The sequence below is a fragment of the Trachurus japonicus genome, chromosome 12, assembly GCF_045865225.1.
Source record: "Trachurus japonicus isolate A0001 chromosome 12, Traja_1.0".
Lineage (NCBI taxonomy): Eukaryota > Metazoa > Chordata > Actinopteri > Carangiformes > Carangidae > Trachurus > Trachurus japonicus.
In genome coordinates this window covers 14,050,832-14,118,560 of record NC_140918.1, presented here as the reverse complement: position 1 = coordinate 14,118,560, position 67,729 = coordinate 14,050,832, and the positions used below count along the sequence as shown (strand labels likewise).

The 67,729-nt window shown below is 40.0% G+C and overlaps 1 protein-coding gene across 8 annotated transcripts; it reads left to right on the top strand.

The window, feature by feature from the left end:
• Nucleotides 1-30,102: 30,102 nt before the first annotated feature.
• On the top strand, nt 30,103-63,436 carry znf618 (zinc finger protein 618). 8 transcript variants are annotated; one of them, XM_085793315.1, is made up of 16 exons: nt 30,141-30,315; nt 30,440-30,518; nt 39,712-40,051; nt 41,710-41,787; nt 42,103-42,147; nt 48,079-48,168; nt 49,331-49,411; nt 49,899-49,988; nt 50,390-50,479; nt 50,769-50,858; nt 52,212-52,289; nt 53,876-53,920; nt 54,601-54,678; nt 55,640-55,798; nt 56,381-57,480; nt 57,776-63,436. In XM_085793315.1, exons 3-16 carry the CDS (start codon nt 39,739-39,741, stop codon nt 58,322-58,324), a joined length of 2,886 nt encoding a protein of 961 aa, XP_085649441.1. In that variant the 5' UTR covers nt 30,141-30,315; nt 30,440-30,518; nt 39,712-39,738; the 3' UTR covers nt 58,325-63,436. The 8 variants fall into 8 exon arrangements, with proteins under 8 accessions (XP_085649447.1, XP_085649440.1, XP_085649444.1 ...); XM_085793314.1 differs by having other exon boundaries at nt 30,115-30,518; XM_085793316.1 differs by having other exon boundaries at nt 30,122-30,518; nt 39,712-39,997.
• Nucleotides 63,437-67,729: the final 4,293 nt, after the last annotated feature.

Genomic DNA, 67,729 nt, shown 5'->3' with positions numbered 1-67,729 from the left:
GGCGTCATCACAGCAATGATGATCCGTGACTGTGAAGAGATGACGCTCACACATCAGTTCATGTGACCGTGAACTTGTTTGGAGCCGACTGTCGCCTTCTTCGCATATCTCTGAGCGCTGAAGCACAGAAAACAACAAATGTGTAATTTTCTCCTCGGTTAGCCGATTTCATGTGTTAGTTAAAATAGAAACAAGATCCTCAGCGATGTCAGCACCTCATCACCTGAGTCAGCCAGTTGTTTTTTTTCTTTTTCTTCTCTCTCTCTCTTTTTTTTTTTTTTTTTTTTTTTTTACATTTAAACCATTTGAACACATGCTTTTGATAATATCAGAAAACCCTACTGGCAATGCGGGATTATAAATTATTTCCCAAATGTGTCGTGGAGAGTAAAATAAAGGTCGAGGCTTGTGCCAGAAAACAGATGATGGCTTGTGTGGTGGAGCTGATGTGGCTCTGGCGTCTCGCTGCTCCAAATCTGTAATCACAGGATATGGAAACTAGATTTTATGCATGGACGCCTGGAGTGGCTGTCAGAATGAAAACACTCCATCTATCTCTCTTTCCACTGTGGTGCCAAACGGCTAAACCGGGAAGACGAGGCACGTGACAGATATGTTTGTTTGGGTGATGTTCATCATCCAGCTGTGATGTGAAGAAACATCAGTGGCCTCTGATCCTGTTCTCTTCCTCTTTCTACTTTGACCCAGCTTTGTTTACCACTGTGAACCACAGCCCGTGCGGGGACACTTCTTAACCTTGCCAGATAAGGTCAAACTACTCATCTCTCCTCTGCTGCCATGCGCCTCTGGATTATCTTAAGGCCTTGGCATTGGGACATACACAGAGGCTGAACCAGGGGAAGCTCGAATCCGAAGGATTTGAGTAGATCTGGACAGAGGCTGTAAGACAGGGAATTACCGGAGGTGGTTTTCAGTAATTTTTCAACTCTCGGAGTAGATTTGGCTGCTGAATTTAATTTATGGTCAAGTGGGAGAGGGAAGTGTTGAGATGGAAACTGGAATTCGGAATCTGTCTGTGTTAATTGTGGCCTATAAAAGTCTATAAATAAAATAGTTACCTTTATATGGAGGTCAGTGTGAATTCAGGAGGAAGTCATTTGAACTGACATTGGTTTATTATTGACTAAGCATGCTTACCATAAACATGCACACAGTTTTCCTGCTTGATGGTGGGTTACATATATACGTATATCAGTGCCATTGTTAATGTTAGTAACACATGTGCTGATATTACATTTAATGTTACTGTCATTGTGCAGAAGTTAGTGTCTAACCAGGAGGGCATATAGATATATACATGTAGTATAAGATGTACAGTGACAGACAATGGAGAGTTATAAACATTATTATTATTACATTTATTATTACAATTATACGGATCAATGTTAATATTTTAAATTTATTCACTGAGAACTTGATAGAATTAGCGACTAGAGAGTAATGATGTGAGGTTATATACAGCATATGTGCATTTGGTTATTTATGCAGAAAATGAACAACATCATGTGTAGTAGATGCTGTGTGTTATTGCTGTGATAAGTCAAAGCAAGCTGTGAAACAACACTGATATACTGTCAGCTCATATTTCCTATTAACACATCCAGACACATGGCAACATTAGGATTCGTGTGAAGCTATGCTCACAACTACCTGATGCACGCAAAATTGAATTCTCAGTCTTCTTTTATCTCTGTTTTTGGTCTGCACCGATACTGAGAAATAAAATATGTCTCTTTAGCTGCTAAATGCTCCACTCTGTTGGAGATAGGCCATGTAGGGTAATGGGGCTGTTTCTCTGACAACAGCTGCAGGCTGCTGTGAACAAAACAGATAACAGTGGTGCGACTGAGCAGAGACAGTGATGCTGCTAAAAAACGAAAACAATGAGTCAGAAAGACACAGAAACACAGAAGGAAATTTCTTAGTAGAGTGATAATAATTCAATGAAGGCATATAGTAATTTAATCTCAAGCAGCTCCAATCCCTCTTCTGTATCATCAACAGCACAGGTAACACTGAACAGCCATGTGTTCGCCTCCGTTCACTTTTCCTCCACCAGTTTCCGTCCATTAGAAGAAGCTTTTTGATCAGTTAGTGCTTTGATCAGAGCCATTACATCAAAAAATCATCTTAAAAGGGAAAATAAAAGGAAAAACACGCTCAAGTCCATTATGAGCAGGACTCGATGTGCTATTTTTACAGTGAAAGAAGCAAAGCCATCTCATTGCCTCTCCATGTTGCAACTGAGAGGAAGAATTCGACCCTACAAACTGTAATTTCCATAATTTTCAGTATATTACTAAAACACAAAATTGCATTTAAAAGAGGTATTCTTAAGGCGTGGTTGCATCTAAAATCCCTCCATGCTCTAAAAAGTGCAATTTCAGCTATTTCTGTCTTTGCAATTCATTATTCAGAGGCAGCGGCAGGAGATGGAAGGCATTAGTGCTTCAGAAATCAATGTGGCCACAACCACAAAAACACACAAACATCAACAAAACTGCATTTCCTGAGGCGTACACACACACACACAGACACACATGCTGACAACAGTCCGTGTACAAACATAGCTTACATGGAATAATCAATACAAGGTTTACACATGGATTAGCTGTACTGAGCTGCATCTGCAGGTGTTTGCCACAGCTGAATGATTTATCCATTTTCCGTTTCTCTGTCACAGTCATTTGGTTATGCAACAATTTAACACTCACCAGACCGTCTTTCAGCTTTCCTTGCTTTCCGTTTCTCGACTCGCCGTTTTGTCTGTCCTTTTGTCTGCTGTAAGTAGGCCTACATGATGTGCAGCACTGTGTGAGAAGAAAACACGTGTTTGTGTGGGTCAGTTTGCAACCAGAAAAAACATCTTTGAATTGTAATTTTGCATAATGCGGTTCATTTCATATTTTAGAAAATGCATAGTTGTATTCACCGTGGCTTAGAAAACAGGATACAGCAAAAACAGCATCAAGTGGAAAACAACGAATTGGTTGAGTGGCAAAGTGTGTTTGCAATCACATGTTCTGCAAAAATCTGAGCTGTACCCAAGAAGTAGTTTTGTTCCAGCTTGCAAACAAAAAAAAAGATTTCAAAAATAGCACCATCTTTGAAATTCATGCGGAGAAGAAAACAAAATAATTATTACTTCTGCATGCAGTAAATTGGGATACAAACAACTATTACATAAGATGCATCTGAGGTACAATTTGCAAAGATCGCATCCACTTATACAAAAACCCTCCCTTGCTGAGAGAGAAATATTTGGGCAGCAAACACCAGGCTGAAAACTGCTTGTAGAAAGTTTATCTTCCATCACTAAGAATGTGGTGACTGATGGAATTGGATCAGCTGAAGGGGTTTTCAGCGGTTTCCATCTTGGCGGTGAGTCATACATCTGCAAACTAGATCTCCCCGAGGATTAATGTATCAGCCAAGCCTGCGCAAGTGAATGCAAAAGGCAGAAAAGAGAGAGCAGCAGCTCAAGTGTACACTGAGTATTTATATGGCAATGTGATTAAAATAAGTATTATTAAAAATATGATAGATGTGGTTGCCAATTTGGGTTTTCACAATGATAATGCCAATATTTGAAACTGATATACTTGAAATATTTTAACCATATACAGTATACTGTGTATTGTGAACTCTTCCTTTAGCTTTGTTTTTGTCCTCTACCGACATCACAGGGGAACTGTTGTTCACAAGCTAGTTGTTATGTCTGTCTGTCTGCTGTTTGATGCTGAGCAGAGACAGTATAGGCTACAGTTTGCTGGATCAAAACCAAAGCTGAGAGTGATCTAAAACAGTGTTGTCGAATGCAAAACCAAAACAATGAGCTGAAAGAGTCAAAAATGATGTTCATGACCATGTTAAACAACCTTGGGCCCAGAAGTGTATGAAATATTTATGCGGATGCAGGCGCTGCATTTAAAACCAATGGCATTAATGGATTAAACACACATAGATTATTACAAACCAAATATAAAATAGATACAAAAGAAAATCTGTTAAAAGTTACGACTTGGGGTGGGATGGGGACAGGATTAGGCAAGGCACGTGGATGTATGAGGACAGGGAGCTTGAATAATGTAACCACTCTGACTAGTAAACATTTTTCTCTACCAGTATTTTCTACTCCCACCACATTTAAACATGCATTTGGGTGTTTGTTAAGTTCAGTCATGCTTAAAAAAAGTTTTTGAGTGCTCTTCCTCCATAATTTAGGGCATTGAAGAATCATTCCTCGAAGGAAGACCATTTTTGGCGTATGTGGGCATGACACAAGAAAATGGAAAAAACATACAGTGGGAGCCTGACCACAGCTGAGAGATACATCATGTCTTTTCAGTGTTGAAAGTAGGCGCTAAAACAATCTCACAGCAGCAATCCTTAAAATACTTCATCACTGTTTGGGGTTTTTTTTATGGTTGATGTCTTAAGTATTTCCACCAGACACCTACATGTCTGCAGTCTGGCAGACAAAGGGTGGTGACACCCAGTGGGAGCATTTATGGATCTGTTGAGGCAGGTTAGTTGTCTGACATATGAATGACTTGCTTCCTCTTCCTCTTTGTCTAATCACTCAGGGTGATGGGTAGGAGTTTTGGCTGAGGAGTGGCGCCGATCAGAGACTGACACGTCAACAGCTGTTCACGACTGGCTTTAGGCCACATCCTGTGATTGCAGACTGTTAATCCGTTAACGGTGCCTTTATTAGCTGCCAGATAAAAATGGATTGTACGCTTGATGTAAAAATAAAGCAGAGAAGGAGGGGCTGGGGGTAAAAAAGAGGAAGAGTGGCAGAAACCGTAAAGCAGAACAACAGAACCCAAGGTCGAGATGGAGCAGGTCAAAAAAGGGGACAGTGCAAATGACTGTGTCGTCAAACCTCATTTCTGTGGCTGAATTTGTCATCACGTGCGTTGACCTCTTGGCATGTGTTACAAGAGCTTTGATTTTGTCATGATACTGTATTCTTCCAAAACTTCACAACACAATGAGAGTTAATGTAATGAAAGGGAACAAACATTATTACCACATAACCACCAATGAGAGTCACTCTGATGGTAAAGTGTTACGTTGCGGCAACACAGTCCACCAATAATGAACAACACTAGATCGGCAGTGGGTAGAGCAGGTGCCCCAGAGGCTATGATCTTCACTGCAGCAGCCCCAGTTCGATTCCACCAGTGGCTCTTTGCTGTAGCTATGTCATTCCCCCTCTCTCTGTCTCCCCATTTTCTGTCCCTCTACTGTCCTGTCCTTTATAGGCCTGAAATGCCCCCAAAAAACCAAGCCTGTTTTCTAGGCCTTTTCTCGAAATTGCATATCCATAATAAAATTAGTATATCGCTGCAACCACAAGGTCTATTTGAATAGCCTACTTTTGGTGTCATAGTAAAGGGGGGAAAATGAGAAATTGCTGAGATGTGTAAATTTCATTATATGTGTTACTAGTGAAGAGTAAATGAAGATGGCACACAGAAAAAAATTAATAAAATTAATATCTGCCCCAATCATATTTTAGATGAGTGTCCTTCAGAATGATGCTGCTAAAGCTCAAAACCTCTATAAAATCATTGTACAATGTATGAACATTATCTCTGCAGTGGTTGATTCTGATAAAGTGAAGCAGTACAAAATTACTGATTACAGATTTACTACAAAATATTCAGGCGAGCTTTCCAAAATGTCAATTTTTGGCACAGCTTGGAACCACCTGCCACTATAAACCATTGTTTAATCTTTATTTTTTACACAATTTGCATACCGGTAAACTAACTGAAAAAGAATCAACCGGTAGGGGAGACCGGCGGGGACAGTAGCAACAGGGGATGGTTGCAACATGTCATTTTTCTCCAATCAGGAACAAGCTAGAGTGAAGATACTCACACTGCACATGCTTAGTTGGATTCCCCCCCTTGCAGAGAAAAATCAGTTGAATTCAAGAGATGCTCCAGGATTTATTGCAAAAAAAAACTGTTTTTGAGGTATGAAAGTATTTTTTTCTTGAGCTTTGTTTTTGTTAAAACTGTTGTCACTCTTTTTGTGATTCTGCTCAAACTTATATGGTTTAAAGGAGTGATATGTTAACTTTAAGATGATATGATTAGCATGTATCAAGAGCACTTTGTTTAGCTAGCACATGGGGTTTCATCATGGCTGACCGGATGAATCGTTGCAACTGTCCCCGTGCAATATATGAATATAAAAACAGACCACAAAACAGTATTTTGACTTTTTTTTTTTTTTTTTACTGTTGTATTGCTAATATTAAAATGATGAGAGAATAAATGACAATGGCAATATAAAAGTTATTCCCTCACAAATTGTTCCATTCATCCTATGTCACTTAAAGTCTTTTTTTTTCAATTTGAATATTTGACATCTGCACATAAAATAAGGCCTCCTAATCTAGACAAATCTATACTGTAATTGCCATCTGATCAAAGCTGATGAATAAATAACACTATAGAACTTACATTTTTGATAATAATATTGTAATAATAAATACATTGTATTTGTAACATGTTGCAACTCTCCCCGGGCCGGGGTCAGTTGCAACATCTGACTCCTTACACTCAAATGCAAATTGTGAAGAATGTGGATTCTGTAATCATCTTTTAATTGTGTTGGCTATTAAAGCAGAAGTGAGTGATCCGGTCGTTTTCGCTAATGCTGCAGGCAGGCTTTTGAAATCATAAATTACAGCTTCAAGTCACAACTTACGACTTTGTAGCGTTTCAGGCAACCCACTCGTGTTTTTCCGACCTGTTTTACCGGTGAAAGTCACTATAACGGCCACTCGTAACTTCCGACCCGTGAAATCGTACCAGTACGTCTTTTTGTACAGTCTATGTACCAGATTGAACTGGTACGACTTCACAGGTTGGAAAAACACGAGTTTCCTTGAACGCACCATAACAGTCCTCGTCCCTACGTCCCTTGGCTGCACACACAGCCCTGCATGCCGTTCTCTCTCCTCATTGGATAAAAACTGTAGGATACGATAAATGTTTTCTCTTCGGCTCAGAGCAGAGCAGAGTGACTGACAGACCCGTGTTTCAGACCAAACACTCTATGTAAGTGATTGCTGTCGGAAGATATAACTATTTAAGACTAATATTAACACAAATATATCACTTACTTCTGCTTTAACAGACAAATGTAAGTTTATTGTATAAAAATTTGGTTTGTCTGATCCAAACCGTCTCTGAGTAAGAGAGCCAAATGCAAAAAGTGTTGCAACTGTCCCTGGTCTCCCCTACTAACAACTTTCTAGGCCCTCTGTGTCCCTCTGTTGCAGTTGGTTGATTTGAGTGATTGACAGCTCATTCGAACCGTTAGAGCCAATAGAATGAGGCTATACCCACGTTGATGTGATTGGCAGTACTGGCAGCCAATCAGAATCAGCCAAATCCTGAAATGTGTGACGTGCAGGCTGTTGTATGCGGCGCTAACAAAGGTTCCGCCGCTCCTAAAGCCCGTCCGGACCGATTTAGATGTAACACCGGTCAAAGTTCAAACTGGAGATGTTGTGGATTTACCAAAGCCAGTCTACGACTGGATTTACCCATAAAACAAACTTTTCACGGCAAAACAGCAAAGGTAAGAGTAAATTTACAACCATGTTTTGGCCAAGCAGTGTCTGTGTTTGCTACTTTGCTCGACTTTGTTCGTTTTCTTTGGCTTCTCTCTCTGCCGTAGCCGCGGGTGCTAGGTATCGTTCCAATCGGCTCTTATGAGCCGTAGCCATAGACTGTAAAAAGAATGGACGTAGCGTCCGTGACGTCACCCATTGGTTTTGGGGAGTCGTTTTTGTGACTCAAATATGGCGGCCTGAACAGCGCCATGTTGGATTGGCCGGCCGAGAACCCGCCCACTGGCCTCGAAGCAGCTGTCCACGGAGCTGCTCGGACCTGTCACTCAACGTTTCCGCGCCCTGATTGGCCAGAATTTTAACCTAATAACAGTAAAACTATAGAGTTAAAAAAAAATTCACCCCCCTCAGAGTGTGTGCGGGGGTAGAAACTATCGATTGAGACGAAAAAACGTTCTGACACCAGGCTTTTAACATGTTTACTGAGGATGTAAAGTCGGCGATTTTAACATGGAGGTCTATGGGGAATGCTCCCTTCTGACACCAGCCCCCAGAGGAATCCGAGGGGATTGCAGTTTTTTGAACGCGGAAGTGAGCTTCACTTCTCAGACCGACAACTGCCCCCTTGGCCGTAGCTGATGTGTTTTGCATAGGAGACAGAAATGTGGCGACTGGGTCCACACAGAGGTGCTTCATGAAGTTTGATGTTTAGTTGTTTATTTGACTAGTGTTTGGGCTGTGTTTGGGTCATATAAACATGTTTTTTACAAGTTGTAGACCAGCTTCTGCTGTTTAATTTGATGTAAACTTTCATAATTAGTGCTGTAGAGCAGCGGTACTCAATAGGCGGCCCGCGGGCCGCATCCGGCCCGCCGAACCTTCCAATCAGGCCCGCGACTGAGTTCTACTAGTTTACATATTACTGTATACTGTATTTTCGGGCTCCGTGCGCCTGTAAGTCAATGCGCTGGAACATAGAAACACGTGCGGAGCGTTTGTGTGTGCCTGTGAGGCGCTGCACTGGGATACAGAAACGCTGACGAACCCAAATCACCATGCGCGAGTGTTTGGGGAGCGGGCTGGACTGCAGGGTTTTCCCTGCCTGTCTGCAGAGACCGTGGGTGATTTTCACCGCCGTCTTGGTTCAACTGTGTGTGCATCATGCATGGGGGGCCGTTCAGATGAAGCGTCTTTTGCGCGCGCTCAAACCCATTCAATGTAGCCGCGAGTCATGCACGCTCACAACTCAAAAGCCGTAGCCGCGCGCATTTGATGAGACGCAATTGTTTTTCCGTGCACGTCAGCGGTGCACAGCTGCACGACCTGCTTCTCCCCCGCTGTTGTGTCCCGGTCCCATCGGCCTGTGTCACCTATGTTTTCCACTGAGCTCTGCCTCGTTTGAAAGGTGAAGGAAGCCCATGTGTGGAAAGACGTCGCCTCTGAGATGTAGAATGTGTATTATAGAAGAGAAACACATTTCAGGACCAATGACTTGTATCCTCAGAACAGAGTCAGACGTCCTGTGATGGTCAGCCTCCTTTCATATTTAAGCTGAAAATCACAGGGCATGTCTGAGGATACAAGTCAGCAGTGTAAAACTCCAGCATGATATGTAAATGATGATATGACAATGTCAAGATTTTTCATTTTATATCATACAAAACACCATGAAGTGTATAAATAAAAATTATGTGCTTACAAGTAAAATAAAAAATATTTAAATTATTAGACGAAAAAGGTGAATTTAATTTCAATCTAGGCCTATTTGAATGTGCGGCCCCCAAGGTGTCTGTTAAGAAAAATTCTGGCCCTTCGAAAAATGTATTTGAGTACCCCTGCTGTAGAGGCTCTGTGGTTGTAGTGTATGTCTGCCAGGGGTATAGCAGGTAAAACAAACAAAAAACAAACAAGAAAAACAAAAAACCGCTTGGTCGCCTGGATCTGTAACACACTGTAAAACATGAACAAATATGTGAATTTAAAAACTGATATCTTGTAATTCTAAAAGACTATCACAATGGAGCATTTGGTTGGCTGTGCAGTATGATAACAAGCTGAGTCAAATGAGTAGGCTACTTTCTGCTTTAAGTCATCTGATCATATCAAGCCTCAGCGTCTTTGGTGCTGTTTCACCCTACACTGTGGGAGGTGAAGCTGTTGTTGACCCATGACTTTTTTTTATCGTCACCTGATGGAAAATGCAGCACTTTGGATATGAGTTATGAGCACACAGAGATCAGACTGTTTATCAATGTCCAGCTGAGCGACGGGTTTGTCCCGGCCCTGCAGTTCCTTGTTACAATGATTTGGATGAATGAAGATGTCAGAACCAAACTAAGAAGTAAGTTCACTATCAGCCTTAGAAACAGAAGTGTAGAAAAGATGAAGCCAGTTTCTTGTGCACATGTGATGCTGCAGCACTCTTCTCCAGCTTGGACACACTTTTACAACACTAATCTGGAAAAAACCTGCCAATCCACTATTTTGTATCCTTGGTATTTTTCTGAGAGAAGTTTTTTTTATTCTTTTTTCCCACATCTTGGTTCCAGGAGAGCAAACGTGTTTCACTGTGTTCAAGCTGACAGTGAATAACAAAATCATGCGCTGTGAAGCCTGCCAGCCATCTGTGGCCAGTTGGTAGTCATTATCACACATATGGGAGGAATGTCTAATCTATTTTATAGTAATCCTGGAATTTATTCACAACGAAAGTCAGAAATTCCAGCTGATTACGGCGTAGTGCTCCTCAGATTTGTTTATTTTTCTCCTTCCTTGTGTATCTTTTGTTGATTAATGTTCCTGCAGGCTGAAATCTACAGTCACTGCATTACATCACCAAGAGCAAACATATGTGGGACGGGTGAGATGATTTAGGAAAATACAGTGATGCAGGATGCAGTTTTGGTCTCCAGCTTTGAGGTGGTTCTTGTCTTTAAAAGCATCTCTTCCTTGTTAAGAAAAAGGCCTTAAAAATGTTTATTTGGTCGGTAGTTGGACAATGGCACAATGAATCTACAATCGTAGCCACAAAAATCTCGTAAAAAAAAACTGTGGTGATGACAAATGAGCTTTTTCCACTGTGCGACTGCTTTTACTTCCTTTGGATCTATTCCTGTCTCAGACGGTTTGTCCCACATACTTAAGTGGTGGTTTGAAAAATTGCAGGTACACAAGGATTCGCAGCAGCCCCAGGCCTCCTACAGCTTCTTCTTTCAGCCTCTTCACAACAACAGCGCCAGCATTTATTTTGTTCTTTTGCTATTTGACAAAAGCATCCTCACAAAATGAGGAAAAATATTAACATTGATTTGCATTAATGACATATTGGTTCGTATGCTAAATGATACATAATTTGCTTCCAAAGTCTGTGTCAACATTAACATGTTTTACATAGGTTAAAGGTCTGTGACCCCGTGAATGAGACTTTATTTCAGCTGAGCTCTCTTGTAGCTGCACAGTGAAGCTTTTTTGCGAATGACACAGTACTTGCTTGTTTGCTGAAATGCCTCCTCATGAACCTGTGTGTAGCCTGTACAAACACATGCTTCCGTGGCTCCTTCAATTCATAAAGAGGCTGGGATTTCAGAACATTTTCATGGTTTTCAGCGATAACAATGTTTGTTATCTTGTTTGTTTACGTCATATACCTATTAATATGTGTGCATGTGAGCTCACGAGGCCATTTGTGACATAATTATCTTGTTGTTTTTCTGTGTTTTAAAGCAGTTGTATTTCAGCTGATACACTGAGCGCAAGCTACGTAAATGGCAGTTCCACAAAAGCAGCTCTGTAACACACACCCTCTCCCTTTCTCGCTCATTTAAAATGTCAAGGAAAGACGGATTCAGTTAATCATTCTGAACCCAACAGGAACACATGTCCTCCCCTCGCCCACAGATGTGTTACCTAATACCACAACGGGTAATATCGGCGTGTACTGCCAAGTTTTGGCTGTAGGACCTAGATTTACCAACTCTGGACAGAAAGTACAGAAATAAACACAGTGGTTCCTCTCTGCTGAGCTGAGGTGATAAAAGAAGAAGTGCTAAAGAAGTATCAATGACACAGATGAGATGAAATTAATCATTTTTTCCTTTGACTCGAGGCCAGTGAATGACCAATCCTGTTAATGAATCACTTCTTACTATTTTGCAGATATTAGCCTAACAGCAGTGAAGTGAGTATTTTTGATACAGTGTCTATCGGTGTAGTGCAGTCACATTGATCATTATCCGTGCAATCTATTTCAAAGGTTCACTTGTGAATATGAGTAAATAAATAGCACATAATTTCATTGGTACTGTATATTGGATTTCACATCATGGAACTGTGACATAACCCATTCACAAGAAAAGCTTTATTATGAGATGTTATGACTGCAGTATATGAGTATAGGCCTGTTTTTGGTACCTTGTACTTCTTTTTCAGCTGCAGGTATTACCCCCTCCATGCAGTGATGTTGCTATGACAATGACACATGACGCTATTATGATGTCATTTTAAGTGCACACACACGAACCATGTGGGATATTAAAAGGATACCTCGGTATCCATCAGACCAGAAATTGTTTTTCGGGCAATTTTGCCTTTATTTGGATGTTACAGTGAGGGGTGGGGGGTGTGTGGTGGGGGAGGGGGAGGGGCATGCAGGGTTAGGAGTTGTGGGTTGAACTTGAACCCATGGTTGCTGAGGTTAGGCCTATAGGTCCATGTGGTACCAGGTGAGCCACCAAGACACTCAGTAGTTAGTAGTCTGTTTTTTAGTATTGTATCATGTAGTTCACACAGAATCTCAGTAGAGGTGTCGTGACACCATCAAAAGTACCAGATAGTAGCCTAACTACAACTTTTGCCCAGTGGAAAACTAAAAAAGGCACTTGACATTCTCCAGAGATGAGATGTCACAGCTTATTTTGGCCGTAATATGAGATGTTTTAAGCTTTTATGAGAAAATCTTTTCTTCAGTGTAGTGACTCTTTGTTGGTGTCTTGTGTTTCAGTTTCAGCCCACATAGCTAATCCCTGCATGAACCCAGCCTTAGTGTAGTGGCGTCAGCACCACATTAATAGCACTGGAGCGGCCAAATGATGCGTAATAAATGCTGCTAACCTGCTCATGCTTCTCATTTCTCTGCTCGGTGACACATTATCAAAGACACATCGCACAGATGTGAATATGCAGTCGCACAAGCTTTGTTTCACTTGAGGGGAAATCGAATAAACTCACTGACGCTCCTGAGAGGCTGAGCTACAATATAAGCCCCTCTTTAAAAAGTGTTGATCTCCAGAGGTGGTGTCATGTTTCAGGGCGTCTAATTATAGGAAGGAAGGAGTCCTGTTTTGAATTTAATTTCCTCCATCCATCGTCGTAGCGAAGCAGTGATCGATAAAATTGTGTCAGTGCAGTGAGGTGCTGCACATGCACACGCCAGTAAACAGATGTTTCCATGGAATAACAAAACAAAGGGAGCAATTACACTTAGTATTTTTTCCATAGTGATATTAGCGATAATGGTGGATAATTGTGCATTATTTTCGCCTTTAATTTCCACTTCACTTCACTCATGCACTCACTTTTCCCTGGTCGGTGACTCATTCCTGCCATTCCTTTGGCTCCTTTTCCATTAGTCTCTTAGCAACCAGGGTTTGATCCCTCAGGATGTAGTCAGGAAACTCCTCATCTCCCCTTTTCTGATGTAAAATTAGAAAACAGGAACCAAGGACTGGCAACATAATCCCTAATTCTACTCCCTGCAGGCCTTGATGTAACTTCTGAGATCATCTGAGAAACAGTCACTGTGATCATCAAATAAGAGAAGAAACATTGCGACATTGTCTTTGTACCTTCAGTCAAGATTAGATTAGAAGTATCTTCATGGTAAAATCAGCCACATGAAATGATGTGAATGTATATCAGAGCCTATTTCAATTTTGATTAGTATTGATTAGGAGAGTTTTTTGGGAACATTTGTGAAATATAGGCCTAGTATCTTGAAGAAACAAAGAATCTAAAACCATATCAAAACCATTTTGGAAAATGATATTTAATATGCTTTCTATTTTCAAATGCACAAATAAAGCCTTTATAGTTCAACATTTTGGCAAATTGGCCTATTGCCATAATCCCTATAGTCATAGCAGTAGGTTTGTTACCTTTAATTGTCGGTGCAAGCTATTTTTAGAATGGCGGAGCAGAGCCGCGAGCTGCTCAGAGCTACGCTACGGAGGCTCATTCTCGGTTTCCGTCATTAAACTCATCAAATACACAATCCAACAACTCCAAACACTCTCGTGGACAAGTTGTGACCTGCACATTCACCACGCTATCAGATAATAATGGAACGCTACGAGACAGAGTTGTTTTTGAGGCAAATACAGAGACTGCTTGCCAAAAAACTGCCCCCGACGGAAACATGCATCAGCGGTTTTGCATGAATTTACCTCTAAAACAACTCGTAACATTCCGTTATTAGGCTACCTCATAGCGTGGTGAATGTGCAGGTCACAACTTGTCCACAAGAGCATTTTGGAGTTGTTGGATTGTGTATTTGATGAGTTTGATGAGGGAAAAAAAATCCCATGAGCCTCTGTAGTTTAGCTCTGAGCAGCTCACGGCTCTGCTCCGCCATTCTAAAAATAGCTTGCACGGACAATTAAAGGTAACAAACCTACTCCTAAAACTATAGGGATTATGGCAATGGGCCAATTTGCCAAAATGTTGAACTATCCTTTTAAAGGGCCTTGAGACCAGCTAAAGAATAGAATTATTTTAATTCTAGTTTCATTTACATGATCTGTTACTCTGAATGCATCTGGCTTTTCAGTCAAAGCTTTTAGATATCTTTCCTTCCCCTCCAAATGCCCGGAGCCTGCAACAATATTGGAACTGGCAATTCTGTCTCTCCCCCTCAGGATGGGAGGAATGATAAAGCACATTTTTATGAACTGTCTGAGACTAAAAATAACTAATGAAATTATAGTGGCGAGATACTACCGGGAAGGCCATCTCACCCTTTACTCTTACGCACAAGACTAAAATGTCTTGGTTGCCTTTTAATATCAAAACATCCCATAGTTATTCTGGAAATATTAATCATATTTTTTGTCCTTTTCTATGGTAACTAAGAAAAAAAGAGGGTGAAAAAATCTAAACATATACGCCTTTCATCATCATCTCGACTATAAAAACTCATGAAGCCTACCATTACTCATACATTAAATGTCAAATGTCCTGTAGATGAAAAGCAGTGATGGTAATTATACAAGTAGAGCTGCTCCACAAAAGAACAAAGATATTATTTCATGCAGGTTCAGACTCGCAGTTTTACTTTAAAACCTTCATCAGGAGCACAGAGAAGCTAATAAATACCAGGTGCAAATACTGAGCGACCCGCCAACACAACTGTTACTTATTATTTCCTGGCAGCTCTGCTCTTCTGTGTTTTAAATATTACTGGATCAGTGGATGTTTTTTTCTCTCTCCGGTTGAACTGATGTTATGATAGTGAATGTCTGAGTGTGCCACTTGAGTCAATTCCCACTTGCAAACAGCAGATGAGTAGATGGGTGGTGTGGATGAGTGGATGGGCACAATGTAAACAGACTGTTCAACGAAGCGTTGAATTCAGCTGAAATTAAGATAGATTGATACAGAAATGAATGAATCAACACAGGAAGAGGCGGCAACAAACACACACACACACACACACACACACACATACACATGCTCGCCATGTTTCGATAATTATACAGCACCAAGCACATGATCGTAACTCTGTCAGTTAAGTAGTGACGCATGCTTTACGTCACGCTGTGACTAACAGGTCTGAATAGCAGTTCAAAGAGTATTATCAGAATGAAAGATAAAAATGCCAGTTGGGGGGGGGGGGGGGCGGTAAACTGTTACATCTTACCGCGTGTAGCCCCCTGCTGGAAAACCCACAAGTGAGCGTGACCGTACACCATGGCTACCAGTGTGGTGTAAATGGTCTCAGGAGGAATGAGACATAGAGAAGAAAAAACATACTGTATAGGCTAGGCTTTTGTTTTCTTTCCCCACCTCCAGGCGCAGAGGGTCCTGACGTAAGCAGTAGCAGCTTTCCAGTAAAAAGTGAAAATGTGGTGCTTAGTTGGAGGGCGATGCCATTTCGGTTTCATCTGACTGTCTTGTCACATGAGGTATAGTCCTTCAGGTTTTCCAGGGCCGACGTACGTGGTTAAGATTTCCGGTGGCACACAGTGAAGGTCTGTTACCTTGAAAAAAGGCAGTGAGAGAACTCTGCTCTGACTGTTTGTGAGTCCCAGTTAGATGCTAATCAGCTCTAACCAGTGATCGTTACATATGATGATTTGAACTCGATTGAACTTTTCAGTCACATTTTTGAGTGCTGTCACCTCTGTTCGCAAGATAAAGTCAACTGATGATTCAAACTTTCATGCAGAGCCTGAACATCTGTCCTTCTGCTCTGTCGCATATCTTCTTTTTTTACCCCAACGTACATTCTGTGAAAATTTAAATTATACAATACCACTAAAGCAGCCCATGGCACAGTACAGTACATCATGACATTTCACTATAAAAGTGGTGGGAGGGTTTCTCTGTGGGACGTCAACACTTTAGCTGATGGTAAGGCCACTCTGACAATATCCTGCTGCTCATGATTCACTCTTAAATGACAGAGTAAGGACCACAACCTGACAGTCCAGTTCTCAACACTCAGAGACTTGGCAGCAGCATGTTGTATTTGGTGCTGTCTAAGTTTTAGGGACAGTATAAATGCTTATTTTTATACAATGACATAAAAGTACTTTAACTCCCTGACTTGCGCAGGGAGGAGTTAGAGCATTATAACAAGACGTGCAGAGCAGCATTTAGTTAAATCTAAAAATAACCTTTACTGGGCTCCATTCACTAAAACCCATAACTGGAAGTCTGGTATAAAGCATCTAGGTCACCATGGAGCTCCATGCCCGCTCAAGCCCCATAAATGAGATAGAAGCTGTCGGAAACTCATCCAGATTAGAGCTCACGTTTGGTTTTGCATAATCCTCAACTCTGGCATCCGCAGCAAAGCGTTACGATTAGAGATGATGCACAAATAAAAGTGCACATTCACATGTGTGTGTGCGTTTGTGGGTGTGTACACACAGCTGGATTAGTAGCTAACCAACGTCACAGCAGGGGGGAGTCATCCATTAAGGTTATTTGATGTGTATTTTTAGCTGCGTGCATCAAAACAAAACAAAAGGATGAATGACATCACATTAGTTCTGCAAATCGTGCAGTTTGTCACATGATATGAAAGGGCAAGTTTGTGTGAAGAAAATTGACAGTGTGATGACGCTTAACGTCTCTTTGAGTGTAGATTGCATGCTTAAAACATGATTTATTTTTACATTTTACCATGGTTGAAAGTTATGTATAGTTTTACGTCAAAAATTACATAAAGTTTGAAATGCCTGGACTTCTGCACTTATCCATTATCCTCTCATTTTTCTTCCAGCTTGAGCTAAAAAGGCTTTTAAGGACAGGAAAGAGACAAGTGCATTCACTTCCCATCCCACACTCCCCTAAGACAGTTACCTGTAGGTCAATTATGTAATTTCACAATTGGAGCATGTGCATGAGTGGCTCCACTCTGTGTAAAGACAGAGACAAAAAGACCGACACACTCCCCGAAAAGAAAGGAAGGACAGTGCGGAACAGAAATAAACAAATGACACGAAGACAGAAGTGGATGGATAATTTCCTCCACAAGGTTTCATTTGTGATCACTGTAGTTTTCACGAGGAGTAAATTTAGACGACAGTACCCACACAAACACACGAGAGCTAAACCCTGTTTGCTGTAGTCTGTGATGTAACAGCTCAGATTATCTTATACTGTAAAGAAAAATAATTCCCTTCTGTATCTGCCTGGATCATTTCAGGCTTAGTGTCCTCGGACGTGCTCGGTCAGCTGCTGCTTTGCACTGATCTTGAATGTGGCCCAGGCTTTAAACACCACAGTATGCAGATGAATAAAAGCGTATGTGACGTGTATGTGTGGATCTAATGCAGCCATTCTCTTTGGACATGCATGAAATCTTTACCATAAATGATGGAATAACAGTCAAAGTCGGTTCTTTTATTCTCTGTCCTCACTGTGGGCGCAGGCTATGCAGTGAGCAGCAAACTGCAAGTGATGATCAGGAGTTGTTGGAGCTGCTGTGAAACAGTTTACATTCACCGCACACACCTTAAGCAGCAAACTGCAGGGAAAATGCTCTGCTTTCAGCGGTGGAAATGAAGTTGTCAGCATCGCAAACTCACTGTGAGATGTCACCTTTTCAAAATCAGCAGGAGTGACGGCTGCTGTGAACTCCTCACGGTGCACAGATGAGTACTGATAGACTCATTACCCACGGTCTCAAATCAGTGCACTTAACAAACCTACGTGCATGAATCACCCAATTTGCAATGTTATTAACGGAACATTTGTGAATCAATGCATTCTGTGTAGGTGTGTGTGTGTGTGTACGTGTGCAAATAGGTACCGATGAAAGTAGGGCACCACTGTGAATAACAAGTGCTGCAGTGTTTTGTAACATCCCAGTGTAGACTGCAGAGTCCCATTCGCAATTTCAGTCACTGACTCTTCATTCATAAGAGCGACAGACGGACAGACAGACAGACAGAGGGATGGAGGGGGAGGGAATTGATTTTCAGGGGGAGGTGGGGGGTGCAGAGATAAGATTAAAGTGGAAACTGAAAATAAAGATGTGAGCGACAGTGAAGGGGACAGAGGACGCGGTAAAGGTAATGCTCAAAAAGGAGAGCAGGAGGGAGAGTGTGCTCAAAATAGCGGCAGTTGGGTCAGATGATGAGAGAATCAAAGAAGTCATAAGACAAATTTTTTAAAAAGTGGAATGAAACCGAATGCACGTACGGAAAGAGTCCAGGTTTTTTCTCAGAGCCAGAACTGTAAAATGTCCTCCACCTACTTATAAATTAAGATTAATTAATACATTCTTTTCATTTCTCCCTCTGGCTACATTTATCTTTAGTTGCATGTCGTGTTACATTAAGGACAATGGAGACAGAGCCAAGCTGCACAAGAGGATCCTGAGTGGCTGACAAATATGGAAAATGAAAAAGGCTCTTGACAGAGCAGCGGCTTCAAAGAGCCACGGCAGAGCTCTCAGCAGAGCACGGATGGTCACACAAGTACATTCAAGAGACAAACAGATGTACACGGCCTATAACAGGGTTAAATAGCCACAAAGGTGTAGAAATATAGGGGATATTGAAAGACCATCACCTCAGAACTGACTCAGAAAATACACATTTTAGACCTTGAATGCACATGTCTGGAGAAACATACTATATAGAGCCTATGAGCCTATCTATGTACATACAGGTCAAACACTCACCTAGTTTCCAATACCTGAACCTTATGTAACCACTGTTCCTGGGAGACCAAGTTTACATACATTAACCAACTATATCTGACCCCAGTTCATCATCATGTTCATCATGTTGCATGTCTTTTTACAAAAAGAACAGGTTACAGTAATGTTTCCATAGAGGATTATGTCCATATTGTCTCAATATTTGTTTTTCAGTCCGATCACTATTATATGACAGACTACGAGCCAAAGCAAGCTAGCCGCTGTTTCCCCCGGTGGATGTGTATACTTTAACTCACGTCTGCAATATTACTCACATCCAAACTTTTTTTTTTTTTTTGCTTCTATTACAATTCTTCATCCACTTTTTTTTTTTTTTTTTTTCTCCATCTCCTCATATTTCAACTTGTTTGTCATCCAAAGTCAAGGCAGCAGCGCAGCTAGCTTCAGCTTGTGCAGAGGCAGCTTAGTCCTGTTTGGCGCTCTGGCAGTGCTCGGTTAACGTTTGGTTAGGACTGTGATCTTGTTTGAGGGTTTTGGTTGGAGGTTAACGGTTGCCTCCAACACTCTGTTTATTTACTTTTAACCATAAAACCATGATTTTTCTCTGATCTTAACCAAAGTGCTAGGGCTCTGGAGACAGGCCCAGGGGCTGTGGTGTGGCAGTTGTGCGCTTTGTGAGCTCCCAATCCAACTGAACCACTTCCTGGTCACTGCTGCTGTTAACAAATGTAGTACTTGTTTCTTTGTAAGTAAAAAAAAACATTGGCTCTGAACATAATTTAGTTTCTTAGAAAACATATTTACCTCTGCGGTTTAGTAGTTGTCTTAACATAATTTCTAAGAGACAGGTTGTGGTGGAGAGCAAAACAGCACTAGATTGAGGTTGAATGTTGGTTTTCCATTCATCAGGTGGACAGAAATATGGCTCCACATCAATGCAAATATTGCTCTGATTAACATATTAAGGATCATTTCTAACTACATAGGTTTTATTCAATAGCAGTAATTTGGAGGTGGTAATAGTATACAGTACACTGAGCTGCAGCCGTGACACTGGAACTTGTGTTTTGAAAGGTGACAGCAGACAAACACTCAGACATGTTCTTGACTCTGTCACAAAAGAGTTCATGTCTCTAAATGTTGCACCACCGGCAGAATTTAAAGCCCCCAGGGTCCTTCAGATGCCCTGCCTCTATTATAACAGCCTGCTAATGAGGTTCCATTTATAGGCTGCTCATTTATATGATGTCAGTGCTCAGGTCAAGCCAACACACACAGACACACACATACACACATACATCCACATCTAACTTGAAGGGGAGCTCATTCCTAATGGATATTTATGAAAAAAAGACTCTTGCTTTCCTAATTTATTAGTCGAGTGATTCGTGATCGGAGTTCCTCTTGACCCAGATGTATACTGTTACAGTTACATAACTGCATTTTATTTGGTTAGAAACTGAAACTCGAGGCCGTACTTGAAAGTGAGGGCTTCAAGAAACCCCGGACCAACCATGACCAAACAATTACATGGCTGCCACCCTCAGATGTAATTCGATTGGAGCTGGGGGCATCTCGCTCTTTCGATGATAGATGAGGCTGCAAATGCTGATCACCTGATGAGTTTTTCCAGCATCTGCATGAAACGCCTGTCCATGGATGCCCCCCCCCCTCACATCCAAATGGAGCGCATCTTATCGATCCTTATCCTGCATCGCATGGGATTTCCAAGCATTCCAGTTGATCTGTAGATATGGATGTTTCTCCATTGTCTTCAGCCTGGACTAGCTAAATGTTTCAGATGTCTTTGCCACCTTTAACATGCTTACGTTTCTAATATATTCACCTCTCATGTGATATCTTATAAAGAAACTGATTGTAAACCTTTTCAATATAATCCCAATATACAAAGAGGAAGCTTTTTACATTCATTTTCATATACAGTATATTTATATATATATTTCAGTTGCATGTCCTTTGGATGGCTACATAATTGTATGTTTTAGCCAGGTAGATATTGCTAAAGTCCTATTGGAAAATGAACAAGTTCTAAATTAACTGTGCAACTTAATCTTTTGTATGTGTGCCACACTAATGTGTGTCAATATACAACAACAACCAGAGAAGACAAAGGGCATTCATTTGTGTATGGAGTTAGTAGTAATAGTGATCATTGCGTATGTCAGCTGTCACCAAACCGTCTATGTGGCTGGTGGTCAGACAGACTGTCTCTTGTCAACGGTCTCACAACCTCAGCTCTGCGTCAGGTCAAAGGTCATAGTTTGAGACGACGAGCCCACCATATGGTGCCAAACTTCTAAAGTCTTCCAGACGGCCAACACACAATCAGCAACTGTGTTCTCTGTGAAGTTGATGTGAAGCTGATTCAGGCAGGACTCTGACCATTCAATATGTCACATTCGGCCACAACCCTCTCCCATCCCCAAAACAGGATTGTGGCACCAAAGAGGAAGATCTTAACTTCTTTACTGGCTGTACTATATTGTCTTTATGGGAGCTGATTCACAGTATAAGGCGCAAAACAGATTGCAACTTGAATGTGAACATTCAAACAGCGGGGTCATTTATTGTACAGTCGTATTTCTCCTCGACTTGATAAGAAGCCATCTGCACATTTTTATAAAAATATTGTCACCATCTGTAAGTGTATCCCTCTCCCTGCAGATGGAAAACTCTTTTTGTTTTCCTTCATACTTGGGGTGCTTTGTAATCTGTCGCTCTAAGTTGGCGAGCTTCCTGGTTTTGTTCTCAAGCAAGTTATGACAGATGGTGCATTTAGGTCATTGTCGCTGTTTTCAATAAAACTAAACTCAATTTATCCATCAGTGTTCATTCTCAATTTAGCCAGTAATGAAGTCAACAATTTGGAATGGAGAATCAGCGGTGTTACAGCTGTGGGGAGTATCATGTGCTGTTCATCAGGATACGTGATATTTTTAGGATTATAGTTTTATTTTTGGATATCTCATTCTTATCGCAACGTTCGTAGGAACCTTTTCTTGGGGTGCAGTGGTGTTCAACTGTGTCACCTGGGGGGCAAAAAAAATGGGATTTGTTGTCAAGATGAATTAGCTCTGGAGGACGGTCAGATGGCTGTGACACAGGGGGCAAAGGAGAAAGAAACAGATGAAGGATGGAACAGGATGACCTACTATAGTTCATATTTGTAATTTCATAGCTGCTGGAACTATTTTAGTGATAATGGACCATTAGGTGTAGCAAAAGGCATTGCATGGTGGCACTGAAAGTTGATACAAAGCAAACTATAACCAGTAATGGTTTTATAGATGACTGTAAATAATACCATACCAGTGCACAGAACTTCAAAGTGTGCAGACAGAAGGAAAATAGACATGCTTAGTTTAAGCCATCTTCATGGTATTATAGCTCTTGCTGTGATAAAACCATATGATAAGATTGATTGATCTACAGTTTGTCTCCCATTTACAGAAACAGAAGACACGTTTTTAAAAAAATCCCTGAAGATGGGACTTGAAAGAGAAGAAATTGACAGTATGAAATGTAAATGTAAGGCAATTCACAGCAGAAAATCACCAGAGAAAACACACCAAACGAGAGAGCAAATAACCATTTCCAGAAGAAAACCTTTGAAAAATAAGAAATGAATAGTTCAACTCTGTTTTGCTGTAATTGGAGGAGGCATGACTGAGATGAGCTGTTAACCTCTGTTGCACTGCTGTGTCTTTGTTGGAGGTATCAATAGATTCTTTTTTATCGTAAATTGAAAGGTGGGAGTTTGTCTAATAGGAAGTGGTAATATACAAATTAGCCTAAAGCGTAAACAGTGTTTCTTGCTGCTATTTTCTTTAGCCACTTAGCTGTAACATTGGTCTGTCTATTTTGGTCCAGACTGACAAAACCTACTAGATTGATGCCATGAGACATGAATGGAAGACATTCATGGCTTTCAGACACTATATCCTGATGTCTTTGGTGGTTTCCTGACTCTTCATCTAGCACTGTCATGAGATGGACATTTGTGGTTTAGAGGGAAATACCTCGATGTAGCCACTGGGCAGATTATCATATAGCTGCTTCAGACCCTCTCGACTTTCTAACAAGCTTTATCGCTTCAGTTTGAGAGACATCACATGTGACATCATTCTCATGAATCTAAAGCGTGCGTAGCTTTCACTGGCAGGGTAAATACTTAAGCGTTTATAATTGCTAAGCTAATTCAAACATAGTTATTATGAATAAACAAAGCTGTAATTATTTAGTTACTTACTAATTTCACAAACGTCACTGGATGCCTTGTTAAAATGTTCGCTTTGATGACTTCCCCTTTGGGCAGAGCCATGTTCAATGAAAAATTATAAATACATACTCGCATCCTCTTTTATATTTTCAGTTCCTTGATGATGATTTTAGGTTGTGGTCCCGACTGTACAGAGACCAAACATAAAACCACCATCCGAGTACAGAAAGTAGATGACTATAATTAGCTCTGGAAAGGGCACTGCTGTAATCAGACACATTTTGTCATCTTGGGCAGCAGAGGTTTACTGTATAATCACTGTATGTTTTATTCTTAGTTCTTCCTCAACCTTACTTGGCTTGTCCTGCATATGAAAGCATGAGGGTTAGTCAGTTCATACTACCCTGTCATCACTGTAATTACATTACTCACTTCTCTTCTCCTTATCACCTCATCACAATGTAAAGTGCAGAGTTGGCATTGAAGCTATTATGGACTTTTTTTGTGATGTGCTCTTGTCATGGCTTGCAATCAAAACAGTCAGGAGCCTCTGATTACCTGCAGGCTGAGGGTAAAAAGAACCTGACAATTCACCTTAAAATAGCCAAAGTGCCAATCATGCTATGATTGAATCTGTTATTGCTGCAGTGAAACAGGTTAAAAGTTACTATTTTATACATGGAGGCACTATTTGAAGGGTAGTCAAACTACAAGAACAACTACAAGTCGAAACTGGATATAGCATAAGAGGGTAAAGTATGTTAATTTATGTGATATTCATTTCCATATAACCTTGTACCTTATTTCACCTTTTACCTATAATTGTTCCTGTAGAAAGATTTCTTCTCACCAACACATTAAATCAATAATTTGCCGAAATTCTCTAAAGGATACAGTATATCTCTAGAGGTGCAGGGTCATCAAAAACCATCCATTTCAAATTTAAGGCTTTATCAGCAGCCTCCGTACTTCAATATATTTCACATTTTTGCAAGTTTAAAAAAGTACTTTACCAGAGTATTGTACTGTTGTACAGTATTGTACTGCAATGTCCATGTAAAGTAACGACTGGAGCCATACTCTACACTGGAAACGTTTCTTTTCTTTTATTTTCATGACAGCTCAGTGGCCAAATTCCATTTACTAATAGACCAGTGAAATACTAGGCTATCTTCTATTAAGTTGCAAATTAGCTGAAGCTAGACGTCTTGTATGCATCGCATTTTTCATTCTTTGTGGCAGTGTTGTATGTATCGTCCCTGCAAAATAAACATTAAAATAAAATAAATAAATAAATAAATAAGATCCTCTAATAGGATTTAGCTTAACAAGTTTATTTTCCCAAACATCTGCTCTTTTAAGTATGTCATACTGTAGCTCAAGTCTGCCCTTGTTTGTTTTCCAATCGGTCTCTGTAGAAAAAACAAAAATATTCTATTTGTGGCTTGAGGTCAGCATTAGAAATCCCTGATCCTAAATAACACACTGCACCCAGATTTGATTGGCCTTTGTCAAAAACCTACAATTACCAGTGGCAACACAGCAAACAACAGCCAGTAATCCCACCTGCTTTTACTTGTCTGTGGTCACCAACAACCACTGTTTTCTTCAACCAACAATACATATCAGGTGAAGGATAATCTTTAGTTTTGGTAACACTGAGGTACTTGATATTTTAACAGACCACAGACATTGGTCAGGGAGTCTATCACATCACTCTGTATAACTGTTTTGTTTGAACCAACACTGTTGTCATCCAGCACTTTAGCTTAAATGAGGCCATTTACTGTATTTGCACATGGATGTCAACACAGCCTAACAACAACAAGCTTTATGTGTTTTTCATACAGTATTTCAATACAGAAAACAACTTCAAGTTGTCCTTTTAAGTCTTCCTCTGCTTATTAAGTATTGCTATGTTCCATTTTAAGACATTTTGTCACAACAAGAAAAACACCGGTGGAAGTAATAGAAATAAACGACCTCTTAATTTCATTTAGCTGCATCTGTTTCAGGGTCTTGGTGTTGTGTGCACTGGTCAACAGTCATGTTGTCATGGGCTACTGGGACATTTGATTCAAAACGCAATGATCTTTAACGTTATTTGTAACACCTGTGCTTTTCCCGTCTTGACACTGCTGATGATCTGTTGCAGCCAATTATTGACAACGGTTACGACTTTTATTCAATCTATAGGGTTGGTAGCAACTGAATTAATATTAGTCCCTTATATGACTTAGGAATTCAACTTCTCATTTGTACAAGTGTGAAAGACTGAAGAGTGGTTTCTTTCAAAAATGACTGTTTCATGCAGAAATAAAATAAGTGACTGCAAATAGGCCACACGTGTGCATGGCTACAATTGAAATCTAAGTTATCTCTCTCTGTGAAGTGTTGGCGGAACTGCAATGATTCATGATTGTAGGCAGAAGTGAATGTAAGGCACTGTAAATAACTTCAGACACACAATACCTTGTTTTGTGCCAGAATAGCAACAACAACAACTTAATTCTTCAGCTCGCAATATTTCTTTTTCACAGCACAAAAGTACCTTTTCTCTTCGTTGTTGTGCGATTTATGCCTGTTATTTTTGGGTTGATTTTTAGAAGACCTAGTATATCATCGGCTTTGTGAGAACTACTAATTTATGCCGAGCTCTTGAGCATGCAGCAAAGGTCTGGCGGCTCTCGAGCCCAAGTAGGTCACTGAGAAAAAAATAGCATCCTTGTTGTCAGCCTCGCTCACCTGTTGGTTCTCCAGCTAGTTGGAAGAATATTTCTCAAAAAGTAGGCTGAGAGGAGGTCAGGCCAACCTTGAGCTGTGAAAAATTAGAGGAGAGATAGTGTGTTTTATCATATTAAGGACACTCCGGTTGATGCAATAGCTTTCGTGCCAGATTTCTGGAGCTGCCAAATGTCTCAGCAGCAGTGTTAGTCAATGGATCCAATTCGTTTGTAACTGTTTCTCCTGAACAATCCTTCACTCTTGGACTCTTTTCTCAGACGCTCACAAGGCCTCATAATTGAGTGCCTTTGTCGTCATCACTGTGCAATAGGTAGAAAATGTCCTGTAACAACATTGTGTGTTTTAATAACTCACGTCACCAGGAACTCTTGGATACAACTAAAGAGCTATCAAGCTGTCATCACCACTGTCTTAACTCATTTCCCGTCCACAAATGAAGAATCCTGGGAGCAATAATTAATGCTAACTTTAATTCTTGCTCACCGGTCAGCAGCGTTATCAAAAGAGCCTTCCATCATCTCAGGCATAATGAAAATATTCAATGCTTTCTATCCTGGAAACATGTTGGCTATCTATGTCCATGGCTGCTGTGAGGCTCTTTGTACTACATTTTTATTTAGGCTATTTCTTTTTAAATAATTCTTAATGCTACATCTACCTACATCTAGTTTGAAAATCTCCACTAGCTACCAGACTTTGAATATGTTCCTGTTTTATAAAGCCTTTAATGGCCTGGAGCCAGCATCGAAAGATCCATTAGCTGCGATATAATGACACTATTTGCTGTTGTTATCACCATTATTCTGTTTGTGTTTATCGTAACAGCACTACCTAAAAATTGCTGCAGTGCTCTGAGAATGGATGATGAACTTTCCCACATGGAAGAAATGCCTGGGCTCATGGGGGAACTTTCCGTGAATGTGATGCTGGGACCACAGAAGAAACATGGTCTTCCAGAGAAGGCAAAAGAAGCAGCAGACTGTATCTGAAACTGGTGAGATGAGATGGGTCAGACCTTTTGCCAAGCATTAGCAGCAGAGGGAGACAGAGCAAGAAGAGTGCAAGGTAAAAATGTACAGATGCGCTGTACTCACTGGCCACAGGATAGGAGCAATGGAAGTGACTATTCACTGGTGTGCTAGCGCTCTCTACTGGACAGAAAAAATAAATGCAGCACAAGAGAGAAAGAGACTGAGTGTGAACGGGTTCATTACAGGGTTAAAGTCAAGGATAGATCATAAATATTTCACTGTCTGTCATTGATGCACTAAATCACACCAGTACCAGCACTAATTCTTGAATACAGCTGTGGTAGAAATAGCACACAACACAACACTGTGTAAGTGATGAAAATGATATATCCTGATTATAACAGTAAAGTGTTTAATATACTGTATGTAATATGAAACAAATTTGGGTTTTCCCAGTATCTCCTCTGCGTGCATTAGTGAAAGCTGAGTCTTGACTGCAGAGGTTTGAATCCAGCCCTGAAAAAGGAAGAGAAGACAGGAAATTGTGAGGGACTTTTTGATGATCAATGTTTATACCAGATTATATTTGGAGGCAATAATATACATTTTGAGGAGAAAAGGGAAACAACACAGCTTCATTTGATTTTAACGGCAGGAATAAATCATGCTACACTCATGTGGAAAGAAAAAAATAATGGATGCAGTGCCTATAAAAAGGAATCATCCTCTTCATAGACCACCCTGTTGTTTTTCACCAAGAAATCATCAAAGCAGTTAGTGTTTTTCACACAGAAAAACAAAAAGTAGCCCAAAAAAAACAAACAAACTGAACAAATTGATTTTAATATAAATTAGTAAAAAGAAGAATTAGAAATTAAATGATTGCATAGATGTTTGCATTCTTCATGTCAATGCGTAACGGCGATACCTTTTGGCTTTCTGGTTAATCTGAATCACGTCTTCACATCTGAACCAACTTCAGTTTTTCCCTTTGTATTTTGCAAAACTGCAGAAGCTTTGTCTAGTTGCACATGGGATATGAGTCACCCGCCATACGTTTGTGATTGGACGAGGTCTGGTCTCTTCTCCCAAGATGCAGTTCTCTTGCAAACCACAGCAAGTTTTCCTCCAGAATTTCTATGTATTTTTGCTGCAGTCATTTGACCCCCTACCCTCACCAGCCCTCCAGGGCCTACTGCAGAGAAGCATCAGCATGATGCTGCCTCCACCAGGATTCATGGCACGGATGCTGTTTCTGCTGATGTGCAGAGTGTTTACTATAACCCCGCCCCAAAACAAACAAACAAAAGATATTGATATGATTCTTCCACAGGTGTACCTGCTGAAAAACCATGAGCCCAGACATTGTGACTATTTTCAAAGTGACTTTGTCTTTGCCACGTCACTGAATAAGGAAGCGAGTGATGAAGCACACAGACACCTGCAGCCCATTTAGAGTTACCATACAGCATGGTGACCTCTCTTAGAGCCCTTCTCGTAGGGACCTTGTAGGCACCTTTTAAGGAACCATATTTCTTAGCTACGCCATATGATATCACGTTTTTTACTTTCACAAATTAGTTCTCCTTTCTACATTAGCTACCCTTTCCCTTCTGTTTTTTAAGGTTCACTTTTAGTTTTGTTTTTGACTCGATGCTTCATTTTTGCTTGGGGGGAAAAAAGTTAGGCTAAATGAAACAATAATTAAAAAAAACAATCAATAAAATGACTCCTGTTCAAACACATCCTGGGAGAGTCAATACTTAAGGCATTGTAAATAAGTCTTACTGACAGAGTTAATTCTCAGTACAGTAGGTGATGAAATAATACTGAATGAATGAATTTCACATTTGTAGCCTTATTTCTCCTTTTTAATTTTAAAAGTGTCAGTCACTGTGAAGTTTAATTTATTGGACTTTATGTATGTTCTGGTGCATCAACATTCAAAATTACTCATCAGTGAACCAATCACAAGTTGATTAATTAACTAATATAGTCACAGGATAATTTAGTGATTGATTAAATAATGAATTTGGCAATTAATTAATATATTAATTCATGATGTGACTGTCCCACTTGAGAAATAGGTTTTTCACATGTTCTGAATAGGACACTGAACAAAGAGGGCAAAGACAATCACTATACCTCTAACATGCATAGTCCACTGTCTGCTCACAACTGAATAGATGAGAATACAATGGATAATGCCAACAAAAGCACAAAAAAGCCCTATTATTTTCAGTTCTTAGTGCATAACTGCTGGCTAATGCTGTTTCTGCTCATGGAATAATGTTGCTTTATTGCATCAGAGATGTTATAATACATATACAAAATATAACAATAGCCTACAGTACGTTAATAGTCACATTATTCCTGTTATTTCCCCCGCATTTTTATGGGTATTAGTCAAGGTTATTAAAAAATCTTCTATTTTACACCCTATATACTCACATAAATATATTTCAAATCGTTTTTTATTAATAGTTGACAAGCCAAATATGGTTCTCGATGTATCTTCCTTTTTTCTAGAAACAACAATTGAAGTATTTAAAAAGAAAAAAAGATTGTTAATTCTGAGTGGGGTTTTGAAATAAAAATTTGTTGGCCAACCAAAACTTGCCCATGAAGGGTAACAGTATCACAAACTCTGCAGACAACCTGAGTGCGCTGAACATCGGTGGATTTAGTGCATTAACTGACACTCTTTATCTGGAAATAGATTTTAGGAATCGTTTTGATTTCCATGTCATTTCGTACATTGGACTTATAATGCTGAAAATCTTTGAAACGATCCGCTCATGAAGGGTTGGAACTTTCCATTCAGCGAGAAAAAAAAGAAGAAAGAAAGAAAACATCAGTAAAACTTGAACGTTTATCTGATAAGGAGGCTATATGATGTGCAAGGAAAATATTCACGAGAAACAAGGGTTAAACATTGAACTAATCACAAACCACTATCTCAGTCACACTGTTGTCTATTATATCATATTACAGTACAGAGCCGCAGTAAAGTCTGTGTCTCTTATAATCTTCTCAGTTCACATGAGAATTTTTTCCTCTGCGTAATTTCCAGTGGCTTTTTTCCCCGTGAAACCTCATGGTCGTCCACCCTGTTTTTTCTCTCTTCTTCCCAGACTTTTTTCCTTTTTCTTTTCTTTTTTTTCATGTAGGCTAATACACAGGCCGGCGCTGCAATTTCGGAATCTGCCCTTGTATATGGCGGACGAAAATTTCCACAGGAGGAACCGCAACACAAACCCCGTGTGCAAGGCAGAAACGGAGAGCCTGCACGGAGCGAGAAAACCTCGGCAAATCCATGATTTATTACGCCATTACTCTTTTCTAAAATGTAACGCAGCGTGTCTCGGAGGGAGAGAAAAAACAGTCGTGGTAGAATTTTTTTTTAACATTTGGAATTTCTCATAACTAATTCACAATTTTTTTTTTTTTTTTTTTTTTTTTTGAGGAAGCAGTTGTGCAGTCACCTCTGGTCGGGGAGGGAAGATTTCTGGAGCGAGAGCCTGTTTCGCATGAGCTGCATCGTTTTTGGAGGTATGTCAAACCGCTGTGTTTTCTTTTTTCTGATTTTTAGAAATCCTAAATTTGAGAAATTTCACTAGCGGATGTTAAGTTTCTGTTCCCCTCCACGTAATAAATGAGACCTGACAGCCTCTGTACACTATTGCCTGCCACTAAAAACCAGGTGCAGGCTCCGGAGCCATCCGAAATAAAACCTAATCTGTTGATGTTTTTTTTTTTGACTGAATTTTCGTAATGAAGTTTCCATGTGTAACTGCTGACTAGTCGTATGTGTGCACCCAGTTTGTCCAGCTGTCCACCGCCTTAGGTAAGAAACACGGGCTTATATTCCTTATAGTGCATGGGGACCAGGCGATAGTGGCAACATGAAGGACGATGAGGGGAGGAACAATCTGAAACACAAAAACCTCCTGCAGCCATGTTTTGTGAATTTTCCTGCAAATTTGAGCAGAGCTCCGGAGTTGCTGCTCCTGAAAGTCACACAGCACTAACGACACTTTTGGTCGCATTTGACGGCTCGGTAGTCACCGTGGACGGACGACAGAAAACACCAAAGTGTCGTCTAGTAGAAATAACGTTTTGACTTTTATTTTTAGGAACACATAGGGTTTTAAATCTGGGCGTTATTGGCGCCACCTGTAGGCAGTCATTTTGTGAAAATTAAAAAAAAAAAAATTGTAATGAGACTAGTTTTGAGACTTGTTTATTGAATTGGATGCCAGTTTATGTGAATTCAGTCAATTGAGCCATCGTACCCTGCGTTTATACCATGTAGCTAATTGAATAGGAAATGATCTTAGTAAAACTGCATTCAAAGCAATGTGCATGTTATTTCTGTTCCCCTCTCGTTGGCTGTCCCTGTAATGACAGCCTTGAGTTGTTTTTGCAAAAGGTTTAAACACGTTTCATGTAATGTGATAAGAAAATGATGAGACAACTGATAGCCTATCTGTTAAATCTTTCCTGTATCTCTTCAATCTAACTTGGACGTCTCTAACTCTAATTTTACTGTTTTTTCTTTGTGTGTTTTTGTATGAGTGTGTATTTGAGTACTGTGATGTGTACACAGATATAATTTACTGCTTGGTAAACATGGAACAATTTGGACTTTTATTTCCAGAGATTGGAAATGTGTAAGCGGAAAATAACTATCCAAAGTGAACTGAACAGTACTGGTAGAAGAAAGACCAAGTCAGCATAATTTGAGGGCAGGAAAAACAATCACAACCAGTGCCTCTAATGTTTATATTAATCCTGCAGACGCCAAACAGTTTCCCATCTTGCATGGCTTGCTTTTATTTTAATGTAAGGGAAACTGTGGAGGCCATATTTTGCTGTGGGTAATTTTAATGCTGACCTTCAAATCTTTATGAATTCAAAGAGCCGGTGGAAATTGTATGGCTGGTATGCAAAATCTGGGTGTAAATTCTGACCTTTGGTCGGAAAGTCTAATCTAAATGCAGCAGTTTCAGTCAAAGTACAGAACTGGAGAGAGGCAACCAGTGTCATGAGTTTAATAGGGTTGGATCACTCTGCAAGTGATGGGAATGTTTATATGCAGAATACCTGAAGGACCAAGTAATAAGTTATAAAGCTTTCGGGGATAATGCTGCAGTGTTGCAATGAAAAACACCTTAAACCCTGATTTGGTTAATGGGAACTGTATTCGGGGAGTGTTCTCATTTTAAGTAAGGTAAGAGGAATGCTGGTCTGTCAGTACATGAACAAAAGCTTTGTTTCACTGAGGATATTTGGAGCGAATAGTTTGGATAGAGAGGTGAAACTCGTTCCTCCAGGCTGTGATAAACACAAGATGGTGAGGGATCATATCACAGTCTGAGGGTTACATGGTTGAAACATAGTTGCTGCTCTAATTGTCATCAACTTAGTAGAGAGGCTCTGTTTTCTTCTTAAAAGGTGAGGGCTGTTTAACAAACAGTTTCTGTCTTTGATGTTGTGCCAATTCTTCTTTGTTAATGTGCAATTACAGATTCCTGATTTGTGCTTAGATGTGTCAGTAGAAACATATATGCAGTTTAAACATGGTGAAGATTTTATGTTCTGTTATTTTCTTAATGGCATGTTGAAAATGTCTGAAAATGGCTTCACTTAAATTAGTCTCCAGGGAGAGGCTTTTCAGGGGTTGGGGCTGCTGCATTAAAAAAATTCTGTGCATTCTGCACATATTTTTCCTGCCTCTTCCTTTGTAAAAATGAACCTTATTGGTTTCATGAATAATGCATAAGGACGTTCAATTGCTGCAGCAATGAAAATTAGGCCTGTTTACGTGCAGTGGTTATGTACACAGAAGCTTCTTTTTTTCCTTGACCATTTTCTGAAGGTAGAGCAGAGCCTGAATAGCTTTTCTGAAAATACAAATTTTCAGCAAAGCAAATCTCATTTCTTTGAGTGAAAAGGGGAGGGGTGAAACTCCCGCGGGTTTAATGAATCCATAAATCACAATAGTGCCAGGTTTGCTGCGCCTGCGTCAGTGTGCAGTGTAATTTTGATTTTCATCAAAAATTTAATCTGCCAGCCTACAAGGGTTTAGCAGCAGACCGGATGCCGCCCTGAATTTCTAATTTTAGGGGCCTGATCTTTCAGGATTTATTTTTGTATAATTCGTCTGCTTTTCAATATCTCATGTTATTAAATTTTAATTCGTGGCATTAACATATAGATTGAAAAGGTTTTTATGGCGGTTTTTGAGTGTATGCTGATGGAATTTTACTAGACGACACAGTTTCTTTTTCCAGAGCATCCTGTGTGTGTGTGTGTGTGTGTGTTGGGGTTGGGGGGGGGGGAGTGGGGCGGGAGGGTGGTGGGAGGAATGGGGTTTATCCATTTCTCTGCATTATTGCTTTTTGAAATCATTGGTCATACACCATCTTGGAAGACATTTATTACAGAGGACAGGAAAATGTGCATTTGATTAAAGAAACAGGGAAGAGCAGGCAAAACATTTAGTGTGAAACAGGTTTTTGGTCAACCCTTGCTCCTAGTCACTGACTCTGCTCTGGATAATACAAACATGCAGTGAAAGCAGTGATTGAAGTGACCCCCCCCCCGCCCCTCCCTCTGTCCCCCATTTTAGCTGATTCCTATTTTTAATCCCTCCAGAGTGGAAACATTTTCATGAGCCTTAAACAAATTTGTATTTTATATTTGGAATTCCAGTCTACTTAACATGCAGGGCACAGAGATTTTTTGGCTAAGTAAGATACAATTCAAAGTAAGAAAATCTCTCTAACTTAGAAGTACAAGATTTTTTCCTTTTTGCTTTAACCGAGCACAGTGATTGATTTACTTCATTATTGTTGCAAAGGCGGATACAGTACTGCCCAAATATAGGCCAATTATTTTGAGTACCTCGACTAAGTGCTGAATTCTGAGGAGAGGTACGTCCTAGAGATGTTTTTCTTGTATGCCTAACCTCCTTATTCCGTAACCCTAGATAAATTTAGTACAGTGATATAATATATTGTGGTTACTATGCATACATTGACATTTTAAAACACAGCTGGGTCAAAGCACAAAGAGAAAACTAGTTTAATACATTGACATAAATCACAATGCCACCTACTGCTTACTTTAATGCCTGATACTATCTATAGATCCTTGATATGGAAATAACATTGATGATTTAATTTCACTGTGTTTCCTGGTCTTTTTGTAGTGTTTATCTCCTCTCTTGGCCTTTTTGTTTTAGTTGGTTTAGGTTATGCTTTATTTGTTAGGAACATCAAGCAAATGTGCATCTGGTTTAGATGTTCTTTCTGCCATAGAGCTGTAGGTTACATTGTATCCGAAGCCTTAGACTATGAGAGAACAGAAGGCCAGATGGCTAATTTTGCATTTTGACTTTAATTAGAAGAAAAACAGGCCACAACAGGCATTTCATGTAGTCGGGGTATGCATTCAGAATGTTGCACAGGAAATATTACACCGATGAAAAAGGGTTGATCACGGCCTGCATGTGTCCTTGCCATTATTTCATTTGATTACAGTTGACAAAAGTGGCACGATTTTTGTGTAACGAGACAATGAGATGCACCCCCCCCCAACACACACACACACAGTAGGCATACTCGGATCAATCAGGCGCCCATCAATACCAGCGGATATCCAAACACTCATAAAATAGCCGAATCAAAGAATTGTCACTCAGACATTGATTTCACTGCTCGGTCTCCTTCTCGCAGCTGTCAGAAGCAGCTTATGGTCCTCTCCAGCCCCACACAGGCTGACGACGGCCCTGGTGACCACTGTGGGAGTGCATCCATGTGGGACTCCAGTTCACCAACTGACTCCTGTCAGCTACAAAGCAGGCTGCTAGTACTTATTGAGCTCTGTCGTTCTTTATTAATATGTCATAAACAAATGGTGCTTGATCCTTTTTTCTTTCCCAATGGAAAAGTTCTCATCCTGCATGAAAATGTCCTCTACGGCTCATCTGTCACTGTATTTGAGGTCATCACATTGTGAATACTAATGCAACAGTGTTTTACTGTCGTAGCTTGTTGAGGTGGAGCTATTTATACAATCTAGATATGATTGGAGCATCCAGCAATTTGCATCCTAGAGGTCAGGGCCATGTTAAGGGTCAACAGATAAATGTGGGAGGTCATTAGGTTATTAATGGGGGAGGGAAGAAGAAAAAACAAAGTTTTGTTGTATAAATATGTTTTAGGTTGGTTTCTCTTGTACTATTATTTAATCTTTTCCAGTATAAAACAATAATCTTCTCCCCTTTCGTGGGTCAAACAATTCAAATGAAACCATGTGAGAAGTTAAGTGGGGTTACATCCCATAACTGTGGCTGGGGACCACAGACAGATGCTGTAGAGGCCACTAGTTTAAACCTGACCACAAGTTTTATATCATAAGATTGTGACTCTTAACTGCCAAATAAGTATCATGGAGCAAAAAATATAGTATAATATTTCTTAGTGGAATAAAGACTAAATGGATATACTGATAAGAACAAGCACCTCAAAATTGGCTGAAGTTCTCATAAATCTACTGAATTACTTTCTATCACTAATAATGAGATATAATCAATCATGAGTATGCATGTTTAATGCATTCACTTGAGAAAACAATCTGGTCTTTTTCTGAACTAATAAGATCATACATTTTCTTTAAAAAAATGTATTCTCTGAATCTATGAGATAATATTTCAGAATTTTGAGATAACATTGTTTTATTTGGATTTTTGGTTTGAATAGGGAACTCTTACTTAGGTTTCATATGTTGGAACTTGATGTCAAACATTAATTGATATTGTATCAGCTGATCTAGATGTTGAATGTGTGATTGGTATTGGTGCTAGAAAAAAAAGCCTCCGATATGACCTTTACTGAGCAGCTTCAAAGAACTCTATTGAAATGGTTTCAGTCCCATAGCAACAAGATCAATGCATTCCCTTTAGTGTTAATAATTAACACACAAATGATAAATGCATCAAAGTTGAGTCACTACATTTGGGTTGTTCTCGTTTGTTTTGACTAGAATTTAAGCTGACAGACTGCCTTTACTCTATCATACAGAACTGAACAATGATGACACATTGCTTTTTGTATGTGTGAGGGATTAGACTTGTCACGGTAGAAAATTTTCATGCCAGTGTAAGTTCTGCCAGAACACCGCCAAATACCAGTGGTGTTGACTTTGAAATTTCCTCCCTTAGGCTATGTTTTGAAAAAAAAAGCGCTGAGACATAGAAGCCGGGCTTTTACTGTATTTTTCACGACTCACTGTTAAATTTACACAGAAACGCACATTTTGCACATAATTTTCATGCGTAAGAAGATTGTTAAAACACATCCAGTTATTTCTAAAATGGCATGTTAAAAGGAACTTCCCATGCACTGCCGTTAGGTTTGTCAGTCTAGATAACTATAGATCTAATAAAAATGAAAAATGGCCCTCATTTAAACTTCCTGTAGTGTGTACATTGAGGAAACTTGCTTGCAGAGAGAAGCTGGCTCAAGGCTAAACCCAAACTACTGCTGTCCTGGAGCCATAGTATTTATTTTGGTTAACAAATTCACTACAATAATGTAATTACATCATCTTTTTCTCCACGAGTCAGAAAATGTTCAAATGGAATCCCTTTCATTTGCAGGTGCTATTTATTTTTGCGGATATCACTTTTTGTTTTCACAGGGTGGAATGAGCACTCAATGTTCACAGTGTAGTATTGTGGACTGTATACCACTGGTGATACTGCCCACAGCAACAGGCCTTGTAAGGAACATTTGCTAGAGACGTGTACAAAGACAAACACCAGCAAAGCTTAGATTTTGTTATGGGTTTGCTCTGTAATACAGTGCTTGAATAATGCTTATTAAAACAGAGAGAGGTACGTGTACGATTCAAGCACCAGTTCCCTAGAAACAAAACATTTAGAATCATTTTCTCGCCATGACTCTGTAATGGATCTTAAATATGAAAATGCCCCGAGCGGCAACATTTGAGGTGTCGTTGAGCAGGGCACTTAAAGGGGGCATGCCAACCATTTCATGAATTCACTTGTTCCATATGACTGTTCAGTCCTACAGCTAGAAAATGTCGAGCTGACTGTTTAATTTGTGATGCCACTGAGATGTAAAATTTGGCACTGCTGCGTAGACAATAAATGGGCGACTTAACTTTGCTGATCCCATAGATTTCTTTGTGAATTCTTGCATTTGAAATGAGGTTCAACTTTCCCTTACTGTAGCAATGCACTTTTCTCTCTTAACGTGTCAACTGCATTCATCATAGCACATGTCACGATTTCAGCTTTAGATGAAAATAATCAACGTTCCATGAATACTACCCCTCAGTCTTTTGGTATAGTAGCACATCCATTATAGAGACCCAGAGTGTTTTATATTAAACAAATAAACAAGGCATTATGAATAAATAATAATAGACTATTGCTTGGGATTGATGGAGAAGAGAGCCATTACTGGCTCAGTGCTGTTTGTCTTGATTGAAAGAGAGATTTGAAATATAGACAAATGTAGGAAAAAGTTTTTTTTTTTTTTTTTTTAAATAAAAGTGACTTGCAACATCTATCCTATTACCCTGAATGCAGTATCTCAGCAATGCCTTTAGGGGATTTCATTAGATTTTACACAAATATTCAAATTAACTGATCAGATTTTAGCAGTTAAAGGTCAAAAGCGAAGGTCATATATGTCAGAAACGCCTACGGGGAATTTAATTTAATCTGGCACAAATGTCCGCCCTAACTCCAGGATGTAGTGATTAGAATTTGGTTGTCAAAGGTCAAGGCCACTGTGACCTCATAAAACATATTCATGCATGCCATTATTCAACATCGTAACTCGGTCACAGAAGGAGAGATTGTGACTATATCTGAAACTTGACTGGTTGTTGAAGTCATGCAATGACAAGCCAGTAATTTTATTTGTTTTTTTTTTTAAAACAAACAAGCAAAAAAAAAAGGATTCTGTGTTAAAGTGCCAAGCTTTAATTTGAGAAGGTTAATGCCAATGTAGAAAGAACTGTGTGGGAGATGGAGCCTAATAGTTAAAAGATCTGTATCTTGAAATTGTGATTATAAACCTCTGAGTAAAGCAGAGTGAACCTGACTATTTTCTCTTTTCAACAACAGTGTGCATTTTCTCTAACAGTGTTAAAATGCTCAACAAGCTCTCATACTGTTGATGACCTGTGAGTATTAAGACAGCTAAGTTCGGGACATTGGACAGTGCAGATGAAATGACTCAGTGGTTCACCTCATGGCACTGGTGAAATAAGACTGTGACAAGACCAATGGAAGAGGAAATTGCAGTACACATTAAAAAATGCTTAAAGGGATAGTCCGGGGTTATTTGACATGGGGTAGTGTGAGGTGGTCATGCATAGTCGATGTGTTACCTGCAGTAGATTCAGATCAGTGCGCTGTCACTGAGGAGAGGCAATATGCTACTCTGCACAGAACCAGCAACAAGATGTGTTTTAGACGCATGTAAAAGACGTCCACTGAAACAATCCAATATCCATTTTCAATCAATACGTAATGTAAAATATTTGAGGTGTGTTACCTGAACCCTAAATGTCAGGGTTTGCTATTGTCGTAATCACATCTGCTGGCTTTGGTGATCTCCTGACCTTTCCTCCAGGGTCACCAGCAGGTCAAATTCCACCTTGTCCAACAATTTAGTTAAAAAATGGACCACATATTTATTTACAGTTGCAAATTCTGGATGCAACTATCTTAAAATATAAAAAAACAACATGTTTTCAAGCTTGTTCCAAAAAAAAAGTTGTATGAGGTATTAGGAAATCAACAAAACACACAACTTGCACAACCTTGCACAAGGCTTTTTGAGTGTTGCGAATACTGTATGATTTAGCTGACAGTGTTGTTGTTTTTCTATGTAAACTGAAAGTGTTTTGTCACAACATTATCCACTTCATGGGTCTGTTTGCTGAGGCTTGTTGGTCGTGTGTCATATATCCAAAGAAAGGTGTATTAGGGCTATGAAAAGGCTTGTTGTTGCTGTATTGGTGTGCTATTAATAGGAGACCAATTTTCCCTCTTTCCATAATATCAGTCATCCTGGCATAACTCTGTTTTGCTTGGTTGCATTTTGAGCACATTCTCTTGACAAGGCCTTTTATAGTCTTGTGCTGAAGTGGCAAGTTGTGTAATTTGGATATTTCTGAAATTAGAGCATTTGGGTGCCACAAAGCTGTGGAATTTATGCCATCAAAGGTCACTCAGGAACTGTTAAGCCACTTTCTTCCTCAGAGCTAAAAATTTTTAGTTTGTTTTTTTCTGTCCTCAAAATGACTCTGTTACAGGTGTCGGTGTCCCATGTGATTTTGAGCTCACACGTCTCTGTATCTAGACAAAGAGCGGTGGTTGTCTCAAAATTTGGGTACTTTTTTAGACCTTCTATTGACGGCTGCAGATTATTGCTATTTCTTTTTCAGTTTCCTCTGAGGCACTTGATTCAAATCAAAGCCGACACACAGACACAACGTTTATTTCTCTGATATTGGTTTTGTTTTCAGTGTTTCAAGAGAAAACATTTGTGTTTGACTTGGCAGAGCTGGTACTATGCTTAGACACTGTTCTTTATATTGGACTACAAATCATTCCCTGATCAAGACTTCATTGTGACAGCACCCAAAAGTGAAGTTTTTTTTTTTTGTCTCTCTGTTGTGTCTCCCCCTCACACAGAAGCACAGGCTCAGAGGAGGCGGAGTCATGAGTGCACAAGAGGCACCCAATCCTGTGAAGGAACAGGCGGACAGTGGGAGCACGGCCACAGATGGGCCCTCACCAACCTTAGTCACAGTGACCAAGAATACTAGCCCACCACCTGTCACAGTTAAGAAAGAGCCTGGGACCTCGGAGACGAGCAACGGGAAAGTCGCTGATGCCAACCCTGCTGAGATCTGTGTTGTGATTGGAGGAAACGATGGTGGAACAAGTGGAGGTGGATCCCGTAGAGCTCAGACCGAGGGTATGTTTGCCCTTGGTACTCCTCCTCCAACGAAGAGCACAGACTCATGCATAGGTGTGTGGACATACGTGCATTTGCTGACTGCAGGCAGGCAGACCTGGTCTCCCTTGACCCTGGTCTTGCTTCCTGGCTGTGGAAGCAGACGGCACAGCACTTTTGTTTTAGAACTCTCTTTTCACTCTTATTAGAAACAGTATCCTGATCACTGAATGATCCACAAAGCTCACTTTCTACCCCTAATGAAAACTATTGGCATTATGTTGTGGCTCTTGAAGTTTTTAATTTTTATAAATATAGTTTTTAACTATTGGGGTACAGATGAATTCATGAACACGGGTGCAAGGACAAATAAGGGCTAAATTCTTTCATTACGAACTTGATGTTCGTCATTATTAGTAACATTTTAGCAACCACTCAGGAAATTCCTTAAATAAATTCCTTAAAGTTACCATCCCAGGCGGCTGGACTAGACCGTTGCTAGCAACGCCGCACAGAGCAGAAGAACTATGCAGGACATTTACCTTAGGTTTCATTTTTACTGTCATTAAATGGCTTGGGACTAATTGTGATGTTAGATAAATGACTTGTGGGAGAGTGGAGGCTCTCTGCCTCCCTCCACACCACTGCTGAAAACCAAACCTGCATGATCAGAGCCTCGGACCCAGTGTCACAGCTCTCGTCTCTGTGGCACCGTGAGTCCGCGACACCAACGTAAAATACGGTTGCATGATTTGGCAGTTTGACTGACAGACGGGCCATCCAACCAAAGTTGTCTGAGACTAATTTGCTTGGTGGGCCAAATTTTGGCCCCTGCTCCTTAACACAGATGACCAAATTTTGACATTGATTAAATCACTTAATGTCATCGATTACTGTCTAATACTTACCAGATATACTCTGATTTTTATAATTTTGCCAAAAATGAGCAGCCTGGGATGGTACCTTTAACATCAATGAACTTTGTACATATCCACTTGACTAGTACAAATTGTAGAGTGATATTCAGTTGCCATTATATTAGGCACAATTAGTTAAGTTAATGCAGTTGCAGAATTCAACTGAAATGTCAAATGAAACCTTCCTTTCTAAGCACATTGAGCTACGCAGGTCATATGAATTGAGCTTTACAAATAGATTTGACTTGAAAGTTTGTATCAGAAAGTATTTAATCCATCTTTTCTCAGATTCCCAGGTTGTGCATATGTTTCACAGTTTCAATGGAGCACTTTCTTTAAGCATTTTTTTTACAGCTTACATATTTGAAGTACAATAAACAATGACTTGGAAATAGAAGCTGGCTTCGTGTAGCTGATACTGACCAGTTAAAAGTGCTTGATTATCCCTGATACTGATCTTGGCTCAGGACATTGCCATTAATTGAATTAATTAATCCGATTTGTAGTAATTCTTTCCTTTTTAGGCAACAAAAGCTGAGAAAAGATCTCAGTTGAATCTCAGCTCATTTTGAAGTGAGGAGCTCAAATTCATAAAACATAAACACTGCTGGTAATGTCATGAATAACAGAAGAACGTTAACTGATGGCAGTATTTTAGCTTTACTCAGATGGATACTCAGTAGTTATTATGGGTATTATTACAAGGACAAGAACTAAAAAGAACTAAGATCGACACTTTTCTGACAGTCAAACATGGTGTGTGACGGAAAATACTGCCACTTTGTTTTTATGACACTGTTTTGATTTCTCATGCAGGTTCCTATGTATGTGGGGTATGCGGGAAGAAGTACAAGTATTATAACTGCTTCCAGACACACGTCAGGGCACACAGAGGTAAGACACTATGGTTTTTATATGTGTATGTGGTTTTAATGAAAAGTCAAATAATATCTGACTGCTGGCTCTGTTTTTCCTCTTGACAGTATGCTCCCAAAATTATTCACTTCCTCTACATGACTCATTCATGTCCTGTTTTGGCCAGGAATTGTATTGAATTCATTTATTTATTTATTTGGCCTCTGAATTATTTTAATCTCAGAGACAGCAATTTTAGCAACAACAAGGTGGAAGCTGTGAGCCAAAGGGAGCACGCTGTATAAAGGTTTCTACAAGGCTGACTGTTTCTCCCCCTCTGTTTTTCTATTAAAGAATCAGAGACCCTGGTCGGGGACAGTCTACCCCAGACACCCAACAGTGAGTACACTTTTGCACACTCAAACACTCAAGATTATCGGTGTGCCAGCACAAGCTGTTGATTTAATATTTGGGTGATTTAACAGACATGATATTGTTTTACCAGACGTCATTTAGATTTTGATACAGAAAACATTGGAGCATAATTTAACTGATTTAGCAGACAATATGTACCCTTGCCACACCCCTCACCCTTTCTCTGTCACCTCACTGTAGTCACATTTGACATGGACATGGCTTATGATCTTTGCAATAAACCTTTTCTCAGTGAACATATTCGGGGCAATGACTTGATGCAACCCAATGCCAAGTGGTGTAACTGGTATTTTTTCCCCACATCTGACTATTCAGGAAAATAAATCTCAACTCAAATGTGGATGTAAATGTATTTCACTTTTGCAATGCAACACTATGTTTCTTGACAAATTAGACATAATTTAGTGTAAACCTAAAAATACACCAAAAAATCTATTTCAATTTAATGTTTTCAGAAGGTATAGACACATTTAAATCCACTGTAGGTGGATCAAATATTTAATATTTATCATTCTTTTTGTGGCTACACCATTTGACATTTTCAGGACATTCAGTCTAACTTTTGTTAAAAAAATGGTTCAAATGTAATTTCAAATGACATAAAACCGACATGAATACAAAATGTACATTTAAACAAATCTGATGGACGCTTTTTAAACATTTTTTTAAAAGATAGTTCTGAATTGCTCATCTTGCTGACTCTAATTTGTCACTGACCCATTACATCTGGACTAACATTATTAATATGCAGTGGCTGTTTCAGATTAAAATGGAAGGATTACAGTCTGTCTGGATTTGTAGTAGCACATGCACATGAAAGGACTGTGTTTGCAGCCATGTTTCCAAAAGAAACAGACACAGATTGTGGTGATCTTTGGTGACATGTAAACCCCATGGTTAATTGAAAATACAAAGACAAAATATCAAATGTTAAAACTGAACTGAATCATCAAATCATTTGGTCTTTTTGAATTTGATGGCCAGCAACATATATCCCCCCCAAAAAAGTTGTGACATGATCATGATTTCCACTCTATTGCATCACCTCTTCTTTTAGAAACACTGTCAGCGATTGGGAACTGAGGAGACCAGTCGCTGTAATTTTTCAAGTGGAATGTTTTTTAAGTTTTCTCATATTTTCCAAAAACGAATGAAATTTCTCAGTTTCAGAGTTTTATTTTGTCTTTGTGCTTTTTTTCAATTAAATATAGGGATCAAATGCTTTGCAAAGGATCACTCATTTCTCTTTCTATTAATGTTTTATTTTTGGTTTCCAACTTTTATGGAAACAGTGTTGCATGAGAGGGACAGACTGAATAAAGAGTCCACACTGGTGTAAGCTCTTGTTTGTGTTTGTTTAAGAGATATTATCTCCAGTTCTGAGATGTGAGGCCTCAGACGTGGACTGAGCAGCGTGTGGATTCTGCTTTATTCAGCCTGTTCTGTCAGGTAGCTAACACTAGCTAACAGCTGTCTGCAGACATCAGGCTGATGTCTTGTCAACACAAACAGTGCAGATGAATTACTGAGCAGACTCTGAGTTTCTGTTTTGTCTGTGCGCTGTGATAATTGCAGTTGATATCTGTACTTAGCTGAAGCATCTGCTCCTGACAGACTATGTGTAGTTGTAAGGCCACGTTTATTTATTTTGCAAAATATGCATAATAATGATGCCCTGATAAGTGGCACAGGTTTTTTTATTAACCTTATGCAACAGTTTTTCACATGTTAGATATAAAAAACATAGATGTGTTACATTTTGGTCATTTTGAATTGGACATTTTGCATTTAGTAACTTGTGTGCTTTTTTTTTTTTTTTCGTATATTTTTTGGGGCTTTTTAATGCCTTTAATTGACAGCACAGTCAAGAGAGAGACAGGAAATGGGGAGGCAGAGAGGGGGAATGACATGCAGGAAAGGGTTGCCGCCTGCAGTGAGGACTATACTGTAGCCTCAACGTGAGCTAAATGCCGCCCAGTAACTTGTGTGCTTTTTATCACAGAAACAAATGTGTTGGTGACTCGTGAATTCCCCAAATATATTCTGAGTAGCACTAGAGTCATCACTGGTTATTTATCTGATGTAACTTAATCACCGATAAGTGAAACAAATCAAGTTCAATCAAAATGAATTGACTTTGGACTTCAAAATCAAAGCATGATGCAAGCAGTGCTGCTGTCAAGCCTCACAAAGATATTTTACTGATAAAATCTGTTTAGTTTAAATGATTTCTAGTAAAGATTTAATCTAGATATGTTTTAACATGTGAAAATATGGCTGATAAGGCCTCCAACAACCAAAAACACAAACATTATTTTGTGATTTCAAGATTTTAACTGCTGGATACAAGATTCCTGCTCCCTTAGTGAAAAGTCCATTGTCAGTGTACTGGTGGTTTCTGTTTTCCATTTCAGCCTTGCTTAAATTGCCTGTTGGACCCTGGTTTGCTTCCAGACTAGCTGTGAGCTCACAAAATCCTGCTAATATGTACACATTAAACTGAGACTTGAAGTGATTGCGTAGAACATTTTCCCCTCAGCAGATGAATGTGAAAACAAACGCTGCACATCAGGCATTCTGCACGGTGAAGGTCAAACATCCAACTGCAGCAACAATAAGCAAAACACATTTCTGAGTGGGAGGGGGGCTTAAAACTGAGACAATTTAATCTACGTCCTGCCAGCTAAAACAGTAACACACTGGATCCTTGTTGTCTGACAGCACCAGCTCCTCTAATTCAGCAGAGGCAAACCTGAAACTACCTATAATGATAAATGGCGGTTTGCAGATATGGGGATGTTGCTCCTTCTAATGGCATCACCTATCAGCTGCCAGGGCCTATATTTATCAGCCATCTTTAAATCACTCCCAGGAATCACTGTGAAAGTTTGATTAGGCCTAAAAATACTCTTACCTCAGAGTAGTACTTGAGTTATTTATAAAGCTTCCTACATGCTCTCAGCTATCATTATATGAATGTGAACGTCGCTTAAAGGCAGCAGCAACAACATGGCAGAGAGAAAAGAAAAAACAATCATTTTTATACAGACAGAACAACATTTTTTTAATATTTGATATTTTAACTTTATTGGGAAAACCAATACAATGTAACAAAAATGTCTCTGACAGTGTTAATAGGCAGTCCAGACATGCTGCTTGGCAAAATAAAATAACGATAGATTAAATTCTTAAGTGAATGGAAAATATTTTTAGTTGATGCAGATGTTGATAACACATATTTGGATTTGGACTGTATTTTTAAATTTGCCATGCTGTTATGAGAAAGAAGAAAATAAAAAACATCAATGACCAAAAGAGGTTTAAAGCTCATGTCGAGGGAAGTGCTGTGAAGATATGGCATTATAATAATCTGACTTATTCCCACACATGGTTTGACGGTCGCTATAGCATCTTATTTACGATTGCTACATTTTAAAACCAACTGGAAAAAATGAAGACTCATCAGCTGATAATGAGTCTGGATTTGCTGGTTGGAAAAAAATCCTGCGTTTAAAGAAAGAAGGTATCCAAGAAATTTGGCTTTAGTGTTGTGTAGGAGTGTTTTGAGTTGAAGAGAGTATTTTGGGAGCGTGGCTAGAACGAGCTAAAGTGGGTGGTCAGACCAAAAGCGGCTCTACAATTAAAATAAGATGCGGGGGGGTGGGTGGGCATGTTTGGCTTCAGGTACCGCTGAGACCAGGAAGTCTACTTTGACTAATTATCTGATGCCAAGACGCTCCACAGAGGTTTTCAGTAGAGAGGAAATACAGTAATCTAAGTCAACACTCATGTTCGCTTTAAACTGATGCATCCATAAACCAGGACATATGATGTTACCGTTTCATCGACGTTCTCTGAATGTGTCCTCACCTGTGCTTGGAGGAACAATGTTATGTGAATGTAATTATACTGACAACTGCCAGGGATCCACTAATTTGTGGGAGATAGTTTTAATTGTGCTAATTGGTGGGGAAATTATAGAATATGCCTGCTGTTGAAGCCTTGAGGTGTTATAAACGCAATTACAGTTAGCCTAACCCTACCCTAATAATCACTTTTGTTGCCGTGTGTCCTTGTTGCCAATTAAGCAAAAAAAACAGCATGGACCCGTTTGGTGTGAATTGAAGAAAGTGGCTGTTTTAAATCAGCTGTGTTAGTAGTTGTTTTGTTTTTTTTACCCCCTTTTTAATATATTTATAGGACATTCAACATTCTTATCTCCAATATTTTGACAAAGGTTATTATCTCACTGCTTAAAGTGTGGAGAGACATCCTTTCAGGCTTAAAAATGATCACTCCAGAGTTGAATAGTTCATTTTCTGCAACAGAATTTTTTGCCCAGTATTTAAATACATCTTCGAAATAACTCAGGAACCTGGCCAAGAATGCGGCTGATTGAATTAACAGAGTCCGAATCCGCTGCAGAAACTTTAAAAGCTGTTGCACTGCTGCTAAATGATAAAACATTTGTTTTATGGGTGTGTGTGAGTTGAGGGGCCTTCAGCTTGGGCGACATCAGTCAGCACCGTTATTACGAAGAGAAAACTACCCTCTGTCACTGGGGCTGTAGAGAGGAGGCTAGAAATGGGTTTTGTGTAACAGTTCATCTGTGCGTTTTACTCAACAGATTGCCTTCAGACAGGATTTCACTGTGTTGTGCCAAAAGGTACTTCAGGTGTTCTTAATTGTCAACAGCCACCTGGATGCACAATGCATTCCACTGCAACAAAGTCAGCAAGAGCCGAGCAAGTCATCTACCTCCCTTATGTCCCATCACCAAGCAAGAACTGGCTGTGAAAACCGATGAATGTTTAATCATGTATACAGTAATCAATATTGATGCTCATTGAAATATTTATGTTTGCATGATTTGGGTGATAACAATGTTTCAAGTCACTTAAGATAATCCTGTTTTCTAGTGACCGCTCTGATGAATGACAAAAGGACTGTTTATGTTTCCCCCCCACAGTAGGAAGCCGTCTTTTTAATTCAGGGTCCAAAGAAGTTAAAAAGACAGACCCAGGAATATAAGGTCACTTTCCATGACATTTTCCTGACACTTGAGTCAATTTCTCCAGATAAATATGGATTTTGATGTAAAATATCAGCCATATTTATCAGATAATAATCTGGCTATATGACAGACATATCAGATTGTTTGCCCATGGCAGAGTTACACCTTCTGCCTAGTACTACTCTAGTTTGTTTTGCATTGGCTTTGTCTGTATGCAGATATTACAAAATATAATTGTGATCATTATTACCTTCTTTCACATTACCCCTCTGGGAATTATCTGCCTATTTGTCTTATTCATCCCATCTCATTTAGGCTCTGTCTGCCTTTCCTAATACAATCCTCATATCTTGTGTATTTTAAACTTATTTGTTTGTTCATCATCAAAATGACTGAAATCACAACTCTGCACCCTCTGCCCTATTTACAGTATGTGGCACCATGAAATACTTCTCTTGCAAATTAAGTGTGAAAAGTAATTGGAACACCTTGAAGTACAAGGTGTTCTCCCGCTTCTCTGAACTCATTAGATCACTAAGCGTTGTTGTTATTTGCCTGCACCCATTGTCTTGTCTACCATCTCGCTGTTCAGTGATCAGCAAGGCAAACTTTTGTTTTTAGGTAGCACTCTTTCTGAATTAAGAAGGTTTTTTTCAAGGCTTATGAATTCAATATAAGTTTCTACATGAATGAGACAGCCCATGATATGAACTGGAAAAAGTTGTGAATTCAGATGAGTTGGCATGAAATGACCCCTGTCACTGGCAGTAACATCCTTCGCCTGCCTCCATATGCTTAGTCCTAAATGGTGCCTCTCTCTCTCTCTCTCTCTCTCTCTCTCTCTCTCTCTCTCTCTCTCTCTCTCTCTCTCTCATCTGCAGGTAGCTTCCGTTACTCCTGTGACATCTGTGGCAAGAAGTATAAGTACTACAGCTGCTTCCAGGAGCACCGTGACCTGCATGCAGTCGATGGTAAACAGGAGTTTCTTTTTTTAACACTATTTGCATGACAATTTATTTCTTCTTTGAAACTCCAAGATATGAACTTGGAACATTCATAAGTGAACTTTCCATTTCACTCTGTCCTGTCACTGCAGAACATAGGCTATGAAAGACTGTGTGGAATGGTAAAGAGTAGTTGATCATAGAAACTTTTTTTCTAACTAAAAACTACAAAATACTTCTCAAGCGTTATTCATGGTTGCTAATTGTCTATTACCACTACCGCCAGATGATATATTCGAGTTTGGAGAAAGTAGAATTTTTTTCAACACCCCCAGGGGTTAGAACTTGTGAAAATCACCTGTGTGGTTTTTGGTCATTTTCTCCAAAACCACTGGCCCGATTTCAACCAAACCTTCTGCGTTGGACTCCACTCGGACCCCCCAGATGATATGTTCGAGTTTGGAGAAATTTGAACTTCTAACTGGTGTCGAAGGTTTGATTGAAATCAGGCCAGTGGTTTTGGAGAAAATAGCGAAAGACCCCTCCGGCAAATGCTAAAAATTTCTAAACCCCAGGGGTGTCGAAAATTGGCTTTTGGGCCCAAAATTCAAATTTCTCCAAACTCGAATATATCATCTGGGGGGGCGAATGGAGTCCAACGCAGAAGGTTTGGTTGAAATCGGGCCAGTGATTTTGGAGAAAATGGTGAAAGATTCCACAGGCGATTTTCAAAACGTCTAACCCCCGGGGGTGTCGAAAAATGGCATTTTGGCCCAAAATGTGAGAAGGTATAAATAAATAAATAAATAAATAAATAAATAAAAAACTGAGATTGTTACTCTCCATTGTTGGCAGCAAAGAAACATTAATTGAGATACATGCCTCAGCTACTCAACTTGTGGTGTTTCCTTGAAATGTCTGTTCTGTAAAATATCTTAATTTTTCTTATAAAATAAAAACAAATTAAGGAACATGATATTTCACTTTTTTTATTTACCTTCAATGCACGTTATTTGTTTTTATTTAAATCCACCCAGAAAAGAAAAGGACAAGTACAATGTAGTGATTCATGATGATGCTGGGAACAGTGTCGTTCATTTCAAAAACCTCAGTCCATGGTTAATGATGAGCAGTATTCAGTAGTCAGAGAGAAATGAACTGTCCTTTCTTTCTCCCCCACCTCTCTCAGATCCTTATGAACAGGTAGTGTTACCTGTGGATGGCCTTAAGGAGGAGGAGCCAGTTGAACCCTATCAGAAAATTGGACCAAGTAAGACTGTTGTAATTTTTGTTGTTTTCAAGTTGGTTCCATTTCGTATAAAGAAAATGTCTGCAAAATGGAGATTGAAAACTTGGAGTAAAGACAGATGTAACATAGCAGAGCAAGGTTGAACAAACTGGCCATGAATGCAGCAGAAGAAACAGATCAAATTGGAATCATTTGTCAATGTAATCCATTGTTTCAAAGTTATTTGCTACAGTATCATTTGTTTTATGTTATATTATATTTTGCTGGCTATTGCAAAAACCAAATCAGAAATCTGAGTTAAAACATTTGTTGTAGTTGGCAGTGAACCTCCCATTACAGCTCGATAGCTTGAGTCCACCTGCGTCCAATGCAGCGTATTGGACATCGTTTGTTATGGCAGACCTTAAGTCATGGGGATGATCCATGTTAGAAAAATAACACTAAGCATATGAGCTAACTCCACACTGGAAAGGTTTCAGAACATGAGTCCAAAAGTCCTCCTTCGCAGGGGAAAAAGCACTCGCCCACCTCCGCAGAGACCGTGGGTTCAACCGACGGCAGCGGGTGTCCCTTCAAACACAATTGGCAGTGTTCGCAGGTGGGAAGCCTGCACTTGTCACTGCACTTAATGACTCCTTCTGATTGGGGAGATACTGTGAACCTCCACTATCGCACTCTGCAGGGAGACATCTGAGTTTTTACCTTCTCTATTATTGAGGGATTGCTAAATGTACATTTTAAGATGGGAATTTTCAGTCGAGAAAAGTTGCATTCAGAATCACCAGCTCCTTCCTTTTCCCACTCTGTTAGGACTTCTTGTTTTCTTCTTTTCCCTAGTGACACAAGGCATGATTAACAAAATAATTATGTTCTCTTTTTTTCAATTGAACACAACTAATCCAACAAATTGGATCTTAATTGATATGACACAGGTTCTTTTTACACCAACACAGATTGTGATGAAAGCAAACATCTGTTTGTGTGTTTTCTTGTCTCTAGAAACAGGGAGCTATATTTGTGAGTTCTGTGGGAAACAGTACAAGTACTTCAACCCGTACCAGGAGCATGTAGCTCTTCACACACCGATGGGTGAGTCTGTTGAATTATTGCTTAAAAACTGCGTCATGTAGGATTTGAAGGTTTCTGATCTAGAGGTTTTGAGTTTCTATTCTAGTCATTCCTGGTTGTTGGTAATGTTCTGTGTAAAGCTCTTCTAAATATATGTTATGGATGAAGTGCTCATGTCTTGAATTTAGTTTAAAATCTTAAGTCTTGCATATTTTCAGGAAAAAAAACATCAGTAGTGTCAGATTTGATGTCACTGGTCTAATGTGGATCATAAAACTATAATTAACTCTGAGAATCTCTTTTGATGTAGGCTCCTTTGATATGAAGGCATCACGGCTACAAGAATGTGGTAGTATGGATATGAGTAAATTTGGCCACAGCCAAGTTGCAAAGATAAAAAGTAAGCATCATTTTTTCTTTTACATTTTTCAGTAATTTTACTGATTTAAGTAATGCTAATCATAAATTAACGTGACTTGTTACGGTGATTAATTGAATTTTGGTGTGTCATGCACATTGACATTGTGTATAGCCTTGGAGGAAAACATTTGTGTTTTTAATTTTACCTTTGTCTCAGAGCCAAGGGTGATATTTACAGATTGTATATCATGTTTACCACCGAGAATTTGAATGCTTTGTGTGGGGTGTGGGTGTTGACATGAAATATACTGTAACACTGTGGAAAATAAGTCAAATTGATATTGCAGTTAAAATGATAAAAAAACCCAAAAACAAACGAAACACCCCCCCTACGCCTGAACTGCCTGTTTTTAAATTAGCCATCACCTGCATGACTATGATCTTACCTGCAGTGCAGTCATTTTACCATGATATGAAGGACAAAACCATCACAGTAATGGTGAACAGTGCTGTTCTGACACAACGTAGCACTGTATGGCTAAAGACTGTTTCACTGAGCCAGTGGAAAAAGGAGAAGAGAACCCAAAGTGCTCGTCTGGTGGGTTCTGGGTCACATCGCCCTCACCACTGTATTTGCTTCTGGAAACTATTAGCCTTTAGCGAATGGGATATTTGCACAATTTAAGTGATGATACACAGAGAAAGTTTTTTCTCCAATATGATTGTTATTTTTTAATTTCCTTGAGCACTGAACCACATTAAAATTATGTTGAAAAACATGAACATTTGGTTTAGAAAAAAAAACAAAAGAATTTGTGCAGTCTGTATTACATTTAATTTTAGTCTCTTGAACTCTATCTTCTTTTTTCGTCTCATAGTCAGACAAAAACAAATAAATTACATACTTGACCGTGAGAAAGTGTAATACAATATGTGTTTTACCCTGTTATCTTAACATATCACATACAGTTTGTCAATAATGCAGGCAGTTTTAGATAACTCTGTTCCACTGCTGTCATAAATCATTGATATTTCTCCGAACTGGTTCTGTATTTTGTGGTACATGAGCGCCCCAATCTCTCTGCTAAGAAGCACTCTGCCATAAAGAACTATTTAAAGCACGGCACACACTCACATCTTAGAAGTGGGTCAAAAAGATGGAATGAAGAAGAGGAATTAAACCCGTATTTAAATGTAATATGAACATTTGGATCCTTTGTCAAGGCTGTTAGCGTGATTGATTTGCATGCTAAACTGAAATTAAGTGTAAATTGCATGTCATTGACTTGGCTCCGTCTTAACTGTTGTGGTTAATAGCTTGAATTGAAAATATTATCCACATTTTGTAGCGTGGCCATGTCCCTCATTGTTTCTCCTGTGTTTTTACCAACAGACAGTCCATTCAGGCGGAAACTGGAGAGTGCGATTCAGTCTAGTCTGATTGACACAAACAGCTCACAGAATTCAAGTGGTGAGCACTGAGTCACTTATTTTACATGTATGTATGCATGTCTGCTTCTGCTCAAAGGTGTTATTCCTGCTCAAAGAGTGAGAAATATTTCATATTTATTTCCATATTTACTTCCACATACGTGCTACAGGCATGTGTAAATATAAGTATAGTCAGTGTTTCTGCAGACAGAGGTTCCCAAATGACGTACTGACTGAGGTGGAGTAGAGGATGTGGAGGTTTGTATGACCTACCTGGCATCAAGTCCAGTAGCTCTAGTGTAATTATTCTAATCCAAACTCGGACTGTGATAATGGAGAGTAGATCTTGTTGAATACAATGTTTGATCACCTTTGGCTCCGAGAACAGCTGCCACACCTTGTGACTCTGTAGTTCCAGCTTCTGCAAATATAGTTTCTTTATGAGCCTCCTGTAGTTAACATAAACACAAGTTCTGGTAAATTACGACAGTCCTGGTTGTTTCTGTACTGTTTTTTTTCCTGTGCAATTCTAACTTGATATGGGTTAGGGTTGTGGCTCAGTCAAGAATATTTAATGCAATTGAAAATATTAACAATTTAAGATCTTAATCATTTGAAATCATATTTTCAAGGACTTATAAGTTGAAGCAGTTCAGTTCTTCATTTAAAGGTAGAGTACACAGTGATGGAGAAAGAACAGCAAAACAAATACGCCCCTCCCGCCCGGGTTCCTTCAATAGCGGTCCTGTCGGTCTCTGTCCCTGCCATTTCTCTGTGCCCGTCGTTTGGGGTGCCCGTTAGTCGTGCGTCATATTGCGAGCTACTTTGTTTATTTGCCATTTGTAGAGCAGTTTCCTTTTTTTTTTTTTCAGCAGAAGCGACATAGCTACTTGAAACCAAGCTATCTAGCAGATCATGAGGCTGTAGATAGAGAAAAAAAAACGTATATTAGACTACAGTCAATTACATTAACTTATAAAAGCCGATTTGTGCTCCTTTCTCAGGGAGCCATTTCCACCTTAAGTGATTTTCTATGGACTGCAGAGGTACTGTCCATCAGCTGTTAGTACTTTATCCAGGCATACTGTATGTGCCTGGGTGGAATGAACACATTTGCCTGGTTGTCATACTTCCTACTGTTAAGTGTTTGGTGGTAACTGTTACATGAAGTGGCTTAAATAGAAAAGAAGAGGGCACTCCAGCTCTTCTCGATGGGTGTGGTTCTGCTTTTATCATCACTGCGTCTATACGGTGCATGTGATTACTTGTCTGCACCTACATATCTGTCTGCTGGGGCTGTACGACAGTTATTTGTTTGCTCGGTGCTGATATCAATCAGTATTTGCTTGTAATAGACACTTTATTAAAATGGATTATATACCGTTCAGATCACCATCAGTCACTGATTATAATTTCTATGAGGGTTCATAATGTTCTGCATCTTATCACGGATATTTAGAGGAGACTGTTTTTGTTTTGCAGATCCTGCTTGCACAAATGAGATTAATAGAAAATTAACAGCAAACATTAAACAAAGCTTTGATTGAGTAAATAAGGAGAAAGAGCAATAGCGAATGGTTCACTGTGTCTGTGGTCTGAACTCCCTCCCTATCCTCTTGTCCACAGGAACTCCGAGCCCTCTGGTGGCCACCTCCTTCTCTACAGCGCAGAGTAAGTCCCACCCCACCTTCCTGCTCAAAACAAAATATATGCATGCTGCACTCCTTCTCATTTCACCATTTTCTTTCTGGTATGCTTCAGTTTTTGTTAATCTGTCATTGCTTGGTGCAAATAGTTTCCCTGTAATCCACTGTGATTATGCGGATTTCCGACATTAAGCTTCATTATCACCAGGGATGTCTGAGCAGGATGATTAACATTAGTCTTATTGTACATCTGCATTGTGTTCAGATATAGCTGTGTAATGACTGACGACTAAGCATTTGCTGACTCATCCTGTAACAAGGTTTTCCTTTGGTGGACAAAGATTGATGGATTTTTTTTTAATGTTTTAACTGAATGATGTAAAGCTTTTTTGCATTTATTAGGCAGGATACAGTGGGAACAGGCAGGTAATGAGGGGATCGAGGGAGGGGACATTTAACACAATATTGTGACAAAATCTTTTTGCAAATTCCAACTTAATTTTTCAACAAATTGAGCCACTTGGGCTGCAAAAAATCACAAAAACTAACTCATCTTGGTGGGACTGACTTTCAGAGCTGCTCTATTTGACAGAGATCCAGTATAGATCAGGGATAATAGAGGCTACCAGGTGGACTGATGCGCAGTATTTTCACTTTTGCCTCCGACAAAGAGTCAATGCTCTTCTGGGCCTTGTGATTTTTTAGAACCCTACACTTGTGGTGCCTGTGGCATCCAGTTCCAGTTCTACAACAACCTGCTGGAGCACATGCAGTCCCACGCTGGTGAGTCCACGACTACAAATGCATGTTAAGCTCGACAGGGGAACAAATACAGAATGAGAACACACCGTCAGCGGCTGCAATGCATGTAAAAACATTCAGTATTTTTATTGGTTATTGAGGTTTAGGCACAGCATTGTTGTACACAACACAACATTTGCATAGAGTTCCAAGGAACATATTATTGTAACGAGGGTTGTTGCAGATCTGGACCTGAGGCTTCTACATATCTTTTCCTTTTAAAGTTTTTTTTACAAAAGCTTTAGTGCATCATACATGTATCATGCAGGTGTCTTTGGATAGAAATATCTAATTAAATTCTGAATTCAAGACTACATCCAATGTCAAGCACCTAGATCTGAAAGTCACAACAAAATAATTTAGTCTCACCAACAGTTAAGAATCAAACATTATTTGTAAAATGTATGACACCAGTAATATCTGAGGAACTGAAACCACCAGAGATTTTTTACGTGATGTAGTTAAAATAGTATGGTTTGTTTAGGCTTACATATGACTGATGACAATCATACAGTTCAGTGGAAAATAGCGCTATCCTGGCCTTTGTCACCAATAAAAATGTATTTACACAACTGTCAATCATTTATGAAGAATTTTTGCTGTTTGACGTTCCCATCATTTTTTTTTTTGCTTCTGGGATTATGGCTGTGAGGCTTCATGTGATAACAAAGTTGTTAAAGTTGCACAGTTGGGTTCAAGCCACATTTTGTTAATACCAGACTCAGGGAGGCCAAGTAATGTATTTTTGTCCTTTCTTTTGCTGGTCGTTTTATTTTTTATTTTTAATCTTTGTTTTGTTTTCTTTAATTTTGGGTTATGTCATGATGCTATTCTTTACATTTTTTTCCCACTGGAAACACTTTACACACACTTTATATTACAGTATTTAAATTTGCGCAATGTCGTCACCTCTGCCTGATCCTCCACCTCTCTATCTCCTCAGCTGACAATGAGAACCACACCAAAGGGGACTCTCCCAAAACCTCCTCTGCCTCGGGTCCTCAGGAGCAGCTGTGGAGAGGTTCTCAGGTTCAGGCCCTTTCCTCAGTTAAACTCCAAATCCAGCCTCAAAGTATCTCCCAGAGAAACCACACACTCAGCCGTAAGTACAGCCATCAGCTTCATTCATTTCAGACTGTAAGTTATTGTATAATAGGACGCATGAAATGTTCTCTACACCCTTTGATTTGTACTGTTAGTGGTTAGAAATGTGTGTTTTATGATGGCTTGGTGGTTAAGAGGCATTGCATATGACTTCAACCTCGCTGGTTTGACTTTTGCTGGGGAAATTTGTTACATGCCATGCCCCTCGCCCCTCGCAGAATCAGAATCAGCCTTTATTGTCACTATACAGTACAGCGGAATTACAGCATTGCGTGTGTATCTTTCTATACAAGTCAAATGGATGCAACAGAAAAAAATAATACATTCTTATAACTGCCTGAGATGGAGAGTATTTTAAAACTATATATAAAACAATTCAAAGTATGTTAGCTATAACTAAACTAAAAAAGGTAACTGGTCTGTAAAACAAAGTCCAGTTTATTCTTAACAGCATGTCTTTATTATCCGTTGTAGTTGTGTATTTCCCTGTGTTTTCTGTGAAAATATCAAATTAAAAAAACATTAAAACTAACTGTACATTTTGCTGTGCTTTCCATCCAACTGCTGTTTGTGCTGGCAGAAAATAATGGACTACCTGAAAAGGAGCGACAACAGGTGGCTGAGCGCCTGTTACGGGTAATGTGTTCAGATCTGAGCATGCTCAATGTGCTTAACAGCAAGGACTTCCTGAAGTTGGCACAGACCCTGGTGGATACGGGTGCTCGTCACGGTGCCTACTCCACCCGCGATGCTCTCGGCAACATGAGTGCCTTGGCACTGCGCCAGCTGCCCCGCATGTACAACCAAGTCAAAGTCAAGGTCACGTGCGCTCTCGGCTCCAATGCTTCACTTGGCATCGCGGTCACCTGCCACTCCCAGACATCTGGACCAGACGCTTGCTACGTTCTGACAGCCTACCAGGTGGAGGGGTCCAGACTGAAGCGCTATGTGCTCGGCGTGAGGGAGGCCGAGCTGAGGGAGGGGCCGGAGCAGGTTCACCACTGGGTGCAGAACGTCCTATCTGAGTTTGTGATGTCAGACATCCGCACTGTGTACGTGTCCGAGCCCAAGTTGTGGTCGGCGGGATTTGCGGGATCACCACTTGGCGGCGGCGGCCGGGGGAGGATATGCCTGCGCTGCGCAGGGTGTTCCCTCGGCGCGGTCGTCCAGGCCGTTCTCGGAAAGCGCAGTCTCCAAGCTCGAGGTCTTCATGAGCTGGCTGAGCTTCTGTCAACATGCAGAGATATCGCCTCCTCCACCTCACTGGGACTCCGTGAGGACCAGTGCACCAACACCTCCACAAGCACAACTGATGAAGGTACACAGAACGCCCCTGCACAGTGCCCCACCCCTCCCTGCTGGGATCGCATGGCTGAAGCTCTTCTGCAGGTCCACGCCCACTTTGAACAGATATGCGAGGCTTATGGACGCAGTAAGGCCACAGCTCCGCTGCTCCAAGGTCTCAACAAACATCTGCTCGGCACGCTGGCCTGCCTGTTGGCCCCTCTGCGCCTGGCAGCTCTGGAGCTGAGCAGCCAGAGGAGACCAACCTTACAGCAGGTGCTGCCCGTCTACCTACGCTTGGAGAAGTTCTTCACATCCAAAGCAGGAGAGGCTGGGACTGGCACAGCTAGCAAACTCTGCCACTACTTCCTAGAAGCACTCAAGGAAAATTTCAAGGTACTGAACTAGTATTACTTCACAAGATTGTCAAAATACCTATTGCTGTAAACGTTCCTCAGTATCTAAACACATTCCACAAATCCCTTCTCTCATATAACACAAGTTAAAAAAAATAGTATTAGAAGTTGTGAGATGTAATATGTGGGAATTATCAGGAAGATTACACATATAATGCCATATTTGAATACTATGTGGTCATTCAGAAAAAGGGCTCTTAAACATATGATAGTTGAAAGTGTGTAAATAGTTTAAGAAAGGACTGAGAGTCACTGAATTGTCTCTGTGTCTCCAGGTTGAACGAGCTCACCAGGTAGCCATGGTCCTGGACCCACAGCTCAAGTTGCGTTCAGTGCCAGCCTACCAGCATGAAGACATAATCTCCCGTGCGTGCGAAATGGCTGCTGAATCCAGAGATGGAGGTATGACAGGCGGTGGTGGTTCAGGTGGTGAAGAAAGGGAGACTGATGGTCCACCAACCCCCAAAATAAGCCGCATAGAGGGAGGAGGAAGCAATGGCAACACCTCAAGGGGGCCGTCCTCATCCTGCACAGTGTCTGGTAATGACGACAGTCAGAGCCAAATCAGACAAGAGATTTTTCAGTACATGGCCGAGCCTCTTCTCCAAGGCACACCTGATCTCTTTCAGTACTGGAGCTCAGCGGTGGGGGAGAAGTTCCCCAGGCTTGCCCGTCTGGCACTGTGGCTCCTCGCTGTGCCTGCTGTGGGCATACGCAGCGAGTGCGTGACTGTGTGCGAGCAGAGCCTGGCTATGAAAAGGAAGCAGCAGGTCACCGCCGAGGAAATGAACAAACTCATTTTCCTCCGCTCTAACATGGGCTAGAAGAAAATCCCTACCAACCCTAATCAACCAAACTTTCACCTCCAACGAATGACTCAAGACTATTATTTATATACTGTAGGTTTAGACCAACTGTAAACTTCAATGTGTATGGACATTAAATACTTCTTGAAACAGATATTTACAGGAAAACTCACATTGTATAGGTTGCAAACACCCATAAAACGGCTTATTACATATTTTATATGGAGAAAGGAGTGTTGTCAAGTACTGTGGACAAAATGTAGGGGTGGAACGTTAACTCTCAAAAGATTGTCCCGTTTGGTACGCCACCCTCGGTATGGGATGCACATGTAAGCAGGATGAGTTTCGGTCTTCTCGTGGCCAGTGATTTAAATTACTCCAGCCTCACAACTAACCTGCTACTAGGCTATAATGCTGTTATTCTCACTGGATGGCAACATTTTCAGGTAAAATCAACTTTCACTGCTTGAAACTAATGTCACAGACCTCTGAAAAGAACCAAACCAGATTAGCAAAGTTGTCAGAGGGATGTAGCAGTAAATACTGTAGCATATACAGTATGTTGTATGAAGTTTTCATTTTCATCGGTCTGTGACAAAAAAAATAAATAAATTCAAAAGGTGAATCCTCACTGCCGTCGTACCTCGGACAAGTAAGTGTACTAGGTTTATGATTTACTGTACCACAGTTAATGAGATGTTTAAGCATATTCAGCCACGGTAGATATCTGAGCTTCATCGTTACAGCTAATTTGGTGGTTTGCTTCAGTCGTCTTGAAATGTAGCTGCGGATCATTTGCATGCACTTCACTGCACTGCATGCATTTTTCAACCAGAAGGGTAAAAAAAAACAACAACTGCTGATTCGACATTAATTCTGATGTGATGCCTTCCTTTTTGTTTGTCGCAAACTGTAAACAAGTCATTCAATGATTTTAGCTTTTCTTTTTAAAAAATGAATAAATAGATGAACTCTTTATGCTGCTAGATATCCAAGTCAAACTGCCAGGCTTGCACAGAAGGCTGAAATTATTAGGTTAACTTGAATAAAATCGTTTTTTTCCCTATACAAATACTTGTTTACATGCAGAAGGAGGACAGCATTACATTAGAACCTGTCTGTGGTCGGCTTTTACACTGATTTCATTTAGCCTTAATATCCCTCAGCTGGATTGCACCAACAAGGATTTAAGACACATGCTGAAAATATAAATCTTATATGATCCTTCAATACTTGATGGAACAACCCAGCTCGCATGTGTCAGTAAATATACAACGATAACACCTAGAGGCCATTTTGTTTTAGCTGGATGACAGTTTCCAGTGCTGGTAATTCAGGAATACCACACCACTCTGCTCTGTGAACAGACACACCCACAGCTGTGTCTATAAGATGCATCAACACACCTCTTTTTACATGGAAGACATTTCGCTGTGCGTTTCCTCAGATAAACAGCAGTAATGTTTTCAGTCATCAGTTTGGTGAGCTTGTAGGCAAGGATTCATTGATAATTGCAGAAATCCTTGTGTGGTTGCCCCACTGTGTGTGTGTACAGTATGTGTTTGTTTTCAAAGCTCAAATAGAAAGCCTTTCTATAGAAAAGTTATGATTATTATTTAATTTATTATTCTTTCCTCATTTATAATTCTAATATAAACATCGTCTTCCTCATGTGAGCTACGAGTTTCTGTATTTTTTTTAAGGCAATAAGCTTTATCACAGGGCATAGTTTCCGACTTTCACTATCAAAAAAGATTCCTCATGACGCTCCTGCGGTCTATTATTAACAGTAAATTATTTTTCTCTTGTGTGAAATCAAACGGGATTTTCTCAGGAATGAGTGCACCCAAGCCGGCACCGCCACTTTTTCCTCAACGAACCTAAAACACACCAAACTGTGACCTCAATGCCGAGGTTTGTGCTGAACCGTGACTTTTGTGAAACGTTCCACCCCAAATGCAGTTTCGTGCCATTTGCAACAAACGAAGACAAAAAAAACAAAAAAGGATCACTGAGGGTTCATTGCTTTCTTTCAGGATGAAACAAATTCTGCCAGTACATTCACTAAGTCAACACTTGCATACTAATGAAGTCAACTTATTTATTTTTTTATGGATTCTAGAATACATTTACCTGAGATAATACCTCCTCAAAAGACTTGGATGAATGGAAGTTATACTGTAAAAATGTGTTTGCTGCCTCTGGTACTAATCAGTCAGATACTAGTTTGTCATCTGTGTTTTTGGGCCTTAAGTCTCTTTCATGCTGTCACCTTAAACCCCTCAGTCAGAGCCAACATCATGCCTTTATATTGCTGTTCAATGGCCTTCGTTTCACCATCTTTTCTAAAGCTTGTAGTTTATTTTAATTTTCTTTTATTTGATGTCTTCTCCACTCCTGAAGACTCCAAGGGACTTAATGGCTGATGGTTGGAAACAGTGTCCCCTAGTGGTCAAATGTGGACTTTTTTTTTTTTTTTTCCAATTGTGGGCAACTGTGGTATTTGACAAGTGCTTTATTCTTATGTTCCCAAGTTTTTACAAAGGTTGGACAGATTGAGCATGCACGCTTTTTAGATTAATCTCTCACTTCAGAAAACAGGTCAGGAATAACTTCAACAATAACACACCAAGCACAAGTATCCTCTGTATAAACGTGTACTGAAATGACTCAGTAGCAGATTAGAAATCACATTTGCAGGTCTTTGTACCATATATATCAGTACTGATGTTGTGACTTAAACATCATTTGGATTTTGGTTATCATAATACTTGTTGTGCAGTTAAAGTATTGTGTTTTTAATGCTAAAGGATGCAGTACTGTTCAATGGTTTGAGGGCTCCACATGAATGAACAGGGAATGTCTCTACCTGCTTGACCAGAGTTGACTGTGTGTTTCTTTTTCTTTTTTTTGGCAGAAGGTATATCACCTACCCGTGACTGAAATGTTTGACACTTAAAACCCTGTTTTTACCATGTTGTCCAGCTTTAGGCTGCAGTACAACTCAAGGTGCTGCCACATTACACTTCTGCCTAACAACCACTCTCTCAGCCTCTCAGTTGAAGCCTGTGTGGTGAACAAATTGAAGCATCCATTTCCTGTTACTCTGTGATCTGTTTGGATCAGTGTTCCCCACTTTCAACTTTGACCTTGCAGATGGTCAGTCAATAGAAACACTGACGCACTGTAATTTGAAATGGAGCAGTCACTGTTTGAAGGCTTGTTTTTAATATCAATTCAATATCGCACTACAACAAGACTTCAAACTGCAGCAACACCCTCGTGGACTGTTTTCAGTTTGTAGTCGCTGTGATCAGTGTTTATCACTCACATTGGAGTCGTGTGACTTCACATCCGTTTTCAGGGCTGAGTGCAGAACAGTTTGATTGAAAACTGATGCGAATGTGACTGTACCTTGTAAGTTGTAAGGGCACAGGACGTAGGAAGTCAGTGCACGCGGCACACGGGAAATTAAAGGGCATCAGAGCAAATGGTGTAGTGAACGGAAATACATATAAGGTCTTAAATTATATTTATGTTTCATAACTACATGATGTTTTTTTTTGTTTTTTTGGAAGACTGTAGCTCTCCTTACCTCCACTAACAGCTTTGATTTAGTGTCTCATGAGTGTTTTTTTCTTTTAATGTTTTTTTTTTTTTCCATTTAGGTTCTCAGAAGGAATTATTATCATGTCTGGGTTGACTTTATTATCCAACATTTTAACACAATATGTCTGTTTTCCCTCAGTCTCTGTAAGACTTGGGGAGAACGGTTTGATTCAGTGTCACCCAGACATCACTGCATTGTGATAATTTGCATTCCTGAAATCAATATGTATACTGCTGTTTTCAAACTGATTTATGTTACACATTTATATTTTGGTAGAAAAAGAAACAGAAAATTGCTGTAAATTATATTTTAAATTTAATTTTTTAAGTACCAATCCAATGTTTTACCTCAGTACTTGGAAGGTAATGTTGTAATTTAGTGATTGGAAATCAGCTGCGCATACAAAAAATTAGCTTTGGTCAAAGAAGTAGTCGAAATACTGTACATTGGTTTGCGGCTTGGCAGTGATCCTAGATTGAACTGATGAAGGGATTTTTCTTACAGTTTTTAAATAAGTATTTTAAATAGAATATGCTCTGGGACAAAATGCCATTGTTGACGTAATGATGTCAACTTAATTTTACTTAGAAATAGCATTGTTTTTGTTGATTAAATGAAAATTATATCTAAGATATGCATGCTTTTAATAAGAGTACTGATATATAAAGTTATAAGCCAGTGTTTTTCATCAGATGAAAGTGAATCATGTTGGCTCTGTAGATGATACCTTAAGACGCTCGTCAAGAGTGAGTGAGAGAGAGAGAGAGAGGCGACCCCCACTCTGAATTTGAACCTGTTCAAGGTGGGAGTAGCGATGCTGATCATGGGTCGGTGTTTCTGGGCTGACATCATCCATTTTCAGAGGATGTATTATGTAAATAGAAGAGAACTGCTGTTTTTATGCCACAAGGGGGCGCCTTCATTTCAGAGATACAGTAGGGAGCACCAATAACATTATACCTCTTTTTTCTACAGTAGCATTTCAAAAGGTTTTGATATGATAGAAAACTCAACTTAGATACTGTTATTAGCAAACTGAAATCAGCTGTAAGTTTTATTTTGTTTCAGGATTTTAACTTATTCAGATAATAAAAGTTCACTTGTAAAATATGGTATAAGGATGCTAAGATGGAGGTCTGTTTTAACTATGGATTATAGTCTGTATTATCAATTCAGGTTAAGAAATTAGTGTTGCTTTCATCCTCTTTTACAGGCATTTCTTCCTTTTATACTCTGCTAAAATGCAAAAAATGTGTTTGATTCTATTAATTTTGTCTTTTTTATCGCACTTTGGCAGCAGATTCCTGTGTAGATTCAGATCTAAGTTGTCTTATTAGTAAGCCTAATTTATACTTTTGTAGCAACACTATTTTTATATAATGGCAAAGAAAGGGTTCAGTGTCTTTTTTCTTTTCTTTTTTTTTTTCCTGTGTCATATATGGCAGCGCTGTTCAGTGTTTCTTGAAAACATTACCCACTGTAGTATGTGATGTGTGAATAAACTCCAAATCTGTGTCAAACTGTTGCGTACATGCAAGACGAATGGTAGCTGTCTGTGTGTATGTGTGTGTCCAGAAAGGGAGGACGCTGAAGAAACCTGGAAAGTATTTTAATGCCATGAAGTCCTGTTTTATCCCTGTTATTATACGTATTCAACAGTTTGGTTGAAGCCCTCGCTCTCGCTCTTCCTCTTCAGTCAAGGGGTTGATGTAAAATGTTTACAAAAGCAGCTTCTGTATATATGAATCGTGAGAACTTGATAAGATATTTGAATACCTTTCTGTAAAATGACGCTGGCTGCTTATTTTCAGTATGAATGAGGACTCCCACCTAGAGAGAAATAAAGCAGAGGGAGAGCCGGAGGGCCTCAAACACATGTAGAGGGGAAAGAGGCCTTATATAAGGGGAGAGCGATTGAAGACTCACACATGGGGAGTGAATATACAGAGGCTGCTTAGAGGTGCGTGCAAGGGTTCCCCAGGGGCTACGGATAGGGCAAAAGAGCGAGGGAGTGAGACAGAAGGAGGGAAAGAGAGAGCAAGTGTTCATCACAGCCTGCTGTCTCTCTTCCTCCTCTCACACCCGGGTCAGCCGGCCCCCAAGGTGCAACAGTCTGCAGCCATGCAGAAACACCCACACTCTTGTCTCCTCCGCTGCTCCCAACTCCAAGAGCTGCCTATCAAAGCCTAATTTGCAGCACATGCGTCCAAGTTTGCCTCCCCCACCCTTCCTCCACTGCCCCAGCAACCCCCTCACCCACCACACACACACACACACACACACACCAACCACCTCCCTCCCTCCACACCCTGCTGCCGAAGGTGATGTTTTTCCACAAGCTATTACTATAGTGAGATGCTAAGTTTGTTTTTGCTGTTGGCACGGAGTATTTGCGAGCTGTGCCTCATTTTCAGTCATTTAGGGAAGCAAAGTGTGGGGAAAACAACCCACCCACTGCACAATTGCTTCCGTTTCGTTCTGGGTTACAGATCCCTACAGTTGCAGATCAGCGCTTTCTCAGAGAAAGAGTTTGTGAGGCTGCTCTGCAACCAGCGAGCACACACTCAAATCATCAAAAACACAACCTGTAGATTTTCTCTGTATGCCAGTTGTATAGGTTCCAAAATTATGGATTTGGACTTTTGCATTGGGGCTGTGACGAATGCAGCAGCAGCTGAATGTGAAGGGGTTTCCCTGTGTGTGTCAGCATACAGCCACTAGGTGGCAGTATCTGATTCTTTATCAGTTGGAATAATGGCATCACCTGTGCTTTATAATGACTCCACAACAGCAACACTGCAAAGTAAGACCTCTGAAATGACCAAACAACCAAAATAAAACATTCAGGAAGTCTGGTTTATGATAAACTGCACAAATGTTGCTTTAACTGTGCTCACTGCTCAAATGGAAACACAAGGCCAGGTTAGGCAGTTCAGATTGAGGACAGACTCTTTCAGAACATGGGAGATCAAGATGTTTTGGGACAAACTGTGACTTTCAACTTAACAACTAGATATCCACCCAAGAAATTGCCTCAATTTAGCCCCTGTGCTTGTGCGTATAAAGTATCTAAACTCTACCTAACATATATGGTTTGTGTTGTTAGATGAATGTAACCCATTCCTCTACATATGGAGTAATTTGTTGTTCTTGTACTTGGGGTTTTGCATGTCATTTTGGACCCCAGGCCACATGAGGAAATGCCCTGACAGGAGGAAAACATGTAAACACTTCAAAAAGTGGACAGTGAGTCAAGTTTATAGCTGTGAGTCAATGAGCTACTATGCATGACTGTGCCCACATCCCCTCATGTTGAACATTTGCGAGACTCTACTTAAATGTGTTATTTGCCGGTGTTGATGTTGAGCTTTTTCACAATGACCCACTGAAAAAAAAAAAAAAAATCAGCCTCTGAAGCTGATAGTTTTGCTCTACCAGTAAAGCACATGTAGCCGTCCAACTGCATTTACAGCGACAGAGAAAGTTCTGTAGACTTCCCTTTGCCCTTGGCTGTTACACAACTAAAAGGGGCGTCCAGGTTTCGTTTTCCAAGCCCAAATCAGGCGGCGCCATGCAGCTTTACTCCCACCTCTGGCATTGACAAGGTTGGCACCTTCAACCCTGCCCAACCAATGGCCATCACAGCTGTCCCAACTTGTTTGCTCAGTGAGCATTGGAGGGACAGGGGAAGGACAGGCGGAAGGAAGTGTTCTCATCCTCCTCTCCTTGTCCTGTATGGAGGACCCGGTGGCACCGGCACTGTAGTTTCTCCTGCTCAGCAGGTGCTGACTTTTATCGGTAGTGACATGAATGTACAGAACTGCCAGGGCGCATCCACCCAGTTGATGTCAGGTGTCGTTCCCGCTAACACTCCACCTAGCCCCTGACCTCACAGGCACCCGGTGCGCCTGTCGGTTCGCCTGCCTGCTCTGCTCCCTCTGCACACCTGCGCAGCCACACACATACTCACGCACATCACACACTGACTCATATTGAAGACTTATTTTCCCACAGTAGGCCCAAAACACTGAGTTTGCGTCCTCTCATGCACTCCTTAGAGTTGCGTTGTCTCATAAGATTCAATGTGATAACAACCGCACCATGATGCCTTCACTTGCTCAAATAATACATCCAGGTGTTTATTTTTGTTGTTGTTTTTAAAATCCCCATGTGCACTATCCCACAGGTGCTGGCTATTTCCTCCCTGAAACAAAGAGCATACAGTCTGTGCAGCTCATGATGAGGAATTTCACTGCCCATTACAGTAGGCAGAGCAGCATTTAAATATTTCATATCTAAGTCAGAGTTATGAGATGACGCTGAAGTGTGAAAATATGATGTTTGACTCTTGGCTTGAGCAAGGCAAGTGTGGTCACTGTGAAAAAGGAGGTCAAGGTTAAATTTGCTCTGTGGATATAAATAGCTCTTCAGTGATGTCCCCCTGATCTCACCGTTATTATTTATTAATCGTTGCCATGATCTGGGGAGCACATCCAGCTTCACCATGCAGTTTCAGACAGCTGAAGACAATGACAAGAGAAGGACGAACATCTAACCTTTTGGCTTTAGTGAACAGGCCCATATTGTTTAGTATGGAGACGTCTTTGCCCTTTTGTTAAACTGCCTGATTCAGGATTGCTGACGCTGGTCTTTACAACCATTGTTACTGCCAGGGTATCTCAGGGCTTGTGTTCCCGACATGACTCTGCCTTTTGTTAAGTTTTTTTTATTTTTTTCCCCCCATTGACATAATTTCTCTATTCCGCAATTAATTTTCACCACAAGAACCTGAAGTTTGACAAGTAACATTGCGCACACCAACAAAATTGTGTTATTTGGCTGGGAAATGATTCTAGATGTCAGAAGTTGAAAATAATCAACTCCTCTCTCTTGGCCCATTATACAATCTGTTCCTTCTGTTGCCTCTGTTTTGTCCCAGCTCTACAGAGCCTGCACAGTCTTCAGCTGCTCAGTCAGTTCACCGTTCTCTGCACCTTTCAAACTTCTTTGCCTGCACACATGAGTTCTAAGATGCAATCCCTGGGGCTGCATTGATAGCCTGCTAAGCTAAAACACATACTGTACCACGTCGGCTACTTGTAACATGGTGAACTCTCCTTCCTGTTTCAGCAATACAACATGTCCCATGCTGCGTGCTTACGTCAAATTTGAAATAAGGTTTTTTAAAATAATGTACTCACATCTGTTTGGGCACTTATACATTCACTGGACTCCCCCCTGCACTGGGCTAAGACATTGTCCAGCACTTCCCCCCTGATAGACTGATTTTATTTTATTTGTTAACCTCTGCACAGAGCCAGGTTAGCTGTTCATGTCTGCTTCCAGGCTTTATGCTAAGCTAAGCTAACTGTCTCTCATTGTGCATAACAATGGCATCACTATTCTCATCTAACAAATGATGCTTTTACTGCCTGTGTTAACTGAACTTTCAGGGTTTTGTGATGCACATTTAATTAATTCCTTTAGTATTAAACCAGGTTGATTTCCTTCTTCGTATTTGATGAATAAATTTGGGCAAAAAAAAAAAAAATCTTAATCAAAATTGAAAATTTTTCAAAAAAATATTCTGTTTGGAGCGAAATGGAGTTGGCTGATTTTTTTCTTTAAATTAAATGATTTGACCTGAGGGTAAAACATAGGTGAGGTAGTTCCTGCTCCTGATAGTTCACGTGCCATCACTTAAGTATATTGTTCTTCCTGACTTCAGAGCATTCAAATAGTATTACCAAGCTTTTAAATCTGTTTTATTGCTGCATGTCGCTTCTGTGTTGTTAGGATATTGCCCATAGTTT

Coding starts and splice junctions, on each gene's coding strand:
- znf618 (XM_085793314.1), top strand. CDS start 39,739: ATGAGTGCACAAGAGGCACCCAATCCTGTGAAGGAACAGGCGGACAGT. Junction 40,052..41,709: donor GAGCACAGACTCATGCATAG/GTGTGTGGACAT, acceptor TTTCTCATGCAG/GTTCCTATGTATGTGGGGTA. Junction 42,148..48,078: donor TCTACCCCAGACACCCAACA/GTGAGTACACTT, acceptor TCTCATCTGCAG/GTAGCTTCCGTTACTCCTGT.